The 72,089-nt window shown below is 46.9% G+C and overlaps 1 protein-coding gene and 1 long non-coding RNA gene across 2 annotated transcripts; one reads left to right on the top strand and one right to left on the bottom strand.

Annotated features, from left to right (window-relative positions):
• Positions 1 to 5,916: 5,916 nt before the first annotated feature.
• On the bottom strand, positions 5,917 to 40,113 carry LOC144146002 (uncharacterized). Its single transcript, XM_077677902.1, has 5 exons — positions 39,885 to 40,113; positions 22,068 to 22,209; positions 21,940 to 22,002; positions 16,815 to 16,917; positions 5,917 to 7,029 (listed from the first exon to the last, which is right to left on the bottom strand). The coding sequence occupies exons 2-5, from the start codon at positions 22,186 to 22,188 to the stop codon at positions 5,994 to 5,996; spliced, it is 1,323 nt and encodes a 440-aa protein (XP_077534028.1). The 5' UTR covers positions 22,189 to 22,209; positions 39,885 to 40,113; the 3' UTR covers positions 5,917 to 5,993.
• An 832-nt stretch (positions 40,114 to 40,945) lies between these two features.
• Positions 40,946 to 43,739, top strand: LOC144146003 (uncharacterized). Its single transcript, XR_013317639.1, has 2 exons — positions 40,946 to 41,193; positions 42,383 to 43,739. It is a non-coding gene; the product is annotated as an uncharacterized LOC144146003 (long non-coding RNA).
• The last annotated feature ends 28,350 nt before the right edge of the window (positions 43,740 to 72,089 follow it).

A 72,089-nucleotide genomic window follows, 5' to 3' on the forward strand; every position in this document is an offset into this window, starting at 1 on the left:
CGCGTGGAACCCAACGATGTGATTGAAACGCAATTCACGTTCACTACGCGTTTCATGCAATTCGACTAATCGACCCAACGGAAACACCCAACGGAACCCCCTTCAGCATCGCATCACACCAGGGTTCCCGCGAGGGGAGGTGGGCGTAATTTTTCCCTCCCGCCTCGACCTGCTGAATGGCTTTCAGCTTTGTCGCAAAGTCCAGGTTCTTGCGCTTCTCTACGCTGGCTGCAGTTGTAGCGGCCGTTGCTTCCACGTCGGTTCACCCTCACGCAGTCACACGTGTCGTGAGACACGTACACGACACCTGCACAACACGAAAATTCCTGCCGTTCGCTGCGCCTTCACACACCATGCACAAATAACACGCACGCAAAAGAACAACGCGCACGCAACACAAGAACTTCGATGGTAACGATTCGGAGGCTCTCTGAACGTTATCCAAAAAGCGCTCGCGATGGTCACCTCCGAGAGAAACAGCAATCTACGAAAGGTGCTGGACAACTCTCGAAAGAGCAATAGCAAAATGCAAAAGAAGGAGGAGGGCGCCAGTGCCTTCGTTCTTTCTCTTCCCTTTTCCGAGGCGACATCCAGGGATGACAGACCCAGAGGGGGGAGAAAATATTTTTGGCAAGCCTGGGAACATAGCTAGCCGAAAAAAAGAGCTGTTCCTCATTTCGGAGAACGTGTGCAGTCAGAGCGAAGTCGGGACATCCCTTACTCGCATTGTGACATTTTCCTGGCGTTTCGGGCTTCTGTCCCTGTCGGGTTCCGGCGAAGGCGCGATGTCGCCCCCTAAGCGACTGCCAAAGACCACATTCCAGCTCACGTGGCGTTCGATATAGCCAATGTCGGGAAAAATACCGTTCGATATAAACGTACTAATTTCTATACTTCTATGCAGAATTTTCGAGGGGATAATTTATGTGTTCGATATAGACAATAATTCGATATACCCGTGTTCGACTGTAGTTCGAATTCAGTATAATGTAAAATACAGCAATTATTCAGGTTTTCATGGTGTTGGACTCAATTATTGGACACAGACTTCCCTGAAAACCTCTGGCTCCATCTCTTGTGGAAGACCTGCCATCTCAAGGCGAGGCCTAGCGCCATCGAGCCGCAATGACGCCTGGACTGTGTGCGGGACTGAGCAACCCTAGGATAAAACCTCTTCCCGACTCATCTCTTCGTCCTTTCAACGCTACAGGTTTACCCTGCCCTTGACAACTACGTGCATGTTTCTCACTTCGTGCGAGGCGTCTCTCCAAGTAGGAGATCTGAAATAAAAAGCTCCCACTCTCCCTTCCACTGGTACCCCACAACGGGTGGTATTATCACCCCTTCTCTTTAAATCTGGCCATTCCTAATATGCCCAAACAGCTTGAAGTAATACTCCACCTTCACTACAGCTGGTAAGCAGACTATATAACGCTATGGGTAACAGGTAGAAGTGACGCACACACTGAGGTCACCTTGTAGCAAGGGGCTCAAGCGGTTGCTGAAAAAGCTTTTCTGGTGGGCCTTGCATGCTGACCCACCAAATAAGAATTGCTTCTTTTACCACAATTTGGATCATGAATCCCCCCAAACATCGCAGTGTTTTTAGATGGTCAACTAAACCCAGAGGAGCCTGCCCTCAAAGTGCTAGGGCTGGTAATACAACACAACCAAGAGAACACGCAATACCTCTCAAAATTAGGATCACATGTAAATGAAATAACTGGACTCTATTGAATTTCAGGTATTATTCATGGACTCAAAGAACAGAAAAGGCTACGACTCTAGTTTAAGCACATCAAATCAACCAGCTCCACCGACTACTCACTACAGTCTACGCCCGTTACAACGGACCCTCTGAATCCGGAAAAAAACGTCTGCTGTAGCCGAAGTATGCAGTATCCGACCGGGACCGAGGGGGGGGGGGGGGGATGAGCCCTGAAGTGGGCACTTTGACGATATTGCATATGCATAGTACATACACTTTGTTCTTTCTACACGCCTGCAGCATCTCTGCACAGTGTTCGCGCAAGGGCAAAGAATCGCGTAAACACCATTTCCAAAGCTTAGCACTGGCACTTGCAAAAGGCCTAGCGCATGCGGTCAAGCGCGTAAAGACGCATGATAAGCTGAGCAAATAAAGCAAGAATATAACTCGAGGATGTTTTACCCAATCTAGGCCTTGAACTAGCCCCGGAGAAAACCGAGCTTCTGGTTGTGACAAACTCCAAAGCAAACGCGCACACGGAGGATGCCATTCTGCATATCGGCGGAAGGGTCATAGAAGCAGCGAGAGGATCAGTTCGACTCCTTGGCCTTCCCCTCTGTAGCAGTGGCAGTCCCAAGGCTTGGTTGTCACAATTAAGACAAAAATGGAAACAGATGCTCGCACTAATTGTTCGTTTATCCAATAAGTACGGTGGAGCAAATCAACGTGCATGCCTCTCCATGGCTCGAGCTGTCGCGGTTGGCACAATGACATATGGCGCTCCCATTTATGAACTTAACAAGACAAGCCTTAAAACTCTCCATGCTCTACATAGAGCTACTCTGAGAGCAATTACCGGCCTTCCAAAACACACCCAAATCGACGCCCTCGAGCGTGCTGTCCCCATCCCTCCAATAGACACTATTATGCACGGTACGCGATGTCAGGCTGAGGCTAAACGCAGCCTCACAAGACAGGGCATTGAACTTATGGCATGGGACGCCCAGAAGCCTCCCCCGGAAGTGCCTCTGCCGACTGTGTTGGCACCTTGGACGTTCACAGACAATGTCCTAGGACACAGTTCCAGAGCGATACCACAAACCAAGTGCCATGCAAGAAAACGGCGAATTCGGCACCTACAGGACACCAAACTCAAAGGGGAAGTTGACATTTTCACAGATGCAAGCCTTACATCGAGTACTGTTGGCACCGCATGGATATGCCCGGAACAAACATCTTTAAATGGCAGCTCTACACTCCACTATAATAACGCCACAAGTCTGGAAGGTGAATTGCACGCTATAAATAATGCACTTAGTCATCTATGCTACGATCTCGACACCCGGCCCCCTGGACACGTGCGTATCCTCACAGATTCGTTTGAGGCTGTACAAGAACTCCGGAAGCCTTTCTCATCTAACCCAATAGTGAACTCTATTTTGCTGCAAATGGAACTCCTTAAAGGACAGGGTGTACAAGGCCGAATTGACTGGACGCCGGGCCATGAGGACACGAACACAGGAAATCGGGCTGCCCACGAGGCAGCGCAGGAGAGCATCGCTCGTTCCTCTCCACCGAACTCCTCGTTGTCCTCTTCCACGCCCCCGGCTCTTCTCCTGCTCCGACTTAAGAAGGCACGACAACAGGAACAACGGATGGCCTCCCCCAAAGGTTACTTGTTCAATGTCGGCACGCAACCAAGAGCGGCTGAAGTGTTCATAAATAAGTTTTGTGCTGACGCTGCGTATACTCCACATATAATTCAGAAATGGACCCGTAGACCTGAAGGACGGGAACATTGCCCTTATTGCAATATGGGCGTCAAATCTGATTTACACCATCTAATTTGGTCATGCGTATACTTCCAAAAGCATCGAACTCAGCTTCTATCCCGTCACACTCCGTTTACCTTCCCTGATATATCAGACAATATAGACCGCGGTGAGCTTCTTTCGGAGCTTGCTAGCTTCGCAATTAAGAGTGGTCTGGCGCGAGTCGTCTAGCAGGGCTACGCCTAACCTGTCACACTGACTCAAAAACTGTGAAGTGTGAATAAGTTTGAAATGTGAATTAAGTGTGAAATGTGAGCTGAGTGTGAACTAAGTGTGAACTGTGAAGTGCGAACTAAGATCATATTCTATATACCCCCCTTCCCATCCCAACCCCGACCACCCCCTCATTGGCTATGGCCTTCCTTTCAAATAAAAGCTTCAACTAACTAACTAACTAACTAGGTGCAATTATTGACCAGCTATAAAACATCAGTCGTGGCGATCTGAATTAGCTAGGCTCTTTTAAATCCCTCCACGACAAGGCAGGTTTTCTCGAAACCGTTCGTCAACCAAACCGTATCGCTGCCCGACGTTCCCCCGAGGCAGCTTCCACATTTTTAACGATATTAGTCTGGTCATTGAAACAGCTGTAATAAAATAATCTGATGACGGACAGCTGTGAAATCGGAAGTTAGACCAGTTGGACTGCGCACGGTTACCGGCAGTATGCACACAATGGATAGGAAACAACCCCCCCACTTGAGGCATACCTTACCTTTTTCACCGAACGGAACGGGAACGATGCATGCGTGGGAATAATAAAGACCGAACTTCACTGAACCCGAGTGTTTTTTATTACATAAAAAAACTGACAAGGGCAGACTCGGCTCTGGGTGCACAACTTTGAGTATTCGATAGCCCTGTTTTGAATCTCACCGGAGTCGCGTTTATCAGCAGCGGCCTTGTTCTTGACGGTAGAGCGGACCGTCTGCTTAGGCAGGCCTGTACTTCTGGCGATGTCGGCCTGTTTTTCCCCATGTTCGACAGCGTTAATTACGCTTAATTTATCCGACAGTGAAATCAGCTACCCTGCCACTTATGCCGCTAGTTGCACAAAAAAAAGCCACTGGCACTGGCTTGGCTTGGCTGCGCCAACGACCCGGCTGCCAGCAATGTTGCCAGACATAACAGTTTTCTTGCCAAATTAAACAAAAAAAAGTATCTCGGGTGCCGGCCCCCCAGAAATCTACTATAATCATTCAGTCGAAACAATTTTCGCCTAAAATTTAGTCTGTTGTAGCCGATAGTCTGCTCTAGCCGGGTGCGTTATGAGTGGAGTGGATTCCATTTAAAATGCATGGGGACCAGACAAACCAACAGAAATGGTCTGTTGTAACCGAAAGTCCGTTGTTGCCGGATCCACTGTAACGAGCGTAGACTGTACGCCCACTGGTGGGCACATTCTAAACCATTTGGGCATCTGTGTCCTAGGGATCTTCGACCGAAAGTTCCACATACCAAGGGCCACTACGCCTGTCTGCGCGTTCCTGCATTCCGACAAAATATGCACCCTCAGCACCACAGACCTCGCAGGGAGGAGCAAATGCTGCCTTCAATTCTGCCTTCAGTCACTGCTCAGTACATTAAATGCAAAAAAATTCTCATTACTTCAGCTGGGATGCAAGGAATTACTTTGCATTTGTGAATGAAGTCCAGCAACTGCTGTGTGAGTTGACAAAGAAAATAGGTGGCCACATAAGTTATCGCACTGTTCACGGGTGCAGTAGGTCACTTGTTCTTGCAAGTAGCCAAATTATTCACATTGAAGGCTAAAATCACTAAAAGGACACACACACCTGTGACGTCTTAAATACGTTTGAGGAACAAAAAATAGGATGAATTATTCCCGCACTTAATGAGTACGAACAAGGTAATTTATGGAAAAGATTTTATTTCAAATATTTCACTTTCCAAGAGTGAGCAATTTTCCCCCCTAACACTTTAATGCGTTCCTTTCAAACCGGCGCTGCAGGAACCTTTATACAAGTGTCAACCTTTCGATTTTCAACCAGTGTCAACCTCCGACAGGTTCATAAAGTTTTTCTTTCATATGGAACCCCAGCTTTATTGTTGGTCACAGCATATTCTGTGCCAGTGCTACAATCACCGATCGTGAATTACCAGAGCTGTTTTCTGCTCAATGCTCTGGACAGGTGCGAAAGTAGAAATGTTGGCCAAAAAGAAGAGGTAATGACAGAAGGGCCCCGATTGTTCTGGGGAGCTGCTACTCCTACATTTTCTTCTGCAGCACCTCGTATTTGACAAGGGGACACACATGACAAACAGTTCTAACACAGAGTTTTTCATCAATGTGCACTCTTCTGCGATTAAACAAGTAGCTTTTTAATGACAGATGCTAAAACTAGGGCTTGTTTCCAGATTGCTGTCTCTTATGAACACACAGGTGGTTTCTTTTATTAAAGCATTTTTGACAGGTGCTACACACAGCCCTTTCAAGAGTGCAGTTTTTTGTGACAAACTAGGGCCTTGCTAGTAGTATAGCTCTTCTGACAGGTGCCACACACAAAGGGCCTCTCACCAGAGTGTAATCTTTCATGAATACGCAGTGCACATTTTTGATTGAAGCCCTTGCAACAGACGCTACACTTGAATGGCTTCTCACCAGAGTGTAATCTTTCATGAGTACGCAGCGCACATTTTTCAGTGAAGCCCTTGCAACAGACGCTACACTTGTATGGCCTCTCACCAGAGTGGAGTCTTTCATGATTAACCAGTCTAAATTTTTCAGCAAATCTCTTATGACAGATGCTGCACACGTGAGGCCTCTCGCCAGAGTGCGATCGTTCATGTTTAACCAGTCCATACTTTGTAGTAAAGCTTTTCTGACAGGTTGTACATATATGGGGCTTGTTGCCAGAGTGCAATCTTTCATGATTAGCCAGGTCACATCTCGCGGTAAAGCTCTTCTCACAAGTGCTACAAACATACGGCCTTTCCCCAGAGTGCAATCTTTCATGCCTAGCCAGGCCCCTGCTACGCGTAAAGCGCTTCTGACAAGTGCTACAAGCATAAGGCCTCTCGCCAGAGTGCCCCCTTTCATGAGCAACCAGGTTACCTTTTAGAGCAAAGCTCTTATGACAGGTGCCGCACACGTGAGGCCTCTCTCCAGAGTGCAGTCTTTTATGAACAACCAGGTTGCTTTTAGTAGAAAAGGTCTTATGACAGATGCCACACACGTAAGGCATCTCTCCAGAGTGGATTCGTTCATGTATATGCAGGCTGGATCTGGCAGTGAAGCTCTTCTCACAGATGTTGCAGATGTAGGGCTTCTCGCCAGTGTGCACCCTCAAGTGGCGGTCCAGGCCGAATCTATCGCAGAAGACTTTCTTGCACACTGAGCAAATGTGGCGTTTTTTTCCGGCGCCCACATTCATGTGAACAGTCTGGTTGCTGAGTTGCCGGCAAGACAGGCACAACAAATGAGGCTTGTCTTCAAACTCAGTTTCTTCTCTGCCATTGGGAAAACCCCTGGGTAAACAAAATGATACATAAAATTTAAAAAATTTCCATAAAGAATTGCAAAGAATTCCAAGTACACCTGCACACAAGTGGGATAGTTGGCCTCCACTAGCCTCCCACCAGCATTATGCCACAACCACTTCTGTTTCTTGTGCAGGTAGTAGTTCTGTACACAGTGTGACTGCAAAGGCCAGCACATTACATTTAACACTCTGCTTCGCTCTGCAATTGGTTCCTACAGTTAAGGCTGCAAGTTGGGCTAGTTGGTTTTGACTGGACACCATATTGGCAGAGAAAAATACACGGACCAAGAAACAGGCAAATGGGACGATCGCTAGTAGTCCTGTCAAGCGATCGTCCTGTCTTCCTCTGTCTTGGCCCATGTCTTTTTCACTGCTGATAGGGTATGGCTTTTATCGAGCCACTATAATATGTGAACGATTGGGAACTAAGGCGTTGGCTAAGGCGTTGCACTGCACTCAATGGCTAAGGCGTTGCACTGCTGAGCACGAGGTCGCGGGTTCGATTCCCGGCTGCGGCGGCCGCTTTTCTGATGGAGGCGAAAAGCAAAAACGCCCGTGTGTACGAGACTTCGGTGCACGTTAAAGATCCCCAGGTGGTCAAAATTAATCCGTAGCCCTCCACTACGGCGCGCCTCATCGCCTGCGTTGCGTCGGCGCATTAAATTACAAGTGAATGAATGGAACTCGCTGCACTCACTTGAAACAGCGCTGCACGTTTGGGATGCATGGTAGGATGGAACACTGGCTAAACCCTGCATTTAAGTGTTAACAGAGTGTGGAGCAGTTGAAGGTCAGGATAATGTGTTTGGTGGGGATTCCTTTGTTCTCTTCTGATGGTGATGCACTTCACTGCCGCAACACCCTCATACTTCAGGCACATAGGTTGGCACCCAATTCACTTGCCAGATCTGGCTCAGAGATCCCACCTTGACAACTGCTAAAGCTGCAGTGGGCTGCGACTTTGATGTCCACATGTAACATTCTAGTTTAAGCAAGGAGTTTCAATGCCTATTATTGGTTATTTACTTTGACAAGGAATTTGCTCGTTCTCATTTTCTTAGCTTTATGCCTTCCACGAATTTTATTAGGAAGACATGTGAGGTGACGGCTTTTTTGGAGGATTCAATTACCAGAAAATGGGGATAATTGCCAGGCTTTGCGAAAGCGATGGTCCGGAGAGGTGGAAATGACCGTTTGGTGCGGCCCCTTATTAGGGACTCAACAGGTTTTTTGGAGAAGCTTAGGTTTACCATACAGAAAAATAAAAGAGCAGGGTGTGGGTGGTGCTCAGTCCATAAAGCCCCTGAAAGTCAACAATGCCCTGCTGGAGCTCCCTTCCCTGCCTGGTAGACAGCATGGGAGCCCATTGGCCAAAGCCTGCCCATGGCTTGAACGACTACTGTTTAATGCTTCTGTTTTTTCGTCTTGAGTTTTAATAAATCGTCAGCCGCCATCCACGGCTGTGCGGACGCAACAATTTGGCGACAAGGAAGACTGCGGACTCACCGGCACTTCACCGGCAGTTCACCGTCGTCAAGAAACGGAACGGCATAACAACGTGCGACTTCGGTCGGCTACCCGAATTCAGCGGCAGCTCCGGCTCCTGGAGATCCTGGTATGGAATGCTACAATCCTTCGAAGCCAACAACATCAAGGACGCTTCCAAGGCCGCTTCAGTAGCTACGTCGAGAAGAACCAACGTTGTTGGCGTGACGCCAACACAGTCCGGACACTTGCAAGTTCCAGACAGCGTCCCGCAACTACTGCAAGAAACACGGCCACATCGAAAAAGTGTGTATCAAAAAGCAGAAAGCGGCAAGAATGAAGGCGAACAACAGTATCAAATATCCACGTGAAGGAGTTTCGACAACAGCCTCAGCCCAAAACACGACTTCTCAAGAGCCGCCAATCAAGGCGCTTTACGAGCTCAACACCTCAATGGGCACATCGAGCACCCAGAAGGTCATGATGCAGCTATGAGTACACGGGAAATCGTTGAATTTCGAAGTTGACTCAGGTGCAGCCTGCACTCTTATCAGTGAGTAAACGTTCAGAGCCACGTGGACGAATGACCCTCCCCGGCTTCAGACGAACAACCTTCTCCTACGCACATGGTCAGGCGAGTCTTTTCCAGTGCTCGGCTGTGCAACGGTAGAAGTAACGCACAAGGACAAGAATTCGACATCACCGCTTGTGATAATCAAGGGATCAGGATGCAACCTCCTCAGACGAAACTGGTTTCCTCATTTGGGCATAGAACTAACCGGTATCAATGATGTACAGATGACAAACTTGTTTCCAAGCGCCTGGACAAGTACCAATCTGTGTTCGATGGGGAATTCTCAGGACACGTCAGTCCTGCTGTGCAACTCGAACTCGTGGAAGGAGCAAAGCCAAAGTTTCTAAAGGCACGGCCAGTTTTGTTCACGCTGCAGTCGCCTGTAGAGGCTGAACTGGATCGACTGCAAACTCGGGCATAATCGAGCCTACGCAGCATTCAGGGGTGAGACAGCTGAATCAGATTTGGGAGCAGTTTTTGGAGCAGCGAAATCTCAATTTTGGAGCAGAAGAACCTTCATTTGGAGCAGAAGAAAGACATTTATTATGTCACCTTAGCTGACTAAAAAATCAATTTTTTGGAAACTCGGTGAGAAAAAGTGCACTTTTTCATCGGTTTTGAACGTACGTAACAGTGAGACAGCCTTTCAGTAAAGCTTTTTCTACCAGAGTATCACAAGATACCAACTGCACTACCTATTTACAAACCATTTTTAAATTCTTCGGCTCTATGCATAGATACCGTGTAGTTCCATTGAAAATATCGAATTGAAAAACTAAGCAATGGTAAGGCATTTTTACTATGATGTCAATTCGGAAATTATTATTTTTGTAATCTCAGGCTTGCTTTTGCGCACAAATGTAGAGCCACGGCAAAATTTGCTCAAAGCGAGGTGACAGTAGTCGCGGCCTACCAGCCCTCCCATTTCAATCCCCGAGGTGCACGTTCACTACGAAAGTAATTCCAGTACGTTGGTGTGTTTAGCCAGCTCCCTCTTGGCATTAAATTTCCCTTCTGACAGACTAACCATTATTACTCGCGTGCAACAATCATTTTATTTCCTTAGTACCTATATTGACTTCGCTGACTCTTCTCCTGCCTTCAAGAGGCCTTATATTTTCCTACTGGCATACCAGTCAGCGAAGCCTAGCATGTGCGCTTGTGCAGCGCTTGTGTGAAGCGACCTTGACTTGGAGCTAGATACAGTGTACAAACTAACGAAGTAAAGAAAGGCACATTCTTCCATTCACAAACGTGTCCTGGCTTCGTTTCAACTGAGCGAACGAATTGCGACGACCCGTCGGCGGCCGGCGGACAAAACGCTGGGCCCACTGACTCTGTCTGAAGGCCGGGGAGCCGTGCAGTAGCGCAGCCAATTGCCAACTCATCTCCTCCCGACGTCACACGAAAACGCCACAGAAAATGGGGGAGGGTGCAGAGAGGAGGACAGCATTTTCGAATTGATTTTTCTACTAAATAAATTCGCGTAAACGCGCTCAGAGTGGTCGAAACAGGGCATAGGGAATCCGGACTACAATTTGCACTCGTAATCCTCAATATTTACGAATCACTTCAGTGTCCTTTTAATACGGAAGAGCCCATCAAAAGCTGCAATTCCCACGTGGGACCGTCCTCAGACACCATGGCAAACACTGCATGTTGACTTCGCGGGACCACTACTCGGGCGCACCTACTTGGTTGTTGTGGACGCGTACAGCAAGTGGGTAGAAGTCGGTCACGTCCCCCAGACAACATCCGCAGTTGTCATTGCATACTCCGGAGTCTCTTCGCTATGTTCAGCATTCCACGAAAAGTCGTCTCAGACAACAGAAAAGCCTTCATTTCAAGCGAGATAAAGCAGTTCTACGCATCGAATGGCATACAAGCTAAGACGTCACCAGCGTATCGCCCTGCAACAAACGGGCAAGCAGAACGATACGTGGCCAAACTGATGAGAGCACTCATAATGGATAAACACTGCTCCATACAGTGCCGGCTTGCAAGGTTCCTGTATTGGCAGCACATGACGGTGCACACAGCTACAGGAATGACACCTGCGAGAGGGATGTTTGGCCGCGAACTTTCATGCCCCCTCGATCTGCTCAAGACACAGAAAGAAATGCCTGCCTCTGATCACTAGCAGACGCTTAAACAATCACGTCGTTTCGCAGAAGGGGAAAGGGTGCTCATCCGACAGTTCTCGAAAAAGCCAGATTGGATTGAAGGCAAACTTCTGCGCCGCGTTGGACCACGATCCTGGCTGGTAAAAAGCGCCCTTGGAAAGGTCACTGTCATTTCAACCACATCAGGAAAGCGAGCCAGAGGAGGACGCCAATGGACTGGAGCACAGCAGATGATTTCGCTGACACAACGCAAGAGACGCCATCGGGTTTGCTGTTCCACTGCTACCAGACTCACAGGATACACCAGACGTTTCCTCCCAACCATCGACCTCAACATCTCAAGCAAGGACTACCCGGCAACTGCGACCACCCCAGGCTAGGCGGCCTCCAGAGCGGTATGGAGACTTCGTTTTCATTTGTTTCATCCAAGGGAGGAAGAATTGATATGTCGCCAGAAGATGACAACGATGATATGCGTGCCAAGAAGGACTGGTTGTACGGCACAAGCGCACCTCACGCGTTGAACGCTGGCGACTGCTCTATCCGACGCCCGAGCTACTGCCCAAGTTCCTACCTCTTGGGTTTTAATAAATCGTCGGCAGCCATCCACGGCGGTGCGGACGCAACAGACAGGCCATGTCTCTGGTGTCTCCTACATTTTTATATTCGTGTCCATTCTTTGTGTGTGTGCACGAGGTAACTGATGTGAGAAATGTATGCCAATGCCCTCTTTCCTCCTAAAGGTGCATACACTTTCCAAGATGGTTTACCCTTTTTTAAACCAGTAACATTCTTTGACATGGGGTATCAACAAAAGATACCCCAGCCCTTGTTCTGGGGCTCTTGTGCCTGCCCACAGTCTGTGTCTATCCAAAACTTCCTTAGGTTGTGCGTGACCAAAGGCTAGGCAACGGACGTTTCGGCAGCATCAAGGATGTGTGCAGTGATGAGTTGGGTCGGCTCTTAAATGTGCGGGTGTCTTTGGATGTGTGGTGAAGTTTAGTTGCTTCTGTGAATGTCTTACACTCCAGTCGTCTAGCATCGTGGAACCTTTTATGGGAAATAAATCTGACTGGGCTTTTGTTTACTAGAATTCTTGTGGTTGGGAAATGGAGACTCCCATACGGGTTCATGCTAACATTCATTACAGAGATAGAAAGAGAACTGCAGAGCCTATTCTTGTGCTGACGTGTAAGTGTTGTGTTTTACAGTATGGTATGAGGGTTGTGTGTTGATCAGACTTGCTCCAGATGATGTTAGAAGCTTTTCAATAAGACAATCTTGAGCATGTGTACAAGGAAGAGCGCTAATAATCACTGAATATTGGGACTGCTTACTAGAATGAAAGGTTCACGTAGTTGATTTACCAGTTTTGAAAACTGAGCTTGATGACAATGTAACGGAATGTGAAGAGAGCATATTTTTACAAGCCTATTAAAGCAATTGTGCGAATAGTAACAGCTTTGACAATGGTCAATAAGTGAATGGTGCGGCCGGCTAGCAACTTTAGGGCTACATTGGCCACACCACCAGAAGAACGGGTGCAATTGGATTGGTCTTTTCTAAATACCACCGAAGTATTGCGTACATCTGTTAGATCTCTTTTTTGATGGCGCATGGTAGTTGTCTGATTGAAATTCAGCAACTTATATAGGTATACCATCTATTTTTAAGACGGGCCCCTCCAGTTTCATTGTGTAATCTTTCCTCTTCGCTCAATATGCAGGTAACAGCAACTGGAATGTGTGCATTTATGTAGTGTTTTAAGCAAAAATTTTTTTGGTCTCTGTGGTGGTGGTGTAGCCACAGCTGACACACTGCAGAAAAACCAACTTTACACAATGTAAGGGTACATGCTGACAATGATGCTGAAACAACAAAAATTCTTCCCGTGGTAGGAATCATACCTGGGTCCCTCACTTTATGAAGACAACGTCTACCCAATTTCATCATTCCAGCTCAGTAGAAACAGTTTGGTTTTTGAACCAACATGGTCAAGCACTTTGGATTTCCGACTGACTTTCCCCGTGCTACTCAACCATCAAAATAAATAGAATTCAGAGAAATTAATTGCAAACGCCCACCTAATTTTGTGCAAGGAAACCTTATCACTTCAACCACCTTTCTCCTTATGTGGAAGGGGCTTTGATTTTGGAGGTCTGTGACTCTGGGAGGTGTCCTGTCTTCTCTGTACTCTTGGACATTGCACACTACTCCTTGGTCTGTGATGTGAGGGCTGGGCGTAAAGGCTGGGGCGTTGAAGAGGCATGGTGAGACGAAGCGGATTAATTGAAAAAAAAAAACGTGTTTATTTGCCCATTGTGGAACACGATTCATTTCACCGGCAGCGGGGGCAAAAGAACAACAGAACAAGCAAGCGTGTCCCCAACCTTGCTTGGGCCTGGCGCTGCGTCAGCATAACCGCACTGGAGGTGGCGCTAGTGATAAGCTTATAACTATGGCTGGCGCTCACAGTGATGTAGTAAGGTACTGCATGACATCCATGCTTTATCACATGTTCAAAGAGTCCCTGACCAATCAGGCTCTTTGGATCATGCACCCTTTGGAGTGCTCTTTGCCCAGCCACCAAAGCCAAGGGAACTATGGGTGGTGCACGCCGTACACCAAGAATTGCACCCATGTCCATGGCCACCAGGCATACGCATGTCCTTTTGATATGTAGCGTTCTCGCTCCTTGCTTTCACAACTGTCTGCAATACTTCACATTTTGCAATTCTTTGTACATTGCCATTATTTGCTATTTGCTGATGTCAAAATAAATAGCCCCTGTAGGATCTCAGCTCTTGCAGTCTGCAAGGGCAACAGCCAACAAGAGCTCCTTACAACAAAAGGAAAGCATGACAAGGGTTTTTTCATGAAGGGGCACCCTTGGGTGGCGATTCCCAGATTCGGTGTGATCAAACTGCCACACTCACAATGGAACTCTCGACCCAGCGCATTCTGATAGAGAGGGCACGAGCAGCCAGCAAGGACCAGGGCATCCCGGACTAGCAGACGCCCCCACCCCCAGTGGTACTCTCACCATCCTGCACCATTAAGCTCCAAATAAAGATGTTTATTCTCTCTCTCCCACAATGTTTGAAAGCATATGCTGGACTTCCCAGCAGTGGCGTCAATAAGCCATGTCATGACTGTCAGCTCTGTCACCACTTGACACTCAAGTGAGCACCATGCAGTGTCTATGCGAGGTGCCTGCATTGTCAGTGTTACAAAAGCAATAAATTCTTAAAAGCCATAGCAACTAAATTTAGCATCATGAGCTTTTCAGGAAGGCCGAAGTTTGAATAAAGTGAAAATGGCCTCCATCCCGGGTAAAATCAAAAGCAATATTTTTATGCTTGCAATGGCACATAGAATTTCTAGGACTGAAAAGATCAAATGTTAACTCAGGGCAGGCAATCGATGAACTAACCCTCCAAATAACTGATTGATGCATTAGTCTCAATTGCAATTTTCTAATAAGATTAGTTAATCTTTTGAAGTCACATTTCAAAATGAGACAAGGCTGCCATGTTTATACTGTGCGTAAGTGTGTTGAGTATTACATATTCATGTTCAAATAACCTGCCATATGTCCCACCAATGATGAAAGTACGGAGAGATGATAGTGTTACGATAAAACAGAGTAAATGTTACATTGAACTTTGTATACAGAAAAGTGGCTGACTGCTGGCACAGACAGAACCGGCGACACGTGCTAGCCCAGTGTGAATCCTATTGATTGTATGGTTTAATGCACCGACGCAAAGCAGGCGATGAGGTGCACCGTAGTGGAGGGCTCCGGATTAATTTTGACCACCTGGGGATCTTCAACGTGCACCGAAATCTCGTACACACGGGCATTTTTGCTTTTCGCCTCCATCAGAAAAGCGGCCGCCGCAGCCAGGAATCAAACCCGCATCCTCATGCTCAGCAGCACAACGCCTTAGCTACTGAGCCACTGCGGCAGGTCAGCCCAGCCTGAATCCGAGTAGTGCCGTCGTCCCATTCCTTTTAGGCTAAGACACCACTTCCTCCTTTCGGCACAGCCGCAAGGCACGTACTCAAACCAATAGGTTTGCCCCATAGCACATAGCCCAACACGTCGTTACAATAGTTATTAAAACCACAAGTTGGTAGCCGGGAGAGACAGAAAAACGGCCACTCTTAGCACAAACGTACATAGTACAAAAAACAGCGTGCAGGGACCTACACCACTTCACCATTATATAAACCAATTATGGTGTAAGTGAACCACAATTAACTGACGCCCACTGCAATTATGCTGCGTTCCAATGTTCCTGATGCCAGAATACTGCGAGTGCACACGTTGTAACACGCATTCCTCCTGGATCAACGCCATGAGGATGTGCTTACCCCATCCGGAAGGTCCGTGAACAGGCCAAGGAGCATATTGATAATATTTATTAGCGTACTTTTATGATTCTTGAAAAAACAATGTTTACCATTTTTAAACCAATACAAAGGATCAATCGATCAATTAACTGATTAGAGCCTGCTGATTAATGGGATTAAAATTTTCAACTGACGCCCAGTCCCAATGTTAACCAAAATCAAACAAGCCCACACGAGTTTGTAAGTGATCATTCTGCCAATCTTGCTATGAAAACAGTAGAACCCTATTGATACTTCCCGGTTTATAAGATTTCCACGTTACTACACTCTCAATTGTGAACACTAAAAATCCCCCACAATACGTGTTTGTTCCCGAATAGTACATCTCTCCCTCACGTTTTTTTAACGTATCAACGCGGTTCTAGGTTGATTGATTTGATTCATTGTAGGGTTTGATTGTAGGCAATGAGGTGCGCCGTACTGGAGGGCTCTGGATAAATTTTGACCAGCTGGGGATCTTTAATGCGTGCCGAAATCTTGCACACATGGGCGCTTTTGCTTTCCGCTTCCATTGGAAAAGCGGCCGCCGCGGCCGCAAATCGAACCTGCGTCCTCGTGCTCAGCAGCACAACGCCTTAGCCACAGAGACACCGCTTCGGGTTCAACACGGTTTTAGTGTATTGATATGCTGCATGTGAGAACAAGGAAGATGAGAAACAAAAAAGGAATTTGGTAGGCTGGCTTCCACGCTCGCAACTACGAAGTTTTGGTCATCAAACACTTGTCAGCTTCTTTTTATTCGGAGTACAGATTTTTTCCAAAAATGCCCGAAATGTGGCAAAAGGTGCTTGTGTCATTTCTGTAATTACCAAGTTACAAGGAAAGCATTATTAGAATATAATTATACTAAAATTTTGCTGACACCAATGGGTTCATGACTATGTCTAATAAAACTACTATATGCGGACCCAAACTGCATCCAATTTGGGTGCTCAAAAATACCGGCAGAGACTGCATTCCCATCCCATTTACTTCATCTTGTTTGGTATTATGCAGGCTACTGTTTGATCTTCCATTCTCAATTGTACAGGACCTCCCTCAAGCAGATTTGCCATACCACATCCAGACCGTGCAAACAGAATAGCTGTTTTCAAGTCGGGCTTTCCAAACTTCATGTTCTGCAAGTAACACCATTGCAAGTACTGCCAACGAACGTGCTACCCACAAACCTACCGTGTACTGCCAGGACGTGGTGGGTAGCAAGAGCAGGTGTGAGAACCACCCCTTGCTTCAGGGTCTGTTGCATGCGATGCAGGAAATTCACTTGAGGAACCAACTTCCACATTGTCCACACCGAAAAGAAAACAAAAATAAAAGGTCAGAGGAGCTAAATACAATGAACGTAACTGCAGTTACACATTAGGTGATGCCAGTAGGTGACGTTCAGTAGGTAGGGTTATGCAAATTATCCGACTGAACAGAAGTGGCGAGATGTTCCAAGAAGCTGCCTTTGGTCGTAACACCAGCAAACCAGCTTTGTGAAAATGCTGCCGAGGTTTTCACTGAGAGACCTCACTTCAAAATCCACACAATTACAGCTGAATGATTGGTGCAGGGGTGAGACAGCCCAAACAGATTTGGGAGCAGTTTTCGGAGCAGCAAAATTTGGATTTTGGAGCAGAAGAATTTTGATTTGGAGCAGTTAGAGACATTTAATACATCGTCATGTGAGCTTAAAAAATCATTATTTCAGAAATTTGCAGGGTCAAGTGGACATTTAAATCAGTTTTGAATACACAGAACACTGAAACAGCCGTACCTGAAAGAGTTTTTAAGAGTATCACAAAGTACTAACTGCACTACCTTTTTCCTAACTGGTGATATTGTGTTGCGGCTGCACGCAACACTGACAACAAAACTGCCATTAACATTAGAGAATTTTAGCAGTCCGTCTGTTCAGTTGGTTATTTTGTTACCGGGTTGACCGGGACCGGTCAGCGCCTGCGCGCGCAGAAGGGCGAGGAGGCGCGGACAGGGCGAAGGCAGGCCCGCGGAACTAATCCCCCTACTGCTACGAATGCCCAACCTAACCTAACCTAACCTAACCCAGACGAGTCCCGGTCAGCACGGTAACTACGTACACGACGGAACAGACGGACTGCTAAAACCCTTACCAAATTTAAGGGCTCCGCAATTGTGGCATTTTTTTGCCGTTTTAATGCTAAAATTATTATTTTTGTAATCCCAGGCTGCGTTGTACGAACGACTGTAGTCACGGCTACAGTTGAGCAACTTCGAGCTAACGGTCGCATAGCCCGACCAGCATAACCCGTTTCAGCCCCCGGGGCGCAGGTTCACCCTATGGTCATTTGACTAGCGTTACTGTCTATAGCCACCTAGATTCTGGCATTCAATTTCACTTTGCATACATCAAGTGTTATAGTCACGTTCTATGGCAACCGTGTAGTCGCGGCGTGAACAGGTCGCGGCGCCGCAGCACAGCCCGCAACTTTCGTGTCGACCGTTCCATCCCCGAGGCTCGCGATAGCGCTTCGAAGCACAGCAACACCTCAGCATTTTATAACACCACAACGAGCCAATAAATTCACTGCACGAACCCGATTATAGACGCGCGCACCGCGTTTCGCACTCAAGGACAAACCACGCTGAAGTTGTAGGCCCCACATTTCAATGAACTTTTTTTCGAGCCGCGCAACTTCTCGTAATCTCGCACCAATCTCAAACCATATCCCCGCGTTAACGTCACTGTTCAGAGCCACAACTGATAGAATTAATAGACTGGAACCCAGCAGATAGCGTAAAATAAACCAGGGAAAATATCGGCGATGCACACTGAGCGCGTTGGTAGCATGCCAGATCAGGCGGCGGCCATGTTTGTTGCCACAGCGATGCCTAATCCAGAAGGCCGTTTCAGCGAACCCGGTCGGAAAGCGAATCGAGTTTTAGAAGCTATCGCTTGCTTCGTTTCAGTCTTTCTATTTGTGCCATTTCTGTGTTTGCGATTGACAGACGATAAAAGCGGTGACCAGGATGCGGGAGGCTTTCGTCCCCGCCGAAACTGACATGAGCATCAAAATCCGAGCCGTTGAGACTCTTCTGGAGCAGTTTGGCGCAATTTTCGCCGTTTTCGTGCTTTTGGAGCAGCTTGGCGCAGGCAAATGGAATCGTATCAAAAAGGCGCAATATGCGCAGCTGTCTCACCCCTGTTGGTGTAATCTAAAAGGTAACAAGTGCGACTGCTGAAGTTCTACTTGCGACTGCGTCAAATTGTTTGAAATCTGTAATTACAATATGGCCGTTTAGCCAAAGTCTAGAGCCTTAGTTTGCCTGTAACTGGCAGCAAAAGAGAAAATGCTGTGCTTCGTTTGCAATCGCAGCACCATTATAGTGATTCAAATGATTGATTGACTGTTATCCACCCATGACTGTTATCCTACACTATTTTTTGTTTATGCACAAATTTCACGGGTTAACCCTTTCTGGTCTGAAACCTTTACCAACTTTCCAGTCCTTCCAATTTGAAACTATCTTGCCAGTTTCTGGCGCTGCAAAAAAAAAAATGCAAACTGTGCAAGAAAAACTCACAGGATAGTTATTTTTTTCTCTGGAATTGTGCTTGCAACTCCTTTACCAATATTTGAGCAGCGTGTGAAACCACTCGAAACATTCTCCTGAGTGCAGGCTAGGGTTTTTTTACATTTGATATTGCAGAAAAACATGCTGAAGTGTTAAAGCACAGCACAAGAGGAGGGTCAAATAGTACAAAGGCTTTCGCTTGCAAAATGTCGCGCAAGACAAAACTATCTCGGCAAGACTGTTCACAGCATGTCTCGAGGGGGGTTCAGAAAGCTAGACTGGGAAAACACAGGATTAAGCGAAAACGAATAATACTTGAGCCATTTGAGGTTTGCAGGCAACATAGTATTGCTGAGTGAGACCGCAGGACGCCTACACAAAATTCTTCAGCAACTACAATCAGAAAGCATGGCTGTAGGGCTAAAAATAAATATGAATAAATCTAAAGCAATGAGGAATAAGCTTGCCGTAGGGGCCCGCTTTAGCTTAGGAGACGAAGCGCTCTAGAAGAAGTACAAGAATATATAACTACCTCGGACAGATAGTCAGGGCTGACTCAAACCACGAGAAAGAAATCCAGCGCAGAATAGGTGTAGGCTGAGAAGCACTCGGCAAGCACTCGCAAATAATGAAAAGTAAGCTACCGCTCTCACTCAAAAGAAAAATACACGAGTGCATTCTGCCAGTGATGACATACGGAGCTGAAACTTGGCACCTTACTAAACAATTGGAAAGCACACTTAAATCGGCTCAAAGGGCCATAGAACGAATAATGATAGGAGTAACACCTAGGGACAGGAAACGAACTCCATGGATCAAGGAACAAACGTGGATAGATATCATAGCTCAAGTAAAGAAAAAGAAATCGACTTGGGCTGGCCATGTAATGAGGCGAACCGACAATTGCGGGAAAATTACAATAACAGAGGGGATACCAAGAGATGGGTCTAGAAGAAGAAGGCCAATAACACGATGGAGGGATGAAATACAGAAACTCAGTGGCCAACAGTGGACTCCACCAGCACAGGACAGGAGCTGTTGGAAGTACATGTGAGAGGCCTTCGCCTTGTAGTGGGCCTGAGCATGCTGTTGATGTTGATGTGCTTAGCACATAAAACTGAGGCTCGGGCACAAGCTTTCTTGAACATTGCGGTTAAAGGATTGTTTTTAACGTGTTTTCTTTAGCTATAACAAAAATTACACCCATGTCTATTTTAAATTAAAAGAACACTGGTAATATCATTAGTTATGTGTTTTGCTTGTGCCTCTAATATGCTTAATGTTACCTTTTTGCCAAATATGTTGACAAGTATAAAGTATGCGACCAGTTTTAGTAGTTTGGCAATGGCTTGTCTATATAAATATCTTGTCCAATAATACTATAACTTTTGGCAGGGCAGATGAAAGGGACAGACAGACTGGTGGACAGACATACAAACTGAAATTCCTGCATTTAAAAAGCCCAATCCATACTATCGTCTTTAAAAAATTGTCACAGCATTAACATATCACCACGTGCAACTGGCAATATTGTTTCACAAAATTATTCATAGTGTACTGTCAAAAAAATGTTTTTTTTTATTTCATACGATCTTTTTTAGAGAGCATGTCAGCAAAATCAGTTTTGAAAGTGAAAGCGGTTGTGGTGGCCTATACTAACTAGTGTCCCGTCATTTTACGCTGTGCAAGATGACCGCCTTGAATACTGTAAACCCTTGCATCTACAGAATGGTGGTCGTAGAATTAAAGACATTCATTACCTTAACAAATCAACTGTAGATGATTCATAGCTTAACAATTGACAAGAAACCATTCAAACAAAACAGTAGTCGCACAGGGAAAGGTGTTCCATAGGCAGCTATGGGAGCTTACTTTCCTGTATTACAAGTGTGTGCAGGGAAGCCTCCTTTGGGGCTGCTTGATATGGCAAAATAAAGCTCGTTCTAACGTGTAAGACTTGAAGGTAGCGAAGCTGTACACAACCTTCATGACCATCACAAAGGTTTGATTGCAGCCGATTTGCTTCTTCTTCGCTGCCCCAATAACCTTTACTCCATCAGTGTTGCTATCTGTGTGAGCTTCTTTCTTTTTTTTTGAAATAATAATCACTGAACATCACCTTGGTGGGGCATACATAATGACGTGTCTTGCTCGTTACAAGCAAGTATTGCGACAATTGCGACAAAAATTGTAGTTTTTTTTTCCGCCAATAATAGCCAATCTCCCGAAGTGGGTATGCTTGGTTTGACAAACGTGCACCGGGGACGGTGGGCGTTCGGTGTCAGGCACGCACGCACGAGCACTAGGCATTTTCTTGCCCCACGGTCACTTGCGCGCGCTCGGCAATTCTTTGTATTTTTAACTGCGGACACGAAAAATTACCATTTGCTAAAACACCTTCACTGTTAAAATTGGTTTCTACAAGTCTTAATAGTCTATTATTATAATCACATTGTTAAGAGGTGGGCACATTTACAGATTCCAGAAGGTGTATTGCATGACTTGTGATGTGTAGATAATAGGAACACCACTGTGGATGATTGTGCAATAAACAGTATTCCGACTTAGTTGATACGAGTGGTCTGAAAGCCTAGAGTGCTGCAGGAAGAGTTCTTTCATGCAACTAAAGGAGGCACATTTATAAAACGGGGAAGCACCGTAAAAATTCACTTCTCAGGATTTCCATCAAATTCTTTTGGGTGCATGTTGATTGTTTGGCACCAGAAAGCTGCCAAGACAAACGAAAGTCCACAATTCTTACCTGAAAATTCCCCTTCTGTTTGGGAGCTTGAGCAGGTCAGTAATCTGAAATCACACTGCGTACCTGGAAAACAAATCCGCAATCAGAAAAGCACACACACTATCAGCTCGGAAAAAGACAGGCAGTACCTATTGCTTTAGTTCTAATAGATGCCTGTGTCATTTGGTTGCACCACTCATCCTGATTGTAGGCTGCATCCCGGGATGTAATGACACAGCCCTTTAACATCGATGAAGTTGCGCGCGGCATGCCAGCTGTCAGCGTTGCGTTCTGGAAATGAAAAAGGCAATTACTGATGACAGTTAAAAACGATAATGCCAAACACTAAGAAGGCTGGCAGTAATCTTATTGCTAGTTTTACTTCACAACCGAAAACTGTATGCCCAATATAGCCCACCAGACAAGCATTTTGCAAAGAAATAAATGAATACAAGAAGCAGCACCCCTGTTGTGCAAAAATAAGTCATACTTACTGCAGGCAATGTTCAGTTTTTTCTGTGCTATACAGGATTGCAGGAGCTCTCACGGTATCGCTCGGCAGGTGCCCTACACATTTTGCCGCACCAATGTTTTCTAGCTGGCATAAAATACTATGAACACGCCTTCATAAAACTAGGTTCAGCCGCCAACAGTGGAGAGGGACATTCTGATGAATGTAGGCCAGTGTAACGTCACAGCGCTGCGGCCATAGAAGATGTCAAATACCTATGACATCAAACACATTTCTCACAATGTCTGCTGTGTTTGCACTTGGTGGATGCTGGTACAGTGAAGCAGTGGCCCACACTTGCGTTCCATTTAGCAAACAGATCTTGCGGCGGCGACCAATCCACAGATAATTTACAAACTATGCAAATTATTCGTCGAATCAAACACTTTGTATGGGTATCTACCTATCTAAGGACCGATTTCAGTTCGGTTCTGCTCAAAATCTGGGTTTTCTATTAGTTTTGAAAGCTTCAAGTTAATTTTTTTTTTTCCCTTTGGCGCACAACATTGAAAGCATGGCCAACTGGCAAAACGAGACCACCATCGACTGAAGCACAGGAGAGCATTGCTGATTCACGAAAAATCTATGCATCACCAAGAGCCAACTGGTTCAAAGATTGCGGGGTAGTCTGTCATCACGCGGATAGCGATTTGGCTAGTGCTTGTGACCTGAGATAACTCGCAGCAAGGATATAACATTTATTCCTGATAAGATTGTGGCCATGGCTGGCTCAAGAACTTGCTGGAAGGCATCTCCACAAAAACAAAGACAACGTATATCTTTTCGTAGTTTCTGACTTTGGTGCCAGTACTCCTTATAAACGCATACAATTCTGTTATCGTCGACAATAGCAGCAACAAAAGCCTTAGATTCTGCATAAAAAATAGTGTGAAGCCCTGTGAACAAAATCTAACAATTCCTGAATGGCAGCCTGTTTCATCCTTTTGTTAAGTAGAAGTTCATAATATCGAAGAAGCTTTGTATCAAAGAATATTTCAAGAAAAAGAAGCATTGCTAAAAAAGCTACGACTTTTTCAGCTTAAACCGGAAGTTGTGAAGTGCTGGGACATTTGGCATGTAATGAGCCAGTTCCGGGGGGTGTGCATGTTTAGAAGAGGGACTGGTCATTTTTACTATTAAATCAGAAAGCATAATTGTCCATGAGTGAGTAATTCAAATCCCCATACTCTATTCACAAATTCGTGTTTTTAGTGCTTGTGTTCTACTCTATTCACAAATTCCAGAGCTCGCCATTCCAAGAGGAGCTCGTATTCTTAGTGCTTGTGGAAGCCACAATACTAGCATCAGCTTTACTGCACTGCACCTTAATGCACAGGTAAGCACTTGTCCAAACAGCCCTTATTGCAGCATTCCGTAAAGCCCCCCTGCATTCAATAAAGAATCAGTTCAAATTACCCTCGACGGTCAGCTTATACATCCCAGACCTTCACTCAAGATACTGGGTGTTACAATCCAGGCCAATACACGGAACGATCAGACATTATTCAAGCTCACCACAGTATTTACTCAAGTTACCCACATGCTTCGCCGAATCTCCAATCGACATCGCGGCATGAAGGAGGAAGACCTTCTCCGCCTTATCCGCGCCTTCCTCATATCACGGGTCATCTACATCGCCCCCTACCTAACTCTCAGCAAAACTGACATGGAAGCCATTGATCGCCTCATCCGCAAAGCTATAAAGAAAGCTCTTAATCTTCCTATGTCCACCGCAACAACTAAACTGTTCCAATTAGGAATTCACAACTCTGTCACGGAACTCATCGAAGGACATCTTTCCAGTCAACGACTCCGCCTAACTCAAACACCAACAGGACTGGCACTTTTACAGGACCTCAAAATGTCAACTCCGCAGACCACGGACAGAAAACCTCTTCCCCATAATTGGCATCAATCCATTCGTGTCCGCCCTCTTCCCAAAAATATGCATCCCACTTTGCACTCCGGTCGTCGACACGCCCGTCGCCAAGCCCAAGAACAAATCTACGGAAGCAATCCTAATGTTCTGTACACACATGCCAGCCCTTACTCCAATCCGTCCCATCACTTAGCCATAGCAACCACTAAGGACAAGATCATCACCTGCGCCTCAATCAAGACCCCTTCTATCTGGGCCGCGGAAGAATTCGCTGTGGCCCTCGCCATCACTCAAACATCCGCAACGATTCTAATTACAGACTGTCAAGCCGTCTGTCGCAGCTTTTTATCAGGTTACGTGGCCTCAACTACGTGGAACCTCCTGGCTCAACACGCCCCCAACAGGAAGATCGACATTGTGTGGAGCCCGGGACACTCCTCACTAACAAGCAATAATTTTTCCCATAGACAAGCCTGCGAACTCTCGTCCCAGGCCTCTGAGGAAACCCCAAGTCTCGTTCCCCTGCTCACATTTCAAGACATCACCCAACATTACCGCACATCAAGACATTTTCCCCCTCCTCACCCGCAGCTTACTAAAACAGAAGAAGTAATACTCCGGAGGCTTCAAACAAACACCTTTCCTCACCCAACTTGGCTACATCGGATGTACCCCACCCAATACCCTGCCACATGTAAATTCTGCCCTAACCCATGTACCCTCATACACATGATCTTGGGGTGCACACACAACCCAGCCCTCCCACCTTTACCCACTTCCCTTCCCCTCCCTGAGCTGTGGGAGAACCTGACGACCAGCGCCGGCTTGGATGCACAGCAACTCCTGGTGTCCAGGGCTGAGACAGCAAGGTCGTCCCATGGTCTCCTGGACTGAGGAGCCACTCCCACATCACCAGGCTCACAATAAAGTTTTTCCTCCTCCTCCTCCTCATCGTCTTACGTGATGCCGGGTGATGTGCCGACAGAGATTCTTTGTTATGCCCTGTCGAATCGGACATGCCTGAGCAAGTTTTCAGAGCACCTCTGTGCGTTCCACATAGTAAGTACTGGGGCACGAACAAGTGTACATCCATGTCTAGGCTACTCTCACAGTTAGTCATCCTGGGGCGAAGTAAGCGTGAAACACACATTGTCATGTGTGTTCTTTTCTACATAGTCGTCTTTTTCGTGCTTCTTCTCAGGATGTACCACCAACTTGCCAAGCTTTTGATTGTGTTAAGATGTCATGAAGACAAAATACAAACTTGTTGAAATAGAAAAAAGCCAAAAATACTAACAAACTTGAAAATTCAAATTAGCGCAATACATACATTTTTGGGGGGAGTCAGGCTCTGTACTTCGCGTGTCTATGGTGTGGCTCCAATGTTTCACTTTGGAACCACTCAAAATGTACTTCTCCAGCTTGAACCTAATGTAAGCTTTCTGAACTTCCTCAAGAATAGTCAGATTTATTAGACTGTCTTTGTCGTCAAATCCTGTAACAACTGTGTTGTCAAAGCCCACAGTTGTTTTGGAGCACTGCTAAGCAGATTTTTCACCTCTCGCAAAGAGTGGCTGCCGGAGAAAATCCTAAGGGTAATTTTGGTATCTGGAGCAGACCCATCTGTGTGTTGATGGTCGTGCACGAACGGCTTTCTGCATTCAGAGATATCAACTGGTAGACATCTCACAGGTCAAGTTCTGTAAGCTTCCCACATCCCAACAAGATGCCCATAGCTCTTCATCACACGAAACTGGGGAGGCTTCCTCGAATCATTGTAACAGCACTAAAGGGTGAGACGAAGCAGAGAACACCCAGGATGAGCGCTGTCCTGTGCTGCTCCGTAGACTGCTGCTCCTTTGGAATGCCCTCTTGAATTGAAGAGAAACTGTTGCACTACAACAGGTTGCGGGGGATGTTGTGCCTGCCGAGTATGGTCAGCATCTCTTTGAGCATCTGATTAAGGAAGTTTCTGGCCTTTACAAGGTTGCAAACCAGTGCATGAGTATGCAGCCCACAGAAGTTAAAATTATTTGACCTTTTCTTTGCTGAAACGTCACTGGCTTCAAAAAACTTGTGGACATGCTTGACGTATGCAGACCAGACATTGCCTTCCCTCCCGAATGCTTTGATCCTACTGAGTAGGGATGGCTGCTCAAATAGTTCCACGCACCCTCATCGCCAATTCTTTCACGTATGCAGCCCGAAAAAGTAGAGCTGAGAACCTACCTGTACAGTGACAGCATACATAATTAATCCTAAAGGCCCTGCTTCACTTCAGCTAGTGCTAACAATACACCTCACTGACAACTGTCATGACTCACCACAGCAGACCTTATGCAAAAGTGCTGCCATCTACCGGAAGAAAACCGAAACGAGCACGCGACGCCATGTTGGAGGATGGCGGTCGCGGGATTGCTTGGTACGAAGCGTGTGAGGGGCTTTCTGGGCTTGGCGATCCTTTTATATTCAGATTTAAGCGCAGCAAAATGAGCGACGAGTGATCTGTGGACCTTTCTCTGTTGCCCACATTTCCGAGCGACTTTGTAAATACGCATTATGCATCGAAAAAGCAGTCAGGGAGGCACTTGGAGGCTGTCGCCTTTCTTCTCTTTTTTTTTTTGCTTTGAGAACGCAAACATTGAAAGTACATCCGTGTTGGTTCGCATCCTGCGGGTTTCTCAGGAGGTCATTCCTGAAATGCTTCGAGCCGATGCGGGTTGCCCTGAGGTTGAAATGGGGAGAGGGGGGGGGGGCACTCCACAATATAGCTATACACTAAGGATCATCTGGGACGCAGAGAAAACCTGCAAAACCAAAAAAAAAAAAGACGCTTAATAAAATAAATTGCATACCTGGTATTTTTTAACAGCGGAGCTGTTGTAGCTGGCCGTAATGTGTAGCGTGTAATGCGTGTGGTGTGTAACGCGTTAAACATATTACCAATATATTACCAATAAATTGCCAATGAATAATTAAATTACCAATAAATTGCCGAGCGCTGGTGAGCGAGTGCCTAGCGGCGACCGCTGAGCGTCCTCAGCACATGCAAAGGCTTTAGAAAAAAAAAACTGCGAAAACCTTAAAGAGTGAGAAAATGCCGAGCGCTCGGGAGCGCGTGCCTCGCGGCGACCGCTGAGCGTCCCTTGCTCGTGCCGTGGACAACAAAACCGGGTGCACACTACCGCTTAGAAAATTGCGCTCGAAAAATCTGATAAATAGGCTACGATTGAACAGCAGGCGACGAGCGCTAAATGACCGATACACAGGTTACTACATACGTTACTTGCGCAACTCATGGCGCTACGTGAAGGTTGCAACTCTCGCAGATCCCTTATTTCCTGTAACGTTTGGCAAACGAAAGAATGCGGAGCACTTCGATAAAAGCCAACCGAACGTCCAGAATAAAAAGAAAACACGGGCGCGCAAAGCACGAAGGGCAGACTCAAAACATCCCACACGATAAAGTACGAGCTGACCGATGCAGTGCGCCTTAACTACCAGCAGGCAGGAGTGCTCGGCAGCAAATACAGGGCTAGAAAATAGCTCACTTTGGGACCTTTTTAGTCCTGCACATATCATTCGTTGCGCGACTATGCATGCGATCTAGCTATAATATTACTGAGCGAAGGGAAGTCGACACCCGCAAGCGACTTCACGCAGGGCTGGAATCATGCTTCCATTAAGAAATAAAAGATGTGTACACTATTTCCATGGTCGTCCACGTATCATCTTTGTGCACAGCAAGTTACACGGCAGTATTTAAGCATTGTGAACAACGATAAATGCCGAAGTGCACGTCGCTAACCCCGGGCTATCATGTATACTGCGGTATATCCCCCAACCAGGCGGGAGCGCCTGCGGTTCCCGCAAGAGGGCGCCAGTTTTTGCATAAGGTCTATAGCACTCTTGGTGAAAAGTGCTATGTGCTAGACATGAGCTGATGATGAGGGTGAGTATTGCAGTAAGTCACCACCGGGCCATATAGTTACAGCAGCCACAAAATATCCACCATGATTGTAGGCATAAACCGCTTCAGGCAACTCAGCTTTGGCGGCAGTCAAACCAGCCCCTCCGCTGGCTTCCACAATGTTGATATCTACAGAAAATGGTGGTGGCATGCACTGCTTCTCTTGCACGTGTCCTTCAACTCGAAACAGTGCAGGAAAAAACTGATCATTCTCATTTCATTCCCTCTGGTTATTCATCATGGGCTTAAGCATAATAAATGTTATTTTGTGACAGGCCAGGAACCACGGGTGACAATAACAGAAAGAATGCAAAAGAGTTGGCTGTCTTTACCCTTTTGATACATTGCAAGCATCACATTGCATGCACTCATCAAACTGGACACTGACCAGCACATTTTCCGTCGTGCCTAGTGAAGTCGATTCCGCACTTGGGTCCCAGTCAGCGAAACTTATTTACCCTCTGCGATGTCTGCCATTGTCACAACCGAAAGTTTCTAGTGTGGCTTCCCTGCGCTTCGTACAGCAGCCTCATCCGAATCTGCCCTTTTCTTGGCCGCTGTCAGTGTTAAAAAGCAACAGCGCAACAACGCCACATTGGTGACTGCACTCCAAGCAACCGAGAATCCTTTGCACAAGAGGCTGAGGGAGAGCATTTGGGGGGGGGGGGGAGGAGGGGAACGCGAGCGTTGCGCTCGTCAGCTTCACTTCAACAAGCACGCATGCTGAACTCAAGCAAGCACTCGGCATTCCCATATACTCGTCCACACAAAGGCTGCTAGACATGGGCGCCCACAACATGGTGGAGGAGATAATCGAAGTCCACCTTTCGAATCAGAGAATCCGACTCAGCCACACGGAGCACGGACGAGCCGTCCTACGCAAGATAGGTTGGCAGATCGAGCCAGTACCCATCAAGGCAGCCCTTCCGGAAGACTGGAAGATGAGCATTCAGATGAAACCCCTTCCCCGGAACATGACGCCGGCCAAGGACGACGAGAGGCGCACCGCACGGGCAAAAGCAATGGCCCGGAAGCTGGAAAAGAACCCCAGGGTCCTTTACACGGACGCCTCGCTCCGAGAACACAGCGACCGTGCAGCGGCGGTAGTTACGTCCAGAGACCGGCTGATCGTCAGCGCGTCCCTGAAGACAACAGACCCCGCAGTTGCCGTGGAAGTGGCCGTGGCACTGGCACTCGCACAGCCGTGCGTGGGCACCGTGGTCACCAACTCAATGACAGCGCACGGAAGCTTCCGCAGGGGTGTAATCTCCTCCACACCCGAGCCATTCTATCCAAGTGCAAGCCACCGGGAAGAGCCATAGAGCTCGTATGGGTACCGGCTCACTCGCGGGTAGCAGGCAACACCCTCGCCGACTACCATGCCCGAGAAATGTCAATCCGGGCCGAGTACGAGCCGGAAGAGCTACCGCACCCGGTTACCAGCTTTCGGGACATTACCCGGATGTACCGAGAGGAGAGGTGCAGACTGCCGGAACCACACCCCAAACTGACAAGGCAACAACAGACGATCCTGCGTCGAGCGCAGGCGGGATCACTTGCGCATCCCGTACTAATGAACCGCATGTACCCTGTGGAACACGATACGCTCTGTCCGTTTTGCAAAAGAGAGAGGGGCACCCTGCTGCACATCTTGGCAGAGTGTACAGAACTCAAGACCCCCCCCTCCTTCCCTTCACCACAACACCCCCAATCCCCAACCCCTTGAGCGATGGGAGACCTTGTTGACCAGCCCCGCCCTGCCGACTCAGCTCGCCCTGACAGCCAGAGGTCAGGAGCTGCTGGGAACATATGGGTCCCGTAACTAGGGAACCACCCCGTCTGGTGCCAGCATGCACCACCGATTTCGTTTTGGGCTCAATAAAAGTTGATTCCTCCTCCTCCAAAACCGTTAAACGGTGAAGCCATGCGGCTTTGCACAACATTCTACATCATGAAAGTTCCACTGGTCCTTCTTGATTTCCGATTCGGTGCGCATTTACTATGTATTACTTCGGTTATACGCCCCGAGCGCTGCCTGTTGGGGCGCCACTGAAATCCGCCTAGTGGCCTGTCTCGAAAGCAGCTGCCGGAGTCTCCAGCGCGCTCCCCACTGTCACAGCTGCTTTTTGCGGCACATTCACGACTGAGATTTACGATTTGTATGCGTTGGAAATACATATTTATGTGAAGTAGTCACTCTATTTGCTAATGTTGTGTATTTATGAGTGTGTGAATGTTTCTGACACGATCGTGGTGTGACCCATTCAGTCTGTACAAACGCCAGGTACAGCTGTGCACGGGACGAAAATTTGGGCCCGAGCCCAGCCCGGGCCCGGTGCTTATCGCTGTAGGCCCGGCCTGACCCGACAAAGAAGGCCGATGGGCCGGCCTGGCCCGGGACCTTAACCTTATGGCCCGGGCTCGGCCTGGCCCGGCTGCGTGTTTCCAGCCCAAATACCATAGGGGCCCGCGCCTAATTGGGGTACGTTTGGAAGCGAAAACTACCTAAAGGCGGTAAAACACATCGTAAGGGAAATGATAACAGGCAAGACCAACATTAATTAAACGGGCAAAACAACCCCAATTAGACAAAAATCATGCACATATCCCTACCGCAGCTGTCCTTCGCTCAGCTACATAGGAAAGAATTGAAACCGACATAAAGGTGACCGAACCGAAAGATGAACCGAAAATCCCCCAACCACGGACAAATTCATGGTAATATTGTATAATATTCAAGAAAAGTAGCCGAAACCGAAATGGCCCAAACCACTGAAAAGTAAAAAACAAAGAGCTGGAGCTCGCCTAAAGGGAACAAAACCACCCGGCATTTTGTGTAGAATTTCATAATGTGCCATAAATGAATTGAAACAAGCAATTAAAAATATAATGGCACCTTGGGCATTTGAACCTGATTCTTGCAATTGCTATCCAGAAATGGAACCTGTATGACAGGGGACCAGCCGGTTCGTTTAAACAGGGTGTCTACTTGCTTTGTTGTTTCGTCCATATACGTTTCCTTTTCTCAAGAGTATATAGGGCTGTCAGACTCGGTCCCTTCTTTTTATTGAGACACAAAGTACACACGTGCATTTATGCACATTTTATCGTTGCCGCTTCACTACGTTCTATACCGACTCATATCGCTTATCTATAAAGTTTCAATCATTGTAAGTGTTACTGTTTAGGCAGCTGTTGGCACATTTAAGCCACCTTACTCCCCTGTTGCGCTTTTCCTTTCATCTTCGTCTGCCGGCCACGACGCCCGAGGGCACAGGCCACCTCCTACCACCAGCTACGCTCGCCACGATGCTTTCCCACCGAAACACAGAGCAAAACTAAAGTTGAATTGCCCCCTCAGTCTTTGACAGCTTCACTTTTGTTGGCTCAGAGAAGGAAACGCAACTCTGAATAGGGCACTGCTGCAGAAAACAGATGGAGACGCAGGTTTCTCTAGCAGCGCTTGCAGTTCAAAGTGTCCCATCTTGAAAATTTGTTGTCGCCCGAACTTAGTGGTGGAAACTAGTCACGCTGAATTTTCATTCGTTGCACTTCCCTAGGCGGTGTGTTGCTGAGCCGCATGTGCTGCTCAGTTCATCCCAAGACATGCAGTTGCAGATCTCTCACACTTACCGGCTTGCCATTCGCCCACATGTGCCTTATCCGTGCTTTTAACACGTCAGCAACATGTAATTTATGTGATATCATAGAAAACCTAAGTATTGCTTCACTGTGCCGGGCCAGCGGCCCAGCCCGTCCGAAGCATTTACATTTCAGCCCGAGTCAGGCCCGGGACCCGGGTGAAAAGTAAGTCGGGTGGCCCGAGCCCGTGCACACCTCTAGCGCCAGGTGTGCGTCACAGGCCGGCGTCCCGTGAGGGGGCACATTTAACGACGCACACGCTTTGAATATAAGTAACATTTTCACATGGCTTATATTCCAATAAAAGGCACAGGTTATTGTCAGAAATTGGGTATAATCACATCCTAGAAACATATTTTTCTACGACATACATATTCAAAACCAAGCTGCATTGGTTGTCCGCGCTGCAAAACGAAACCAAACTCTCACTGTGCCAATTTCAGGTCTAAACGAGGTGACAATAGCAGGTACTTGTGCCTAATGTGTTCGGAGGTGACAGTGGTGATATGCTGCTGCCGCCGCCGCCGCCCGCAAGAGCAGCGAAAAAGCACGCAGAACCGCCTCCCCAGGTAGCTCTTATTCGCGTTCGAGCATTCTACCAAGACAGAGTTATTTTTTAAAGGAGCCATGAAGAGAAAACACAAGTTTGGTTCATTCAAAAGATTGTCTCATTAGAATCATACTGACACCACTTTTAAGGTAAACTTCGCTCAAATAAGCTACATAATTAGGAAAAACGGGAATGGTCATGCGACCCACCAGCTCATTTCCCGCAACAGAACCTATGATGTCACATGAGCTAAGCTCTGCGATTGGCGGAGGCTGGCAGAAGCAGACGAAAATTAGGTAGAGCTTACAAACTAGACGAACGAGCGATTTGCGCTTAAATTTAGGGCACATTCTTTACAAAGCAATAAGAATGATGGGACAAACAGTGGAAGTTACGAAAGCACATGTAAACATAGAAGTACTGATGCGTTCTGCTGTTCGTACTGCGCACAGCATGCTTGGTTTAGCTGCACAGCACTACGGGGCTTGGGGTTGTCTCAGACGACACTGGCCGATTGACGCAAGCAACGGTGTCTTACATGACCCCATTTGTCGAGCGAGCACTGTTTCAGGGAACGAATATTTTCTCCCAGAACAATGACAAGCCAGGTTTAAATGCGGGCAAAAACAAACCAAACGCTTGCCACGGTATGGTGGCGCCATCTAGGTTACGGAACGTAAAAAAACGCGGGAACAAACCAACACCGCTGTACAGGGTAGAGACAACCTTTGAACGGTCCCGTGCCGCCGCATTTGGGCCAACGGGCTCAACGCGTTATTCTTTTCGTTGCCCACGAGACCTAGCAACGCGAAACAGACAATATGATTCAAACTTCTTCAGTAAACCGCGTTGCGGCGATAATTTTAGCGCGGCTTTGACACAATGACTTGCTTCGGCGGCGAGCGAGCAACCGAAAATGGCGGCGCAGCGTATACATGTCTCTACCCTGTACGGCAGATGCGTGAATGAAGGTACTCTAGGCTGCAGAGCGGTCGGTTCCTGTGATGTCACTTGGGACCACGAAAACGCATGATTGAGCGGGAAAATCAAAATTTTAACCTAAATTGTTTAATTTCTCAGTGAATAAAGCACCGTTTGTATCCGGACAAGCGCTGGGGGCACTATAAAACACGAAATCTTTCGAATAAAACCAACTTGCATTTTCTCTTCATGGCTCCTTTAAAGTGCCCTCAACGTACTGTTTGCTAACAGACGTCACGACAACAAGTTGTTTAGGGCACAGAAAGGCAAGGAGAAGCGAAAGAGAACCAAAACATTGCATGAGCCCCTATCAGCCACACAGCGCTCATCCCGTAAACGCCGCAGCAATTGCGTTTCTAGTGCATCCCCTGTGGTGCTAATTGCTGGGCCACCTTCATGTTCGTAGAATGTTTCAGCTTCCAAAGTCGGCTTCCAATCACTGCCGTAGGTTTCATGAATGTGGGTGGCGTGCAATTGCCCGAAATGGACATCGCAAGGGTGAACTGCAATAGGCAACATCATCACCACCAACTATGACCAAGACCGCTGGCCAGTAATTAATTACTAGTACTGCGTTACTGGTAACTAGTTACTTTTTACAGTAACTTTTAACTGTAACTAGTTACTTAAAGGTCAGACGAACTTGTAACTGTAACCGTGTTACTTTTTTACACAGTAACTGTAACAAGAAAGACCATTACAGTTACTTCCTTTTTCATAAAAAATTATCCAACAGCACCACTCGTTAAAGGGGTCGTGAAGAGAAAATGCATTTGTCTTAGCTTAATTTTGCCTGCTTGAACGACCTTTTACGAACACAAATCACAAATATTTTCACAATTCATTGCTCCTGGAATTTAGGAGGCGCCTTTGAAATTCTCGTTTTGAGGCGCATCGCAAGCGACCATACGCGCGTTGTCGGTCGGCAGCGCAACTAGAGTGACGTCACGTCAAGTACATTCGAGAGTTCAGCGCGTTCAACGTTCTTTGTGTGTATTGTTCTGCAAAGCTGCAAACCCGATATTTTAAAAATAATGCATCCTTTATTCGTTGCCAAAAATCAGTTTTCTATCCACGTGACCGGTGTCATGACCGCTTCAGTTGTCTGGCAACCACTGCAGCATAACTCAGACCTACTGGCTGTTTGTACAGTTTGTAGCCAGTTTTCCTGCTGAATTTCACATTCTTTTGCCAAATTCTCTTTGGAATCTTACTTTTTTTTGCATGAAATGGCACAAAACCGCTCAAGCAAAAAAAAAGTGACCCCTGTGCGATTCGAACTTGCGGCCTGCAGGCCAGCACAACGTTACGGCCAGCCTAGTCGGACATTTATCCACCACACTGTCGATGTGAGAAGCGCACGCGGCAAAAAACTGCTGCATAAAAGCCTCTTTGCATTTGTAACCCAGAAGTGTGTCGTGTTTTCATAAATTCTAATTAACTCAGAGCTTTAACTGCCAACTTACTGTTCAACGCTTCTGCAGTAAGCCAAATGGAAGCGTATACAATCAACAAAACCGCGTTGACAGCATTATTTATTGCAGGAAACAGGAAAGCAATTGTCGAACTGCGTGATGGTGGGACTCGGCGACTCGGCACTGTACCGCTGCTTCTTGCTAGTTATTTTTGCGCTTGATGAGTAAATGATGGATGGGTTTTAATAAAAGTTCAGACTACTCGAAGTTCCTTCGATAAACGTTTTTTTTGTAATAAGTTCTCATTTTAAGCGTTCTGTCATTTATCTTGTCAGGTCAGAAGTTTCACGTTTGCGCAACTCACATTACAGGCTACGTGAGACCGCCGGCAAACTTGTGCAAGCGTATCGGCTAGCAAAACGACAGTTTACTCGTGCGAAACAGCGTAAGCAGTTTACGAATGCCCATTTTAGATTAAACGCGGTTGCTTGTGCCTGCGCCACTCGCCCTCGTTGCTGAGTGAAAGTTCGACCATGTTGATCAGTCGTATCAGAGATCAGACACCTCCCGTTCAGTTGCAGGGCGAGTTTCATCATGGCGCCGATGTTGTAGCTTTATCTGACCCTTTGCAAGCACGCTCTATGCCGACATATTGTGCAGACGAGGGAGAAATATGATTGGCTTCTTACTGACTTACTGAAATGTCACTTCACGAGTTGAGGAGGAAAGCCTCGGTGAAACCGTAACTGCATTTGTTTTCCTATTTGCCGATATCGGGCAACGAAACGGGTATGCATTGTTTGTTTATTAAGGTTCCATGGTTATAAGCACATACACAACACAATTTTTTTGAAAATCTCTTCACGACCCCTCTAGAGGCCGACGTACAATTTGTGCTATCCACTTTCCTCCCCATCTTTCATCTTTCAACACAGCCACCCTCGCAGTTTAGGAGAGCATGTCGCTAAGATGGTTATCTTCGCTGCAGAAAGCTGATGCCAGAGGTCAGTCTCAAAGGTGTTAAAAGTTTTCCTTCGTATTGAGTAGAGCAGAAACAAGAAAAACAAATGAAACTTCTGCAAAGACGCAACCTCTAGGATGCGAGCTTTAAAAACAACTCATCCTTTGTTACGATGAGATTAGCAAATAAATTCCCCGACATGAAGAGTGCATCAGCAAAAAGTTCATGCAGCGAGATAAGGAGTACCCAACGATTGTTGGTGTTGGGCGTGAGTTTGCCCCCTTCGTTCCGTTCGTCTAGGAATTCACCATGCGCATTTTTGACTACCCGTTTTTATTAAATAAACTGTATCATTTGGTTCGTGATCTATTACTTAGTGTTATGCCCAGTGGCGTAACTAAGGGGGTACAAGTGCCCCAGGCGCCACTTGGGCGGGGGCGCCGAGCCGAGTCATCCCAACATGTGCCCGAGGGAAAAAAGCGGCGCCGGGTTACCGTATGTCACCGCAGCGGGGCGGCACTGCCGCAAAAGTCGCTGCTGAAGAGGGCGCCAGTTTGGGCTAGTTGGCACGACATTGCAGCAAACGAATAGTGCTGAGGAAGACAAGGACGACAACAGGGGGTCACACATGGGGCGCAATGTTGGGGGGGTGGTGCTAGCACCCCGCGCACCTCCTGGCATACGGCCACGTATATGACCCCCTCTGTCCGTCCTTGTCTCCCTCAGCACTATTCGTTTGCTGCAATTGGGCTGTTCAAGCAGTTTATTTCCTTTCTGCTTTCCTTGTCACGAAGCGGCCCCACCGATGTGTGAATACTTATGTACGGAGTCCAGGAGGCAACCCCAGATGATATCCAGTGTGTGTACGTGCTGCATGTATGCTATGCTTCTGTTTTCGCTTGTATTCCAGAAGCGGGCGGTGGGGTGGGCGGCGCTCTTGAAATTTGCCCCCTTACGATTAGATTGATCCTTTGCAGGTATTTTTAAAACACCAGGTGAACCACGTGCAGTAGATTTTAGGGATCCTCTTTTATATTCACACCAATTGCCATCATGGGCGTGTTCCATCAAAAATGATACACGCCGCGAGTGCTCAATGGAAGGTGCTGCGCTCCTGAGCTTGCGTGGTTGCGTTCTATTTCCTGCCGCAGCGGTTCTATTTCATGTCTCAGCCCTGAGCTAGCACATTAGGATGGCTAGGTTGCGCTGCCTCACCCTTCGAATGACGCTCGTCACCGTTTTCTTTCGGCCGACTCGGGGCCGGGCTACAGCGGCGGCATCCGCCGCTCTAGCCCTAGCTGCCGTGGCCAACGCTGCTAATTCGTGACGCCGCCCCGCGAATTTTAGGTAGCAGCTAGCAGAATCTCTTGTTTAACTCTTTGTAGAGCCACGGGTGTGAATCCACATCGCATGGGCAATTGTTGTGGGTGTCATTTAAGGCTTTGCTTTCCAACCACCTTTACAGCGTGGATTGGGGCCAATTTTTTAGATGCAACGCATCTCATGCTCGCCCCTCTGTCCTTCCTGCGTCTGTCCGGCATTGTCCGCACAGCTGCGCCTCTCCTCTCCTCTCTCCCATAGCGAACACTCTCCCCCGAACAGCTGCGGGTTGGCGCAACACCGTCTAGTCGGTGTTAGTTGGAGCAGCGCGTTCTCACTCCATTGCTAGGCGCCGGTGGGCGGTGCTGCCCGCGCTGCGCATGTGCAGTATTCTCTCCGCGCTCCCCTCTCCTTCGGGCGCTGTGAATATAAAGCGGCATGCCGCGCTCTGACGGTCTCAGTCGACGGTCGTCCACGTTACGCGTGCACTCTCTCGCAGTACTCGACAATTGCTTGATGCAATCGTCGAGCCCCTAACTGTGCACTTTACAGACCACAAGGCACTCATTCTCGTCTGCAATAAAGATCGTACCTGAGCATACGTGTACTGCATGTGCATTGCATGGTGAAAATGGAAAATTACGCCCACCTCCCCATCGCGCGAGAATCCCTGCTGTAAGTGTAATCAATACAATGAAAAACGCCAATGGAACCCCCCATGAGATGCGTTGCATCACACCAGGGTTCCCGCGAGGGGAGGTGGGCGTAATTTTTTTTCTTGGCAACTTGCTGAAAATCAGCATCAGCATTGGCGTCACAAACGGCAGATACGCGACGAAGAGACAACAGGGATTGCCGGGATGAGTTTTTTAACGCATCATTACCATTAATAAAAATTTGGGCATAATATGTAGATATGAAATTTGCAATAAATAATTTGAGCAATACATTTCATGGTCCCATTTTATGTGAAGCGAGACAAGAACCAGTGACCGACAAGGTCCATTTCTTCTTTCACTTTTATTTCGAACCTTGTGGACTTCTCGGGTGTGGTACGATGAATTCTTTTGCTAAGACGGCTATAGTCCACTGTAGCAAACAATCAATCAAAAAATCACTCATTCGCTTTCCCAAAACAGCCAGATGGCCTTCTTTCAACATAGATAAGGAGATAATAATAATAATAATAATAATAATAATAATAATTATTATTATTATTATATATATATATATATTAATATGAATGATTACTATCATTATTATTATGAGGGGCGCGAAAATATATTTGCCATGGGCGCCATCCTATCTAGTTACGCCACTGGTTATGCCCCTGTCACACAAGAATTTTAAATCCAGATTGAAGCGAAGCGCAATTGACTTTTGGAGCATGCTCAACGCATTGCCGCTGCTACATGGCACGTTTCAATCCCTATTGAGAAGTTGCACCACTTGCACTCACGTACGCCAGACGGTGCGAAAAATGTACTTCGCTGCCAGCGTCAGGTAACTGCGCGGTCGTACGTATACACAACTATATAAATGTTACCGCACATTTATGTGGGTTAAGTTATTTGTTACAATTTCTGGCATTAGATGTTGTCAACTTCTGTGCCATTAGCCAACGGGGACGAGAGTATCACCACTTGTATCCGATCGCGCTTGGAAACCTCAATCATGCTTTGGAAACTAGGATTGAGTTCAAGCGGGATCGGCTCGATCGAGATTGAAATTGCCGTGTAACTATGCCGATCCGGATCGAGCTCGATCTGGAAACACTCAATTGCGATTGAAGGTGCGCATGTGACAGGTGTATTATGCAGTAAGGAAAAAGTAACAACGTTATTTTTTCGCAGTAACCGTAAGAAGTTACGTTACTTTTGTAACTGCAACTGTAATACCCATGCTACACGAGCGTTTCGAAGGCCTTTGAGTCGAATGTCATTTGACCCAAATTGCACCTTTTATAGCTGCTACACGACGTTTTTCAAAGGCCTGTGGTTGAGTTGCTGTTTGAGTCAAAGGAGCACCCCAACGACCTTTGAGGGTCTCAAAAGCCTATGAAACGCAAACGGTTGTACTCTCGGGCGCACTTTCTGCATGTCATGATTGCAAAAACAATTTACGTGTAAAACTTTGGTGTTCAAAGTGCACGATCTTCATCAATTTTTCCCTTGTTTCTGTTCTCTATCATTCGCTCTGCGATTACAAAATAACTTGGTACTCTCAACACCGGCGGTGCGAAGAAAGAAAACTGGCTGTTCGTGCATGTTTTGTGCGAGCTTGTAGGTTATTATCAGTTTAGTCACCAATAATTGTTTGTATTTCCACATTTTAACTGCAAGATTAAATTTTCGTCAAGAACGAAACAAGGCAGCAGTGGCAAAAACAAAACAAGAGGGCGAATGCGGAAACTGTCAACTGCCTTGTTGACAGTTGAGAATTGCCGCCTAGAACGGCGAACTCCTTCCAGTTCGAATGGCATTTGAAATTTGGACGTGCCTCCAGTAACGTGCCCATGACTGCCGTCGGCGCCTGCGCGAGGCAGCTGACAGCGTGCCACTCACGGCTGGCGGTTAGAACTCCTAACCGCCAGCCGTGAGCGGCATTAGGAGTTTTTCGGAGCGGAATGCTCAGGTACGGAATGCTTTAAGCAGCGCGCGCAAGTCACCCAATGCCGGAACAAAGGTTCGGGACCAACCACAAGGCAGGAGACACGACAGGCACGAGGCAGACAAACCTTTTGGGAAGCACCTGGGACTCAAACACGGACATCCTAGCAGCAGCTCAGGAGATCTCCGGGTGTCTTGACAGCCACACACAACGAAATACTGCACACAACAGCGCGAGGAACAACCTAGAACGCTGGCGTGAAAACTCCGGGTTGATAAAAGGTAATGCTGGAAAGGAGTGCCCACAAAGTCTATGAAACCTTTAGTAACCCGCTACGGCTTCGACAGCTTCCCTGCTGGGTGTCGTAGCAACGCGCGGGATCAACGGCGCTGCGAGCGTCTGTTAAAACACCGCGACACGGCCGATTGAGTCTGATGGCGAGCTGAGTGTTATAAATCTTATGATGTGGTTGTATTGCAAACAGCAGACAACGCCGCCTTTTCTTTAAGGCTGCCTTTTCGGGCCAAAAGCGGGCGACGGCGCCAGCCCGTCGCTTTCACCGCCATCGGCGGCTGTGTAAACATTTCTCGCTCGTCGCTGCTGTACTGCTGCCCACACTATCTGTTTTCTCTACACACTGAGTTGAGGTACACTGAACTAGAAAGTTCACTAGTTCACTGTAGTTGAGGCTCGTCGCATAGAGTTTCTTACAGTATACTTACTAAGAAACTCTATGGCTCGTCGCCGTCGCTGCATATAGTTACGTCCCGTCTTTTCAAGTTTGGGTCCCGGCGGACGCGTGTCGGACGTATACATGCGTTTCTGCTTCCACAGAATGGAGCAACGCAGAAAATGGTGAGCCACAGTTCTGCAACTCAGCCTGTCTCACCAGTATATTATCTCTATGTATATATATATTATCTCTATGTCACCAACGATGCGTCTAGCGGACAGCATAGAGTTTCATACTAATATACACTAGAGGGGACACTGGCGCTAGTGTCTATGCGAGCCGTTGATCGTCTGCTTCAACCCCCATGAGGGCGGCCATGCCAGATAGACGTGTGATTTTCGAACTTGGCTTAACTATGCCGACATCTTGACTTGACTCGAAATATCTTTTTTTAAATTAAAAAGCTACAAGTAATGTTTATTACAGTATAAATTATTAGTCGCATAAACAACTTGTACGATACGTTAAGTTTTAATTAAGGTTTAGAAGTACTGTTTTATAAGAGGGGAAGTGATTTGTGAACGGCATACGCGGCTGAGTTTAGCGGGGCCGGTGATTCGGCGGCGAAGCGTTTTTTTTTTCTTTTTTTTTTTTTTTGCTTGCGAGTCGGCGGTGGCATGTATCTGCCGAAGGGCCGCTGTACAGCGTTAAATTTCGTTCTGGGAGACTACGAGTAGCGGAGCGACGCGTCATATAACCCCAAGTAAGTATACACGGTTGTTGTTCATTTCCACTCATAAGTGTAACTGTTGTCGCCTTACCCGACGTGCGGTCGGCATGCTGACAAAATCGTGAAAGGACGCTGATTAACAGCTGATCGTTTGCTTTGGTGCCTTAAACAAGCCATAACGGCCAACTCGACCACGGAACTCGACCATATCACCTTTGTTCGTCGCTAACACGCAGACGATGTTTTATTGACCGGATGGTTAATCGGGTTCTTTCTTTGTTGCACTATTCGTGTATTCTTGATGTCTTGACGCACTGTAGAGCTGTTTCTGTGAGCAAATGTTAATTTTATATGTTGAGAGCGACAAGCGTAGGAAACAGGGTATCTTATCAGGCCACACAGCGAAAAAATTCTCGTACTTCATTCGTGTTAACCCTCCAGAAGACGGCCTCGTCTTGCTAAGAGCGGCAGGCATGCAGGGCGTTCTGGAGCAGTGGGCTGCATTTTACGGGAGTTCCTAATTTTGTGAAAATTCCCGTGTAGAATGTTTCTATTAGATGACCAATAACGCGCACTGATATATCTAAGCACCGTGTGTGTACATTACACGCCCACAAGTACCAATCATCACCTGTCTAACCGAGGTCTCACGCCCAGATATAACCAGGTACGCGTGTTAAATTGAAGGCTCTGTATTTTTTCCAGTGCCTCTATACAAGCGTGCCGAAGCGCAGGAACAGTTGGAAATTACGTGCGAAGGTGTCAAACAGCGTAAATGTTGCTGATCAGACGGTGCTTGCCTAAATAGCAACTAAATAGTGCCTCTGGGGTGCCATTTCCATAATACACAAGCTGCCTTCATGCATTCGTTGTTCCGTAGCTGTTCCACAATAAGTTCAAAACATTTACTCATTTTGTGTGGTTGTTCAGTCTTGAATAATCCAACTGCTAAAGTCATGTCTTGTTAAAGCACGACCTCTGAAAACATTGTTGGCGTCTTGTGAGTTCACTGTATGTGCCTTCTCTTTGGTTTAAGTAATGACTTCAGTGTCAACACGGCAGCGCGCAGCTGATCGTAACTGTGTGTTTTTATATGTTGCTGGAACCATTTTTGTAAATAAGCATGCTAGTGTGCTGGATTTTAAGAGTACATACTTGTGCTCTAAATATCTGTAAAAAAAGCCTTGCAAAACCTTCAATGATGCCATCCATTTCGATACAGGTCCCAGCTGTGTCAGCAGTGCAAGGAGCAGACCAGCAGGCAACACAAGAAGCTGCACCAGGCATGCAACCAGTTTCCAAGTCAGGATCATTGGATGGATCATCAGCAGCGCAAGACAAGGCAGGCATGCCGCCAAGCTGCCAAAAACACAAAAATTCTAGCAAGGGCCACCGTTGAAAAAGCAAAAGGGCTTGGGGAGAGGTTGATTGCAGCCTACGATATGTAAATAGTAAAAACAATCCTGTACATTCAGCTGCACAATAAAGAGAAAAACAAGTGGTGAGGAAAGTGCCTTGTAGTGCATGGAAGATGTTCTTTGAATCTTGCTTGTTAGGCACTCAAGATTCAAACTATTTTTCTCGGGTGCAAGAAAATTAGTTATTCGAAACCATCCATTGTATGCATAAATGTGACTTATAGCAGTGGCTTCATTTGCGATAGCCTTGGCACAGCATGAAACCAACTTCATTTAACTACTATGAGCAGCCGTTTGAAGACTTGTGTACGTGCTTATTGAACTGAAAGAATGAAGTGGAAGTATTCTGCGTGGTATTTTAGCCCACTGTGTTCCAAAGTGGTATTCACTTGAGGGACCGTGCTGAGGAGGACTGTGTGTGGTGCCAATGACTGTGAGAGAGCTGGCACGTCCTCACTGCCCATGTAAATCTCTATTGAAGCCAGGTTCTATTGTGCACCTTTCACAAACTTTTTGTGGTGCCGCCACCTCCTCCAGCAACATATTCATGAAGGTGTGACGTAGGGGATCAGCTTTCACCACGTGAATGTCAGTTAAAACTTACATTATACGTTGTGGCTGCAGTGTTTTGTTTATGCACCATTGATGTCTGCCCAAACAATGGATTGAAAAATGTTAAGCTGCCCTTTCCCATCTTGCACTGTCAGTATGGCTCAAAAGGTTCTGATCAGTGGGGTAGAAGGCTGCCTCACCTACTTCTGGCTGTTATCAAGTTGCAGATTGTATCCACCCACTGCTGTTCACTGTGGCTGTATATTGTCATGCCGAGTGTACGCTGTTTTAAGACCTTTGTTTGTTCGTTGATCAGATGTTGTTGCCCTGCTTCTACTGTGCTGGCAGATGCTGATCGAAACACTTCTGCTCTACAGCTATAAGCTTTTCTAGGGTTCCTTTCATGCAATCTTTTTACCGTAACCTAACGTCGCATTTGTTCGCCACTTACAGTAACCATTTTGTTGATTCCTGCATAAAGCAGCCTGCGTACATCAGTATGCTGGTTGCGAAAATGGCAATGCTGGTAGGTAGCTACAAACTAAATCCTGGTACCAATATGTTCACAGTGGCTCTTGGATGGGACAATAAATACATTGATGCGACATGCTTATGCCTTCACTCATTTTCACTGCATAGTTTGCATGTTTGCTGTTCACCAGCCTTCAAAATTTTAAAACAACTTCCTCAAGGTAAGCTTGCACTCTTGATTTTGTTGTATTAAGCAATGCTGGCTCTTGGATGGGACAATAAATACATTGATGCGACATGCTTATGCCTTCACTCATTTTCACTGCATAGTTTGCATGTTTGCTGTTTACCAGCCTTCAAAAGTTCAAAGCAACTTCCTCAAGGTAAGCTTGCACTCTTGCTTTTGATGTATTAAGCAATGCTGTGCTTTTTTATTAGTGTTACAGAGTATGACTGTGGTGAGGGCTTTTTTATAAATGAGTGAAACGGAATTCTGCACTTTGCTGTTGGCACAATAAATTCACACAGTACTCGCCTAGTGCAGTCGCCAACTTTTTCTCTGTGCTCAATATGCCTGTCTCCAGGCGCTGAGCCAGGGTTCCATTAACGCAAACAGTTGCTACAGCAACACCTGCCACTGGATGGGGAACACTATTACCAATGTAGACTCACAGCGACTTCATTGAATAGCAAGCATGCATGCCGGTGATCGCCTCATATGGCTTCACCAGTAGCTATGTAAGCCATGGCCCAAAAGTACTGTAGGCCCCAGGCAATCACTTGGCCACGTTCTGTTGCAATAGGTAAAGCCATTCTACCGTTGTAGAGGTACATTTTCTTCCCCTGTCTGATACTGCACTGCATATACAGAGTATTCATTTCATTACATTGTTTTTACCTTCAGCTTCAAACACCCCATATGCGTCCATGGTTGCGGGCGGTCACAGCGATTGCGCGTGAGCCTTGGTTAAACCGGTGAATACACGCAGCTGATTAGCAACGGAAAGGGACTGTGTCGGCTGTGTTGTGCTTGCGGGAACAGCCTAGCAGACGACGGTTGCACTGGCGGAATCGTCCTATGCAAGCGGCCTACCCTCACTTGTTTCGCCGCTTTCTCCCACGATAAGGTGCCGACCCACCCGCTGGTGGACGCTCCCGCAACATTAAAAAAAAAAATCACCGGCTGTGCACACATACTTACTGCTGATAAAATATTTTTATTTGTCTTCGGCGCTACCGTGCTCGTGTTATAATCGCAAGCGTAGTCATGAACGTGGCTAGGATGGAACGCACTACCCGGCGCGGAGTGCTTCCCGTATCCATTCATTCCAGCCGTGCAGTATTTGCGCACTGCAGCCGCTGGAATCGACCGCCAACAGCAATTCTGCCCCGGAATGACCCAACGACGCTTTCGACGCCGAAACCGAAACTGACGGAGCGGAAAAGTACGAAGCCTAGTACATATAACAATCGTCAAGCCTCAAGTTAAGCCAAGTTCGAAAATCACGAGTCTACGTCACACAATCAGCTCCATGGGGGGCTGTCCCTATCCGCACGCCTCGCGCGGATTATTTTTGAAACTGTCCGCACGCCTCGCGCGGATAACTTTTAAAACTGTCCGCACGCCTCGCGCGGATAACTTTTAAAACTGTCCGCACGCCTCGCGCGGATAACTTTTAAAACTGTCCGCACGCCTCGCGCGGCGCTAACTTTCAAAACTGTCCGCACGCCTCGAGCCCGATTGAAGCTCGGTGTGCCTAATTTCTTCTTCTTTTTTTTTTTTTTTTTGCGCTGACCAGCATGGCGCCGGAGCATCAAAACGCCTTGGTGCAACGAGCCCTGGATTCGGCGCAGGATCGCGGCCTCCTGGACGAGGAGGCTGACCACGTTCCTTTCCAGCTCCCTTGGCTGCTCAATAAAAAATGTTTTTTACCACCTTTGCTTTGCGCTGTTTGTTGCGGTCTTGGAGACTAGTCGACGAAGCGTGGTCGAAGTTGTCGCGCACGTTTCTACATGAGAAGCTGGTGCTTTGTAACAATATCAGTAATATTTCGGTGCAGCCCGAATGTCGACTCTGCTGTAATGTAGAGTCACTTGCTGTATTTAGTGACACTACTGTAATGAGCTCCCCCTTGGTGTTTTAAAATGCTTGCATTATTCTCTGTCATGTTTTCAATGCTTCGTGCTATTTAGTAACTTTTGTGGGGCGGCCGAACGAATCTGCCTAATCGCGGAGGAGAAAATGACTGTCTGCAACACCGCTTTCAGAAGGGAATGCGCAGTGCACGCAAGCTGAGACACGTCAACACCATCCCGGGTTCCACAGAAACGTGAAAGCGAAAGAATGAAGGGGGGACGCATTGAATGGAGACATACTTTGCCGCGTTCAAATAAGCACACATTTCGCCCAATACTGGCTTTACCTTCTCCCAATACGGGAGAAGGGAAAGCCAGTCGTCTTCGTCGGGGTCCATGCCCATGTGGTGGTGGTTAAGACATCCGGTGCGCGCAGTTGGCGCGGCCTTTTTCGGAATTCGCAGCGTTTCAAGGCGCCGCGCGACATGTGCTTTTCATTTCCGCGCCGATCTTCCCTGGGGCGTCGAAGCGCCCGACAGGGTCTGAGATGGGGCTAAGCTGCATAGTTCTTTTTTCTCTCTCTCTGTCTGTCTCCATCTGCGCGCGCCTGGTACACTGAAGATCCAGTAGTCAGCGAAGCGTACGTGGTTAACTCGCATGCGCGTCTCGCATCGATCGTTTTTTGCTCGGATATCAAACACGTTTTTCATGCCTGGAATGGCTTGGTATTAGTGAAGATGTCCGAGATGGACACCTCGAACGATGACGTTCCTTCAGTAGTCCGAGTCGGTTCTACCTTCGACGACTTCGCATCGTTCGAAAAGGAATTCAAGGAATACCAAGACGCAACACACCAGCTTTTCGTTGTGCACCGATCTAAGTTGGTTCAAGCCGTCAACAGAGGTTTGGGTCCCTCCCAAACCCCTCTGAAAGCAGAGCTGACTTACGCCGGCGTGACGTACGCGTGCAAACATGCAGGATTGCCACGGCGTGAAGGCAAAGGGGTCCGGCCAAATCAGAGGTGCGTACGTTTTTAAACTCAATTCATATTTTAGTGTGGGCAAACAAAGTAAGGCATTTATTTTCAATTAAAAAAAAACACCGCGAGTACAATGTTGACGAGAAAGTGTTTTCAGATTTAGTGGTTCGAAAGTTTTGGCTATGTAAACATCTCCTTTAAGAATTCCTTGTAAGTGTGGCCGGAAAGCTGAATATAGGGACAGACGGACAATCATACAGACTAACCGACCAAAATTTTAAGTAGCCCAAAAAAGACTATCGTTTTTTCAAAAGTGTTAATTATGGTGATCAGATGTCCCGTTTTTTTTAGGTACGCTTGTGCCGTCCAGTCTTTCTGTACTAATAAACAATCATGTACCGTTTTCGCAGAACTGCATAGCATAGAGTTAATACTACTGCTGCATAGTTTCAAAATTGGCGCTCAACGATTTGAAATAAAAACAGGAACTGCGCCGACGCGCTCTAAGTATATTTTGCAACAATGACCTTAAGTACTTTAAAATATTTACCAGGAAAGTAAGTTTAAATCTGTGCTTGCTCACTAACGCTTTTTCTCTTGCGAAGACCCGCATGTTTTTTAAGCCACTAACTATAGCGCACCCGCAGCAACTCGGTTGGCAACATTGTGCATTTTTAAATGCTCGCAGAATGAAACTCTATAAATGCTCGGAAGCCCCGGGTTGCAGCAGACGCAGCCTTTTAAATAAAGTGTGAAAAAAATGTATTTGCATGCTCTACGAATCTTCGCAATGAGTAATTGTTTCTGAGCTCAACAAAGTTTGGCAGCAGAGTTCTTTGTCGAATTTGTGGAACGCGTATTTCTCTCGTGCCCAGAGGCCGTAGCAACATCGGCCAGCAGTTCAAAACTGAGACGCACAGAAATGCGGACGAGTCCAAGAGCCTTGAGTGACAGTTTCATCGTTTTTCGTTCAAAACTCTGATTATGGCACTGTTCGCCTACCACACCGTGAGGCGCAGGCAGACATTTCGTTGTAATGACTGCACGTTCGAAAAAGTGCGCAGCTACAGTATGCAATGTCTCGACGCCACTGTTATTGGAAGAAGTGACAAGTCTGAACACGTATGCATACGCCGCTCTGAGTGCAGATGCCTCGAACAGAAAAGAGCAAGAGGTGTTTACTGTCCTGGTGAGGCTCTTCGATCCAGTAAGCGGAGTACAAACAAAAGTGCTGCTGAAGTTCTCTTCTCTCAGCGGCGAAACACCCGACCACGGTGCACCCGACCTTCAATCTTCGCATCTTAATACGGTTATGGAGAAGCATTGTCTCGCAGACCCAGGTAGTGGACCATTCCTCAGACAACACGAACGCAAAATTCAGAAGCACCAAGTGATTGGGACAGGTCAATATGTGGAGAAAGCTGCAGAGAGCTGTGAAGGAACGCTGTTGCCGTTAGCTGTGGTGCCCACATTTTCCACTACTTCCTTAAGTCATGGGTGGGCTGCTGGCCCTTCGACATGGACAGCTTCGCCGTAAAGCTTTACTAATACTTCACATATGCGCCGTGAGAGTGGAAGAACCAGAACTTGGGGTGTTCTGTATGGTTGCTGGCATAGAAAGACGAATTTCCTGTCACTTGGACAGCACTTGAGCAAATTCTGTAAATATCTGAAGGGCTGTGTTTCTATTTTCTTTTGCAGAAAAAGTGCCCAGCAGTGCTGAAACATTTCGAACACCGATGCACTCAGCTGTGGCTTTTATTTTCTAAGATCCAGACAAATATATTCTAAACAACAGTGGCCTTACTTGAAAATACTGACATTTCTGCTACAGAAACAGCCTTGTACATAGCAACTCTAAGAGGTGTGCTTGCGGCCAGGAAACAAGCTGTTTGTGTGAACAAATCTGAAAGGTCATTTTGGGAAACTTGTTAAAGCTGGTAGCATCAAAGAAAATGATTTTATGAAAGTGGTGTGAGACTTCTCTTGAACCTGTATAGAATATCATGACGAATGGCAGCACAGCTTTGGAGCTACTGCAAACCTGAAACTGAGTACTGCTCATGATAGAATGGCAGAAGATTCAAAGCAGCCCTGAAGAATTGCTGTCATTTCTCGAGCTTACAACAAAAGACGACTTTGAAGTGGCATTATTTCACGAGTGGTCCCTTGCTTAGCAAAGCATTGAAAGGAAACTAGAAGATTGAAACTCCATGTGTTCTGGTCCCTGATAGATGGGTACAAGCCTATAAATTGAAAACAGCGGATGTATGCTGCGCTTAGATTTCCTGCAACATGGAACTGGCCCTGTGTTTTCTTGGAACTGCGGCTCCAGTGGAGTGCGTTTCTTTTTTTTGTTGTTGTAAAATCGACATGGACATATGAGAAGTCTCCTCTTCTATCAACAATGCGTGCTATTTTGCTTGCGCAGCTGAACTTTCCGTACAAGTGCAGAGAATTCTACAACTGAGTCTTGCAGGATAAAGTCATGCTTACAAAGATTCAGTCGCTGGCAAGATGCACCAACGAAGGACCTGAAGCAGGACCTTCAAAATAAATGCATGCACTGAACTGTGAGTGGGATTGTTCCCGCGGCCCGAGTGAAGGTTTAGGGCAAAATATATGATTTTCAATGAGAGAAAATGTTGCATTAAATTTTTTCTCCAAATCTGAAATCTCGTCTTTTGTACCCCCACTCCCTCTGCTGGTGTGTCCCGTTTCCCGTTTGACACCTACAGAAATACGGTCACCCAACCATTAATTCGAATGCAAGTAGGTTCCACGTGGCACTGCGCCAGCTTGTTGGTACCTGGTACCTGGTCAAAGAAACACACTTGCTGCCTTACACAAGTGTGCACCAGGTGGGGAACAGAGAGCACAACCTAGAGAAAAGGTAAATCCGGGATATTCAAACCAAAACTCCCATGGAGCACGCATTCTTTGGGGACTACGTCGACGTGAGTGTGAGTGCAGAGGTGTGTGGTGTGCTGATAGACGGGGCATCATATCTCCGGTCAGAAGCCCAGAACTTGTCGCTGCCAGTGACGAGGACGCAGAGGAAGACGTCCCAGTGCTGCCGTCCGTGCAGAAGTTATGACTGGACGGAATTCTGCCATCTCCAGTTTTGCAGAAGGCCAAGAGGAGGCCTACCACATTACTTGAGCAAAAAGTGCTGGCGTCGCCTTTAAGGACACAAGACAGACCACAATCAGTCTTTTTCAATAATCATATTGTCGACCAGCCCCACTGCTTTTCAATTGCACTGTATATTGTTATTCTGCATTAGTATTATTATATTATGGTATCATTGCTATTCGTTATTGTGAACTTTAATTGTTTTAAACTGAGATGACTTCCCTTGTGGTTAGGAGTAACGAGCTTCTACTGTATTGGGCATGTGCTATATTGAATTATGACAGTGGGCTGACCTCTATGATACAGACTATGTTACAAGCGCTGGTGTCGTTTCCCTTTCTCGTCCCTGTGTCTGTTTGCACTTAAGTTTCACTCATGGATGTTCACCAACTAGCTTGTCTCTCCATTTTGCTTCAGACTTACGGAACACGATTGGTGGGCAGAGACAATGACGCTTTATTATAGTGCTGCTACACCAATCACAGCGCAGGCTCTAGTGTGCGCAAAAGGTGGTCGCCAGACTGTGCGGTATTGCACAATGACAGTAGAGAAAAGGACGCCACGCGTGCGCAGGAGTATGCACAACTCAGGAAAGAGGCGGCGGTGCAGAGGAGTATAAAGGGTAGATTGTAACCCTTTATACTCCCTCTGTAGATGGCCATGCTTCCTGTGCAGCCAGCTTACAGGACCAAGCTCGTAATCAATTACTGTGAAGTCAGCTTTATCTCTAAGCACAAATGCATTGTTGGGTAGACAGACTCTTAGAACTTTTATTTATAAATTTCATACATACAACACTCGGTAAATTGTTGCCACTGGGGCAATACCCTGGGATCCTAGGGATATATAGCCCCGCTGTAAAAAGAACTTGACACATTTGTACCTTGCTTGTCTAGCTCTTTTGACCGAATTCGAGCGGCACGCGAAGACACCTATAGTCCACCTTACAATTAGTGCAGAAAACTGGGCAACTTGGTACCGAAATGTTTCCTTGTTTCCTAGCGCAGAAAAGATGCGCTTCAAGAAAGTTGGCATTCTTCTTTGGTGTTCGCATCTTTTTTGCACTAGAAAACATGTGTCAGTTATCCATGTCACAAACAGTGAGCAACACTGCGGATGCTACACGACTCAAGCTTACCAGGGTAACAGTAACCTTATAAGCTGTTTCTTCCCATTTTGTCACAGGGCCCTTTCTATGGCGCGACAAGCAAGTAATTTAAAAACTGCCTTTAAACACAAACTCTTTGCAGTTACCTGCAACATTTCGTGACAAACAAAATCGTAGGAAGGAATGAGGTGCTAAATCTATGGATTAAAGCCCGTTGTACAGTTGCATGTCATCTTTATGCTTTCTTTAAGTTGTCATTGCAAGTGTTTCAAGAAGTGTATTAAAAATAAAACCTTGGACAAAGAGCAAAATGCTGTAGACCTTATTTGCAATGCATTTATTATTTCAGAACAACGAAAGTCAACTGCTCAGCATTCGTTAAATGCCGTGCGAGAAGAGACACACAAAAGCTGGTTGTTGTCGAAGTGTGCCTAGAACATCAGAATCATGAAGTGAGCGAGTCCGTTTACAGGCACTATCCACAGAACCGTCGTCTGACCACTGAAGAAGCCCTTCTGGCAACCGAACCGATCCAGGAACTTCAGTGCAACCCCTCCCTTCTGCGCAGTTTTCTGCAGAATAAGACCGGAAAACTTCTCACAGCCAAGGATATTGAGAACGCTACCGCCCAACTAAGTGGTGGCAAAAAGCCCGATGTTGAGAATCTCCGAGAAGAAATAAAGCAAATCTTCCAAAAAGATCCCACAGCTGCTGTAACCATCGGAACCAGTGCAACCAACGACTTGGAACTTTTGTTTATTCAGACCACAATGATGGCCAAGTTTTTCCAGCAATTTCCAGAAGTTCTGCTTCTTGACGGTACCTACAGAACCAATAGTCTCAAAATGGCTCTTTTTGTTTTTATGGTGGTGGACGGAAATGGAGCAAGCCAGGTAGTGGCTTACTGCTTTGTTACCAGTGAAGACCACGCCCACATGAGCAAAATGATGGAAACATTTGTGGACCTGCAAGGAGTTCAAGGCACAAAATGCGTCATTGTTGACAAAGATTTCAAGGAGATCAGGGCCATCAGAGACCACTTTCCACCAGAAACTGCCATCCAGCTTTGTGAATTTCACGTCAAAAAAGCCCTCAAAAAAGCTGTGGCACAAAGCAAAGATGTCGTTGACAAAGAGAGACTTAACAGTCTTCTTGAGCGCATGATTCATGCCCCAGATGAAGAGGCCTACAATGACCTTAGAGCAGAGCTTGACCGCATAGCTAGTGAGAGCTTTAAGGATTATTTCCGAAAAAACTGGGACGGCATCAAAGACATGTGGGTGCGTTATCTCTGCGATAAGCACTTTAACCTTGGGAACAACACGACGAATCGTGTTGAATGCCACAACTCTAAGCTGAAAGCTGTCTTAAAGACTAACGACAAACTTCACACAACTGTGAGGTCAATGTTGAAGCTGCACAGCATGAAAGTGATTGAAGCAGAACACAAGCATGCTATTAGCAGCACAACAGCTCTTGTGACATACCAAAGCAGTTCCGACTTGATTGAGCAGTGTGCCTCAGTATTAACGCCCTTTGCAACTAAGATAGTGTTGCGTGAAGAGGAAAGAGCGAGGCTGAGTAAGGCATCTGTAAAAGAAAGTAGACTTGGCTACACAGTCAGCACAGAGAAAAATGTCTATGTTGTAGCCCAGTCTCTAACACGTTGTTCCTGCACAACATTTGTCACGATGGGAATTATGTGCCGCCACATAATTCTTGTGTCACAGCAGAAGGAGCTTCCGGTCAACGTTGCAGCTGCAACAAACGCAAGATGGAACAAGACGTCCCAGCCGTACATTTCAGTTCAGGGCACACTTGACGGAACACCTCACCTTCAGCATGCTCGGCTGGAAGAGCCAGACTACAGCACAGCATCTAGAGGAACCAAATACAACCATGCCCTGTCTCTAGTCAAAGACATGGCTGATCTGATCGCCGAGTGTGGTTCTGCGGAATTCAACCGACGGGTTAATCTGCTCAAAACGGTAAAGGCTATGTGGATGAGAAATGAGACTGTCGAAGTGTGGAGCCCTACTGCGCCTGAAAGTGAAGAGGAAACTTTTCTAGAACCAAGCTACCTGCCATCTCCATTCAGCACTCCAGTGTTGTCAGCACACAACACCATGCAGGTACTGAAACCTACATTTTCATTCTTAAAGCTAGTTCTGACTAATATTTTTCATCAGGTCACTGGAACAGCAGCACAGCCATCTGTGACTGGCACTTGTCCAACAATGCCAACTGCGACAAACCTTCAGGTACTGCGTTCTTCGTCTTTGTTTAAGGCTGGTATTGACGCATGTTCTTTCCCATAGGCGCCTCGATCCTCATCAACAGTGTTGCCAGCCACGAGCACTCTGCCACTGTCAGCGGCAAAGGGACTTCAGGTACGGCGTTCTTCGTCTTTGTTTGAGGTTGGTATTGACGCGTGTTCTTCCCCGTAGGCACCTGGGCCCTCATCAACAGTGTTGCCAGCCACGAGCACTCTGCCACTGTCAGCGGCAAAGGGACTTCAGGTACGGCGTTCTTCGTCTTTGAGGTTGGTATTGGCGGTGAGCGCGACCACGGGCGGCGCTGCGAAACGCGCCTCCGTGACGTCGGCTTAGGGATTCTCACGTTTGTCGTCTGCTTCATTCGGGCTCGCTCTCCCTGTAGTTTTTTTGCGCGCGGCTTGCGTCTGATGCCTGTCGGCACCAGATTTTGCGTGCCCGTAACTTTTTATCATAATATTAGACTTAAAATCGCAGAAAGAAACATTGCCGGCGTCGCCTCATTCCTTGCGAAGCCGGTCCTGTGCGGAGCACGAAGAGTTGGAGCTAGGCATCAGTTTTTGTGTCCTGCAATCTTTCGAGCAAAAAAAAAAAAAACAAACAAAAAAGAGCCAGCTGCTAGTAACCACAACAGCGAAAATACAAGACCAACACAAATTCTTGGCCTTCGGGGCTGTCGGCTTTGGCAGAAGACATTACGATTCCCAGTAATCATACGTGAGGTAAAACAGATTTTGCAACCTTGACGACTGCTGGAAAGTATTGTATCACATCTCTTCACGTTTTCATAGCATAAAGTATATGCTGACATGCACTGTGGGATATAGAAACTGTAGATTGAGTTTACGATAAACCACTGTGTGTATAGGCGCTTGGTGGTTTAATACCAGCCTTCTAAACAGTATGGAGGTTTATTGAGCAAAACGAGACCCTTCTACGGTAAAGATACAGTAACACTATGCTTGTTCATACCTCGAGGGATATTTCGGTACATTTCCCACAGCCATATCTTCCCAATATTCAGTGCTTTATAGGAAAACTGCAGTCAAGAGGAGGAGGAGGAGGAGGAAGAGAAAACTTTATTTAACACCATGAAATCGAGCATATTAGTTGTCCGGGTCCTCAGTCCAGGACCTAAGAGTAATGTAATTTTCTTCAATTCATACGGCGCTATCCAGAGTAGACCAGAATTTGTTCTTTACGGCTGAGGGTTGGAGAGCAATAAAGAGCTGCTGGGAAATATTTATCGATTTCGATTCTTGCAACATATGCACGTATGCTATTTATTGCATTCGTTAGCGAGTATATCAAGCCTTCAACACCTTAATAATTTCCTAATTGTTCGGGTTGATAGTAAGTTCGTTATGATAACGATGGTTACGATAGAAATTCGGAGCACCAAAGCCGCGTTCGAGTATTCTGGACAACGTTGTCTGGGGCGCGATCGCGGTGGCGTAGCACAAACCTTCTCATTGTATTTGCATGTGAATAAACAACGCACGCTGCGGATATGCACCTTCTTGTACGCAGCCATAACGAAAACCGATTTCTGAATAAGGTACTGTATGCCTTACAGCCTGAAGAAAATATGCACACGAACCTTGTGCGCCTTCCAAACATCCCCGAACCTACTAATAAGACAATTGTGACGGTGCACAAATATTTATGTGTTAGGCACAAAAAAAAAATCATCTGAAACAAGTCAACGAAAATGAAAGAAATAGAATACAGCCAGTTTATTTCCTGCTATGCGATGCGCGTGTACGGGCCCGCTGCTTGGTAAGTAGCATTAGACTGTTGAGTATTCATGAGAACATCTCAGAAATACTGCAGGGAAGTCCACGCATTTTGAATACTTATTGAGGAGTTCTGAGCGCTGAACCTCGCGAATAAGCTAAAGAGGACGACTTACACACGATCTTCTGACCGATGCTCCGAAGAAAATTGTTCTCTCTTTCTCGTCGTGCGTTGCAAACTTGTGGGAAATACAGCTTGAACTAATTTAGATATGTTAGAAACTGGCAAAAATAACTGAATTATTAGAAATACGCTTTTTAATGCATTAAAGCACTAAAGCGGGGATTTATAGCACAGGCATTGCTGCCCATGACGAGCGGAGCGTAGCAGACGACAGCGGCGCGGGTCCCTAAGCTGACGTCAGAGCCAGGGGGCGCCACTCAAACATCTCATCGCCAATTGACGCGTGTTCTTCCCCGTAGGCACCTGGGCCCTCATCAACAGTGTTGCCAGCCACGAGCACTCTGCCACTGTCAGCGGCAAAGGGACTTCAGGTACGGCGTTCTTCGTCTTTGTTTGAGGTTGGTATTGACGCGTGTTCTTCCCCATAGGCACCTGGGCCCTCATCAACAGTGTTGCCAGCCACGAGCACTCCACCACTGCTACCGGCAAAGGGACTTCAGGTACGGCGTTCTTCGTCTTTGTTTGAGGTTGGTATTAACACGTGTTCTTTCCGATAGGCACCTGGGCCCTCATCAACAGTGTTGCCAGCCACGAGCACTCTGCCACTGTCAGCGGCAAAGGGACTTCAGGTACGGCGTTCTTCGTCTTTGTTTGAGGTTGGTATTGACGCGTGTTCTTCCCCGTAGGCACCTGGGCCCTCATCAACAGTGTTGCCAGCCACGAGCACTCCACCACTGCTACCGGCAAAGGGCCTTCAGGTACGGCGTTCTTCGTCTTTGTTAGAGGTTGGTATTGACGCGTGTTCTTTCCCATAGGCGCCTCGACCCTCATCAACAGTGTTGCCAGCCACGAGCACTCTGCCACTGTCAGCGGCAAAGGGACTTCAGGTACGGCGTTCTTCGTCTTTGTTTGAGGTTGGTATTGACGCATGTTCTTTCCCGATGGGAATAGGTACCTGGACCTTCATCAAGAGCGTTGCCAGCCACTAGCACTCCGCGACTGTTAGCGGCAAAGGGCCTTCAGGTACTGCGTTCTTCGTCTTTGTTTGAGGTTGGTATTGACGCGTGTTCTTTCCCATAGGCACCTGGGCCCTCATCAACAGTGTTGCCAGGCACGAGCACTCTGCCACTGTCAGCGGCAAAGGGACTTCAGGTACGGCGTTCTTCGTCTTTGTTTGAGGTTGGTATTGACGCATGTTCTTTCCCGATGGGAATAGGTACCTGGACCTTCATCAAGAGCGTTGCCAGCCACTAGCACTCCGCGACTGTTAGCGGCAAAGGGCCTTCAGGTACTGCGTTCTTCGTCTTTGTTTGAGGTTGGTATTGACGCGTGTTCTTTCCCATAGGCACCTGGAACTGCAGCGGGGAAACCTGCAATAATGCAGCTAACACCATCACCTGCTGAAGACGTACAGGTATTTTGCTTTCCTTGATTTAAATTGCTATTGATGTAAGTTTATTTGATTATGTCCTTGAACTTGCTGCACAGCCACATGCAACCAGCACTTTGACTTTGACATCAACTACGAAAGACCTGATGGCAAATAAAAATCCTCAGGTATGTTGTGCTTTGGCCTGTATAAGCTTTATGCTTCTTCCCAAATCACCATCTTCCGTTTAACGACTATATGGACGGCAAAGGGTACTTTTTTTAATGCTACGCCCCTTTTTCTCCAGTCTGCCCACAGTAGTGCAGATCCAGTAGTTGATCGTGCTATGGCAGGTGTGAAACTGTCAGCTCGCAAGCGGCCACAAGGCAACCCCAGTGGCTCTAAAGACTCCTGCAGTGGAATGAGGTTTCCTTCCAGAAAAAGAGGAAAGCTGTCACACAACTGTTCATTCGTGGAACTGCCAACAAAAGAGAGAACATTACGTAAGTTTTCAGAGATTTACTAAGAGAATCTTGGTTGTCTAACAGTATTTTGCGGTTGTTTTAGGTATGCTCTGCTGGTTTGTAGATGACGAGACTGCTTCCGACGCCCTGAACCATGGGTACTGCATTCAGGAATGTGATATAGCCGTTACCGCAAAATCATTGTCAAGTGGCACGTTGAATCCACAAGCACAGATTTTGACATTGAAAAAATATTTTTCACGGGGTGCTTGGGTTAAGATTCTATCACTATGTAAGTATAGTAATTACTCTCAAAGCTCGTAGCAAGTTACTCTTTTGGTTGGACACTGTGGATTGTGTGCTTTTTTAATGCTACAGTGAAGGACAAAAAGGAACAAGGCCTATGGTTCTGCCATGAGTGCAAGCTTCAAGACGACAGGACGATCAAAATGATAGGCTGTGACCTTTGCATGGAGTGGTACCACTGGTGAGGTTGAAGTTTGTCTAAGTAGTTGTTTAGTGCCTGCTTGAGCACTACCATTAGGAGCCTTGTCTGTTGTGCTCGTTTCTTCTAGTGTCCATGTCTTTTGTTCCTTAAAATTCTTTTCACTTATAGCATGAGGCACATGGATGCTTCCCATGTTAATTGAAAAGATGAGGTGTGGCTCTCTTTTTGAGCACATAACATACCCTAATCTAGTGATATTTTCAAGGCCGGTGCAGAAAAAACTCGACAAAGAGAAGTACATACAAATGACCTGTACAGAAAAGTTATTGCAAAAATGAACTCAGTGCATGCACGAGGCACCATGGAAGAAAACGACAAAACACAGGCTACAAGCGTGGAGAATTGCAAACAGCCCGTGTGCATAATTTTCAGCTTCTTAAAAAGCGCGATCGACTGTTTGCCATGCTGCCCCATGTTATAAATACATCTTCAACATGGTAAAAAGCGCACTAGACAGGGACACAAGAATAAGACAGTGACACGGGACGAGCGCTAATCCCGTGTCACTCGTTCCGTGTCACTCACACTCGTCCCATGTCACTGTCTTTTTCTTGTGTCCCCATCTAATGCGCTTTTTACCATGTCGAAGTCGTATCACCAACTAGCCCAAATTTCTGCGCTGAATTATAAATACATCTCAGAACATTTTGTGCATGCAAGATAAGTGATCTCCTCTTCCAAAAATGGCCCTTCCCATTCTGGTTACAAATGAAAAAGAAAATGCATTCATGATTTCATGAATGTGCTGCTAAAAATCCTACAAAAGAACCCCTGTTTTACCTAACAAAAGTAAGAAACTTCACTGCCCACACAGAGAGGCTAAATACGGAAGAGGGTGTCTGCAAACAAACCAGCACGTCACGGTTTCGCGACTCGCATCATGCTTCCTGGGCATCTCAGAAAGGGGAGCAGTGATGTCATATACGCCCCCAAAATCATGAATGCCGCCACAGCGTTAAGCCTTGAGGGACTCTGGTTTCATTAAAACTGACATGAATAACAAAGGTTGTCAACAATTTCCTCCTGCAAAGGATTATGCGCCTTTATATAATTTTATTAGTCTTGTATCTACCAATGCCAATGAAAAAAAAAAAAAAAATGCAGTTCCCTTAGTCATGCATGTATTCGGAAACTTGCGGACTGGTGAAGGTAATGGAGGGGGCATGAGTATGTTTTCGAGTAACATGCAGTCAAAAAAAGTTTGTTTTGCTGATAAATGTTGCACGTATGCCCACTTTACGCAGGCCTTCTAAACGCTTTGAATTTTCCACAAAGCTTTCGTACTGTGCAAAAAAAGCAAACCTGACGGTGCATCCTTAAACCCCCAAGGGATATGTGTGGCCTGTAGCAAAACAAACTGCTTGCATGTATGCCAGTACTGCATCTTACAAGAAAAAAAAAAAAAAACATGCACGGTCCTGTTCACTTGGGATGAAAGGTTTACTGGCCCCTGAACTGTGTCAATGAGCCCCAAGAGGTATGCATCCATCCACTTGAGGACTGCTGCTGTGATTCTGCAAGGGAAATATCAGGTGTCCACTGCTTAAAATCTTTTTCTTATGTTTTTTCAACAGGCCTTGTGTAGGTATTAACAAGAACTGCGTACCAAAAGGACACTGGCTTTGTGACAACTGTAAATAAAAATTTCCAAATCCTTGCTGCAATATATTGCAGCAAACATGTTCAGCATCATAATAAAATTAATTTTTCAAGTGCCACAGGCTTCAGGCATCAGATTTCTTCTTCGCCAGCTCTGAAAATTCCCAATCGGGGTGGTTCACATTGGCCAACTTTTTCATGACAGCGCATCAAGAACTTGGGCATTATGTATACAGATGTTTGCATTTGTATTTCATTTCATTTCTTTTTAAGGTTCCATGACAAGGTATTACATAAGGGGTTTGTCATAGAGAAACAATGACACAGAAACCATGCTTCTGTTGCTGAAAATAAACTTTCTAGATGAAAAGGTGCTCCCAGAAAGGCCATTGCTATCTGCAGCTGTGTGTAGTAAAAGTGATGTAGAAAGGAGATCAATACAGGTGCACTTGCAAGGGCATGCAAGTCAGAGATCCTAAACAACACACCTTAGTGGCGTAGCCCGTTCTTTAGTAGACATATATGCATGGGAGGGCTGGGTAGCAAAAAAAGGCAGCATCTCCACTCCGTGGATGATAGCGAAGGTGTGGAGTACGGCAACTCGAAATGACATCAAAGTTGCGCCCCGAGTGGCATCCGATTTGCGCCCCGACCCTCATTCGTCATTTCGATTATTCCCTAAATGAAACTGCAACTCGCGGCTCAAATCAAATTTCGCTTGATTTTCACTTTATGGTGGTATACGCACGGATGGACGTGAACGGACACTGGGAGGTCCTAAGGTACTCCGTACCGTTACAGGCGAGGGAGGAGGCCGTTTGACTCTCAGGTACTAACTCACGGTTGTAGCTTAATGGGTAGGACGACTGACACTGACTCTGCCTGGTCTACCAGACATAGGCTCGAATCCAACAGGTGCCTGTGCCGGTGCCTGTGTGATTTTTTGCCATTTTAAATGCTATACGTACGGATGCAGATGGACATTCTGAGGTCCTAAGGTACTCCGCACCTAAATATACCCATATCCTTACTCTAGGCAACAGAATTTTCAGGATATGAAATAGCCCATCGGACGGAAGTGACGATAATTACATGATTGAAGGGCAGGCGCGGAGCTAAAGTAAATATTTGACTCTGCAATGCAAACTTGCATCACTCAGCCCAGCTTTTACAACGCAACCTTTTGCACTTGCAATTCAATTGGTACATTCCATGTACATACATGATTTGGCTTCCAATGGCAGTTTAAAACATCTTACAAGTGGTTAATGGCCAGCTGGCTTTGGGTTGGTAGTGGATCGAGTTTAAAGAAAAGGGAAGAATGTGCGCTGGAGATATTATTGAATTCATCAGGGGAGTTCGCCTGCATTCAACCCGGACAGGGGAAGGTAATAAAGTGGGCGATAATAGGATATGGTAGAGAAAAGTAATGATTAGAAAGGTAAGAGGAGATTGGTTGCACAGTGGTCGATCTCGTCGCGCACAACACACCTCAAACACTTCTGGCTGCCGTCAGAGACGAGGAGCCTCGGTGGGAGGCGAGCTTGCTGTGACGAGGAGTGAGGTCTGCGGCGGTTCCGACCAGTCGGGTGTTCGCAGGACAGGACAGGCCGACGGACAGGTACTGGGGAGCGGGAGCTTGCGCTCGAAGGCCCGCACCGGCAGAGAGAAAGCCGGGGGAAATCAGGGCGGCGGCCTGCGTACGAGCGCCACGCACGTCCCGGTGCTCCGAAGCGATGACCGAACTTTTCCGTACGAACGAGACCACTCAGGCGCAAAGGTAGATTCAAGAATTAGAATTTTGCGCTGAACACTAAACACTTGCGCTATGCGGCGTGCCGCAGTGGGGGGCGCAGGTTTAATTCGGATTAAGATTAAATTTTTGAGAAACACATTTTCGCTTTCCGCCTCCATCACAGAAGGGTAAATTCCGTGCTCCTTCAGAACACAGAGGCAGCACGAAGCGCTGCGCTGGCCATTGCGCACACTTCGCCCGTCTACAAGCCCATTGCCCTACGAAAAACATAGGATATTGAAGTAACCAACTTTACCCACTTCACCTAGAACGGCATTCGAGACGCGCACGCCCCACTTCTACAACTTCGACCACTTCACCTCGCTGCCACATTCAGGGAAAGAAAAAAAAAATAAAAACAAAAAACAGGGCGAATCCAAGCAGAGCCATAGAGAAAGGCAGAGCTTCAACCGGGATTCGGGCTCGAGGCGTGCGGACAATTTTATAAGTTATCCGCGCGAGGCGTGCGGACAATTTTGAAAGTTATCCGCGCGAGGCGTGCGGACAGTTTTGAAAGTTATCCGCGCGAGGCGTGCGGACAGTTTTAAAAGTTATCCGCGCGAAGCGTGCGGACAGTTTTAAAAATAATCCGCGCGAGGCGTGCGGATAGGGACAGCCTCCATGGGGGTTGAACGATTGCAGCGCCAGTGTCCCCTCTAGTTTCATTAGTATGAAACTCTATGGCGGACAGCGCTGCAAGCGTATGTTCACATACCTTCCGACGGCTTTTTAACTAAGTGTTATAGTGACGTCCGTATTTACGCCAAAGAAATCGCAAGCTTTTGCAGTACATCCGAGTGAGGCCCATAAAGGCCAGAAAAATGGACCAAAGTTCGTGCCTCAAAAATCTGCCGCGGCAGAACGCGGTACCATAGAGAAAGAAATACTATTTTTTTTTATTTCTCTATGGCGGTACGTTCAGAAGTGTGCGCCACCGCGCCGCGCCGCCGCCACAACATACTTTCTCCCCGCTTTGCGCCGCCGCCGAAATCCTCGGCGTGAGTGGCGTGAGCATGCCGCCGCTGCCGCCTCGCAGGCAGTGCTATATTTTGCTTTTCATAGAGGGTAGGTGGCTGCAGGGCATGGAGGAAAGCTGCAGGGGGAATCTTCCGAAGAACGAGGGAATATGAAGGGAAAACAAGTCACTCCAGTCGTTTCTCCCTCTGCACGATATACCTCTCCCTCACTCAGCCTTGCGGTGTTCGCCGTGAGACAACCGCGTTCCACGACGAATGAATGGGTGATTTGTACTTTCTGCATCATTCTGCAGCTCACGCCCGGGAGATTCAGTGCAGTCCTACCTTCCATTCTCTCCCTCCGTCCGTCCCATAGAGTTTCATATGAAACTCTATGGTCCGTCCGGGCTCATCCGCCATCGGCGTGTGGATCCCATCAGTCCGGTTCACCATCCAACGAAAACTTAGCCACGAAACTTCCTCGACTGCTGCCGAACTGGCAGCTGTAAGGGCTGCACTTCACTACATCAGCGGACATCATGCCCAGCAATGGGTAATATTCCTCGACTCGCGCAGCGCCTTACAAGCCCTCCGAAAGATTCACAACAACCGCAGTCAGCTTGCATGTGAAATTGGCGAAATTCACGCAATGGCAATGCGCGAAGGTCATGACATCATTCTTCAGTGGCGGCCTGGTCGCTCGGGTATACAAGGCAATATTAGATCTGATGCAGCCGCCAGCGCAGGCCACTTTATGAGCAACACGATCCATCTTAACTTTCTCCCGAGAGGACAGCAACGCCCTTATCCTCGCAAGTGGATGGACTGCACAAATGTCGGAGTGGCAGGACCCTCACCGCAGGCATCCATACCACTGCAGGCTATTGAGCCGCACTGCAACTTCCGCTTTCCACGCGGCATCAACAAGTGGTGTGAAGGAGTGTTGCACCGATTGCGCCTGAATGTAGCATTTACTCGGAGTTTTAAGTTCAAGATAGGTTGGGACGATTCCCCCTGTGCCGGACTTGCGCTGTGCGTGACTGTAAATCACTTGCTGTGCGTCTGCCCTCGATTCGCTGCTGCGCGAAAAACTGCAGCGAGGTCCCTCTCTCGTGTACGCCATGGAGGCAGTCTGGAACTTCGTCATTTTCTTGGGCCCTGGGCCAATAGTGCTGACAGTAACTTAGGTACAAAAGTTCTCTAGTTCCTACGAGACACTGAACTAGACAAATTTCTCTAGATCACAGACCGAGCAGGTGTGTCACGATATCTACTCTTTCGCACTGTGGCGTTCATCTATTTATTTTCCTTGAGTTGTTGTTGTATTCGCCCCGAGCGCGAACACAGTCGGCCCCTGGCGGCGGCGGGACGAACCGCTCCTAGTGTGGATGGCGCTCTCGCGTCGTCTGTTTTTTCACGTTGCGTGCGGCGCAAGACGCGTGCTGCACACGACAAAACAACCAATATGTGTGCTCGTTTGGCAGTAAGCAATGACATAGTTACCTCTGCTTGCGCATTTCCTCTGGAAACGCAATAATCAGCGGCCGTTGCGGGTTAATGCGCTGGTTTAATTTCACGAAACATCTTCGCCGTGGTCACCGCTTGAGTGTGAAACGTGTTATAAACATTGCTTCCACACATTGCACTTTTCCTATTGTTGAGTGCAGTCGTCTGCCGTTTCGGGAACGTCGAAGGGTGCTTTTTGAAAGTGGCGTGGTAATTATTTAAAGGATAAAAGTTTAGTACGCGAAACGGGTAAGCAGCGACAAGACCTGTGCATACGCGTGCAAATTCCACACCCTTGTAAAATTGCGCTGTGTCCTTATAGAAAGAAGAAACAAACAAAAACATTTACACTGCACACGACCCGTGCGCTATCGCCCATACATTACCGGACACGTATTTTACACCCTCAAGCGCCTGTGTGATCGTGTCCTTCCCGTACGTTTTCTAAAATAAATACCATTTTTCGACAGTCGTTGTTTATACTAAGGAGGAGGAATTAACATTTATTCAACTGTATCGAGTTGCTAATTTTACATATTATTTAAAATACGTTTCTGTGGATGCGCAAGAGTATTTAGGGGGTATTTTTTAAGCAGTTGTGAGTTTGCGTCGGTCATGTGGCATTCCGCGTGTCATGTTCATATATATCATTTTCAAATCCGACATGAATCACCTTGTCCAGAAACGTGTCTCACTCAGTATAACCAAATGCCTTATATGGTCACGTCTTAACCTCTTAAGGTGGACCTATGTTTAAAGAAAGAGGAGAAAATGCGTAATATAGTGCACGTTGTTGCCCACATGTGTGAGGGGTGTGTGCCATGACTCGCTGTTTTTTTTTATTTTTTCCCACAATGCTTGCTTTCAATACAATTTCGAACCAAAAAGGGTTAATCAGTTTTGAAAATACGTGTTAAAGTACTGCTTTTTCACCGCTACAGAACACGACGCCTAGTGTAGTTTCGATTGTAAGTAATAGTGATAACCATAGTTTGGCTTTTCGCGTTACATGCGTTCTCTTCTCGCTGCTCTTGCAACGTTGACAGGACCCCCCCCCCTTCCCCCCCTTCCCGAAAAACCAATCCTCAAGAAGTAAATGCCAAGACAAGGTGATATTCAGTTTACAAAACAAAGTAGTTACTGGGAACCCGTTGCGCTGATTCGCAACGAGAAATAAAAAGGAAATGTTTTACTACATCTGCAACAGCGCAACTTCATTTATTGCCATCTTTAGGGTTAGTAAGAAACCTTATACGCAAGAATGCAAACACATCTCGCTGTTGCAGGCACCTGTTCGATTTTAAAAGGAACGCAAATGGTCAACACAGCAGCCGTAACAGAAAATTTGTGCTCACTGTGAGGTCCCAGAAGCTTGGTTTGCACACTGTAAACCTGCTTGTCACTTTGCGAAAACCTAGCTAAACATGAGATGTTGATTGTACTACATGCGTTGACAATTCAATTCGCAAGTTCACTTGCGACGAAAGCCGTAAATAAGTGATCCGAAACCGTTATTCATCAAACGTTCCTTCAGAGTCGCTAAAATTTCATTTGAAAGTCCCGTTACAGCGGTTACATTTATATCTCTGCACTGATCAAAATTCAGTAACCTTATGTTGCCTTTTGAACACACAAGAAATATCGTAAGCTCTTAGAAAGAATGTTGGGGCAGTTAAGTATAGTGTTACCATTTCAGGGCATCCCACAAATGCAAGAATGCGTCATATGCTACCAGTGAAAGCGATTGAGATTGCCGTTGTAAACTGAATTTCAGAGATCGAGGCTTCCTGATTTGTTTCTATTTATGCTTTTATTGAAGGCTCAAAGCCATAGTCTGGAAAGATCGAGCTTGCTACGAGCCACAGCGTACAAGTTCATTGTCACAATTACGGCCATTCTGAGATTCCCGATGAGTTTTCGCTTTTTTTTGGCGTAGTAATGAAAACTGACTGCCGCTTCCATGCTATACATTGAACGTTGAGGAACCGAACTACAGCATACCACTCTTGTTTGGACCTTTCGTGCGCACATACGGCGAGAAAAAAGGCACGAAGCGCGCCCACAGTGTGCATTCTTACGGGCCGCTCAGCGGAGCATCCACACTAGCAGCGCGACGCTGTCGCCACCTACATGTCGAGCTCGCGGCGAATACTCATATTTTTCACGTAGTTTACTTTCATTTTGTTTCAGCGTTTCCATTAACTATTTTATTTTCAATTGTATTTTTATGTACGGACTCTGCTGGCGGCATTCTCTTGTTTTTCTTTTCTTTTTTTTACAACGTTTCTTGTTTGTCTTCTTCCTGCTTGAGGCGGCTTTTAGCGCTAGGTCGCCACCAGGCAGGATGAGCTGCAATCAGCCAGCTGCGCGCTAGGCTCTCGATGCTCAGTGGCGACAGAGCATAAACAGACGCCTCAAAATAAATTACCGATGTCGCTGCTTTATCAAGCATTTCCCCTAACAGTAGCCCACACTCTCAAACGCTCTGAAAGAACCACGCATGCGCCCAGTTTACTGACAGGGTAGCCACACGGTGCGGCATGCGACGGAGGCTGTGTGCTCCGTTGTTCACATTTCTTTTAATGCCCCCTGTATGAACGCTTGGGAGATGTTATAGTGCAGGACCGGCTTGCCTTTATGTATGTGTCAATTATTTCTTAAGGGCCGTTTTTTTACCCAAGACGAAATACGTAGCCCGTGCGAGGTTTGGGGATAAAATTTCTTGCAGAAGGAGAGATTGCGTGTCACATGCTAACAATTTTCTTTGCTGCATATCTATTATCATTATATGGATATGTCGAAAAATGCCAAGTTGTCCGCTGTATGCGTCCTAAATTTTTTGCCGCGTATCTGCTTGTTCGCTGCAAAGTTTGTCCAAACAGGACAGTCATCTGCCCCTCCCGCTACGTAACTGCCTCAACTCTCTCTCCCGCCCACTTTTCACGCTGTTCCGCCCCTGTCTCGGTCTTTCCGTAGTAATCACAATGACGGTTTGCTGAATTCATTTAAAATGTTCCGCATTCGCACTGCTATTTGTTGGGACCTTCTACAACGGCTGCGAACTGCGAGCACTTCCTATATTTTGTAGTTAAAATATTGTTTAACACGTTGGTTCTCGTTTCATTTAGCAAAAATCATGCCCAAGTCTTTTTTGATTAAAAGAACACTGTAAGTATTATTTGATACGATTGAGTATGAGGTTTTAACGCGCCGACACTAGTCAGGCGAAGACAGGGGCACTGGAGGGCTCCGGATTAATTGGGACCACCATGGGATCATTTACGTACGCCGAAATCTCGAACACATGGGCATTTTCACTTTTCGCCCCACCAGAAAAGCGGCCGCTGCGGCCGGGAATCGAACCCGCGTTCTTGGGCTCAGGAGCACAAATTGTAAGTATGAGGTACGTATCATTGTTCTGACTCAAATATCTGTGACGTTTGTTTTTGCTAAACAATGTTGCTAGGCATGAAGCATTGTTTAAGCTTGAGTAGTTTGAAATATGTTTTGATTATATATTCCTCTCGTTCAAAATTTCTAAATTTTAGTTGGGGCTACTGAATCAAGAAACGCATAGGCCGACTTAGAGAGTAAAATTTTCCTGTTTAAGTAACTCAACAGAGACCACCGGCTACAAAACTGTCTATTAATACCATGCACAGCGACAGTCGCTGCCTTGGCCTGATTACACGTCTGGGTAGCTATCGTTTGACGAAGGTATCGACGCCTAGAGCAAAACCCACCTATTGATTTTTCGCTGTTTTGCTTATCCGATGGCAGAACGCAGCAAGAAAGATGAAAAATCGTTCGTGTGGGAACTCGGCGCTGAATAGTTTAAGACCACGCGGGGGGCCTTTTCTATTTTGTTTTCCCGTGCAACCAAACTCTTTAAAAAATACTGGCACGTTTGATACCCAGAAGCATCCCCTGTGCTCGTAGACACACCGTATATTGCAGGCCGGCAGAGCAATTTAGACCACCTGATGATCTTGAAACTGCGTCGAAATCTCGACCCATGGAGCTCTTTGTTTTTGACTAAGTGAGTGAAACAGCAGCCGGGTGCTGTGCTTGAACCATCATCCTTGTGGTCAGCAGTCAAAGGCTCAGCCACCGAGAGGCTCTTGAGGGTTGCACTTGTCAAGTATGTGAACTTTCCGGGTGTGCACCTTTTTAAGGCAAATTTAGAAATGCAACAAGCATGCACGTTGCAGGTGTTGGGCTTCGCAGTTGCGCAGTGGAGCAGTTCTGCGGCTCCATTGTTCCTAAACAGTCGCAGCGAGGGAAGACAAAAGTCAATGCTTCGTACCGCCTGCAGGCTGCCGAGAGTGTGATATTTGTGAGTGTGATATGTGTGAGTGTGATATCTGCTCGCGCTACAAGCAGTAGCACACCTTTGCAACGTAAGTGCACATACCGATCCTCATCTTGCTTCGACGAAGAGAGCGTTGATAGTGTCGTGATTGACATGAAAAGGAAAGTGCAGGAGCAGTTGCGGAGTATGGTGGGTGAAAGAGAAAAGCCCCAAATGGCGTTGACGGCGCATTATCAAATGCCGATGGTCGAACGGTTTCGTCGTGAAACTGGAAACGTCATTTCTTCATTCGCTTCAGTTCCGGTTTCGGTTCCACGTGCTCAAAAAATAGCGGTTCTCGTTCGGGTTCAGCTCCGGAAAAAAAAGCCGGTTCGGTTGCTGTTTTCGGTTCGGTTCGGTTCCGGTTCGACACCCTGGTTGCCACTAAAGTGCGTGTGGCACATTTGTTCAGCTTTCCGCTTCTTGGTGTAGTACTCACGACGCTGGTCGTCTGACATTGCTGTCATGCGTCGCTGCCTTGACTCGCGTACATACTAGACATAAATTCATGGTCTGTGCCAGGCTTCCCTGATGGCGAAGACGTCAGTTTTTTGCGTTACGCTTCTTTCTTTTAGGAACGTTTAGAGCAATTTTGATGTCGCGTGCTTACGAGATACTTTTGCATAGTTTAACAGCACGCTTTTCTGACGCCGCTCCCAGCGCATGACAACGCAGAAACTGGCAAAGGCGTGAGTGCTCCGCACCTGCAGTGATCTAGAGCAGCAGCAGCGCTGGTCGATATTTACGGAGACCAACGCCACGTCTGCAGAGAACTAACGCCGCGGAGAGGGTGGCCCATATTCGTGGAGCCCAGCTTTATGAGAAACCACGGGTGTTCGTGTTCGCCACCGCAGGTGCAGATGATATAGAGCCGCAGTGTCTCAGTGATGCATTCGGCCAGGGGAATAGCCGGGGGCCCTTGAAAACCACCCTGAGAGGCAAATAAACATTGCTTTAACAAAGAGGTCTTAAGGCCATGCTCACAAACTCATCCGGGCACCCAAAATACGGGAAGCAACGCGGGATAAAGTTGACGTTGGTGTGTGTTGGTAGCGTTACTCAATACCCCAAGGTTAGGGCTTAACGACGACACTATCGAGCAACCTCTTGACCGCGGAGCACCACTCGAGGTGCCCCATGCTATGTGCACTCTTGCTATCGTGCTTTGCAGCTATCCCGTAAAAAGAGTGTTTATCGCCTTGACTCTGTATTGCACCTAGATTTAGCTTTCTGCTTGCCACTAGCTTCAACACTGTCCGACTCCAGCCCGAGCAGTTATACTTGTGACATTGAATGGAATAACGCTGTCTTAAACTGTACGTCTCTAGTGCGGGGTTTTTCCTTTTTTCATTTTATGTTTTTGATTTGTTTTATTTTTATTTTTCTTGTTTGAGGGGAGTATTTCCTCTGCTTTTTCTGTCTTTTTCATCGAAAAGTTTTCTGTCTTTGTTGTTATTTTCTTTCTCGCTCCGCTCTGCTGCTACCTCTTTTAATAGATTTTAGGGCTTGTGAAGCTGCCGAGGGTAGCTTTCGTACTGACAAATCCGCCATAAAAGTATGTATATTTTATGGAACTGAAGCAATTGCAACACTGGATAGCTGGATTCAACGTAGTGCTGTAACTGCACTTAACGACGGACAGAAGCTCGCTACTTGGCTGTGCCGTCAGCAGTCAGCGCACCTCCAGTTTTTGCCTTATGAAGATCGGCGCCCCAAAAAGTATTCCTTTTAACAATGCGCAAATCGCTTGCCATCATCGTTGCTTAAGCAAGGCTGGCCGTTCTGCTCGTTCTTAGAGAAGACCGATGGTAGTAAATCCGTACGTGACGCAATGGTGGTCAGCGTCTGATTAGTAAGAACGTCCACTGCCGTATCAATGACCTGAAACTATAGCAGGGAAGACGAGGGTTGGATGTGACAAGACCGGGAGATGTGTAATGCCCAGGGTGATCAGCAGCAATGCCTGCGTGGTAACTAGAAGAACCCAAGGCGGCATCTGTGAATACTGCTTCAGGAGTTTCATCTGTTCGGGTAGCGCGAGCAGAAAGATGGATACCGTGGGAGGGCGTGTAATGCGATTTACCAGGCGGTCATTTTCCTTTTCTATGGTAGACTATCGACAGGAATGCTTAGAAGGTTAGAATGAAACATGCTCGAGTCCAGCAAAAGTGTGCGGTGACCAGAGGCAGTCTATGTGGTGCCTTGCATGAATGTGCATACGCTGTTCAGTAACCACCTATGTTGAAGGAAGGCTGGAGAACCGGTATTTTTGTGTAATTCAGTTCGTATATGCATGTGCGCTCTTTTTAGCAGGTGTGGTATTTTGTTCTGTGCCTGAATGAGGGCAACACTCGTGCCTACGTAAGAGAGCTGTTAATAACAAACGGGAGACCTTGGTGCCAGCGAGAAAAGTTCCGCGTGACATACTTCTACACTCTTAGCCAAAATGGGAGAAAATAAGACTAACTGCAGCATTTACGCCTCGCGAGGAACATTTAGTCCTCAAAAGACCAAACGCGCCAAGATTAGGGTCGTGTGCAAAATGAAGGGACCAAACGTTGGTCCCTCGACGCGAATGGGACCAACGGAAAGACTAAAGGCGCAACCACATGCAACGTTTTGCCCGCGTCTTGCAACCGTCTGCGGCGCCTGGCGCCGACGCGGAACGGGCGTTGGAGAGGGCGAGCAACCACATGAGACGCGCGAAGAGCGCTTCTCCGATCCAAGTTGCCAGACTTACTTTGGTAAAGGCAGCATCGTTCTGTTTAAGTCATTCTTAATAAACTGAAGAATAATCAAAACTTCAACAAACAAAACACGTTAAATTGATGTTCTATTAAATAAAGTGCTAAAGAGCCGCCAAATAAAGAGCCGCCATGTTGCGTGCGGAGGGGGACCGGAAATTGAGGACAGCAACATCCGGCGCAGACGCCGAAAACGGACCGAAAATCTGGGATGCGCAGACACCGGCGCTCCGAGCGCGCTGCTGTGTATTTGGTGGCGCGCGCTGAACGCGCGTCGCCGCGGACGGTCTCCAAACGCGACCAAAACGTCGCATGTGGTTGCGCCTTAACAGCGCCCTTTGCTCCGGCAACGTTGCTGTTGCTCCCCCTGGCGGGGGCCCTACGACTTGTTTCTACTTGCTCGGCGGCCGGCGGGGACGGACGTGCGAAAGGTGAGCTGCGGCGGCGGCGGCTTTTCCCCATTCGCCCTTTTTTTTGAAGTTCGTGAGCTTGCATCTTAGCGTCAGAGTGCCAGCTATTTTTAAAACTAACGCCAGTCGATTCGCTGTGCGTTACTGCCGACGGCGACCTAATTTTTATTTGTTTCGGTCAATATTTACCCAATTTTTTGCTTAACCCTAAAATAGTAAAAACGCACTTTCTCTTTAAACGAGCGGCCCAACCTCATAAATAACCGCCCCAGCAGGAGCAGCGTACAAAAAGGAAGCTAACCGCTCACTTTCTTTCTTTTGAAATTGTAGTTTTAATACATTTATAGCCAGAAATGTCAAAGCATGGCTAACACGTGGCCGAGAATCTTGAAGTGCTCTAACTTTTTAGGCAAACATATGAACACTAAAATAACAACATGGTGCTGTTAGGATACAAGAATTACTCGCAGACATATGGAATTTTAAACGAAAACGTGATATTTTAAGCCGGAAAATTACAAGTCTAGCAGAACGATGGAACTGCAACGGACGCGTACACTCTGAGGCTGAGTAGGGCAAAAATAGTTGCACCCTCGTAACCGCAACTGCGTCCAGAATAAAACTAGACAATAACGTCTAAAATCTGATGTAAATTGGCTGACTAAGGCATTTTTCTCCATATTTTGCGGAACCCGAACTTGTAATCTGCCGGACCACAGCAGAACGGCAAAATGAAGTCTTCCTCGAAGGCGCGGTCTGACCGCCGAAATAAAAATCCTCTAACAAAATCGTAGTATCTTTGTCTCTCACGGCAAGTTTTTTTTTTTTTTTTTTGAGAATACAGTGTTATCTTTTGGCCCCTTTCCAGTACCGGCCCTCCTTGTGGCCGCCACGGCGAACCTAACTGGCAGTAACGTGCCCCCCCAAAATTGTTTGGCTTTCGGGAACTCGTTCACGGAACATTCTCGTCCTGCAGTCCTTCCCGCACCCACCCGTCACCCGTGCATTTCACATGAATTTCACAGTAGCAGGCGCACGCTCGCGTGACTCATCTAACGTGGCCGAAAGCTTCCTTCACTTTTTTTTTTTCATTTTCGTTGCTCCCTCACTGGTAGCCAAGCGCTCGCAGCGTGGTCAGCCTCAAACATTTTTGCCCCTTTCCTTTGAAAGCCTTTTTTGTGTGCACGTACGAACTCACTGTGAACTGTCCGCAAAGAGGAAATAAAAACGTGCAGCCATAGCCACTCCCCATGCAGAAAGCTGAGAGGACGCCGTTTTGTTTGTTTCGCCCGAGG

Source organism: Haemaphysalis longicornis, unplaced genomic scaffold (assembly GCF_048455015.1).
Source record: "Haemaphysalis longicornis isolate Haplotype H1 unplaced genomic scaffold, Haemaphysalis longicornis Haplotype H1 scaffold_7, whole genome shotgun sequence".
Lineage (NCBI taxonomy): Eukaryota > Metazoa > Arthropoda > Arachnida > Ixodida > Ixodidae > Haemaphysalis > Haemaphysalis longicornis.

Coding starts and splice junctions, on each gene's coding strand:
- LOC144146002 (XM_077677902.1), bottom strand. CDS start 22,188: ATGCCGCGCGCAACTTCATCGATGTTAAAGGGCTGTGTCATTACATCC. Junction 22,003..22,067: donor TATTAGAACTAAAGCAATAG/GTACTGCCTGTC, acceptor TTTGTTTTCCAG/GTACGCAGTGTGATTTCAGA. Junction 7,030..16,814: donor CCACGTCCTGGCAGTACACG/GTAGGTTTGTGG, acceptor TTGTTTACCCAG/GGGTTTTCCCAATGGCAGAG.